The sequence below is a fragment of the Abrus precatorius genome, unplaced genomic scaffold (genome assembly GCF_003935025.1).
Source record: "Abrus precatorius isolate BTA unplaced genomic scaffold, Abrus_2018 Scaffold7, whole genome shotgun sequence".
Lineage (NCBI taxonomy): Eukaryota > Viridiplantae > Streptophyta > Magnoliopsida > Fabales > Fabaceae > Abrus > Abrus precatorius.
The window spans coordinates 6341448-6408932 of NW_020874417.1; the positions used below are offsets into that span (position 1 = coordinate 6341448).

At 30.8% G+C, this 67485-nt stretch overlaps 3 protein-coding genes across 17 annotated transcripts; all 3 read left to right on the top strand.

The window, feature by feature from the left end:
• The first annotated feature begins 1272 nt into the window (after nucleotides 1-1272).
• LOC113871377 lies at nucleotides 1273-3411 on the top strand. The gene has a single exon (XM_027508469.1). The coding sequence runs from the start codon at nucleotides 1273-1275 to the stop codon at nucleotides 3409-3411; it is 2139 nt and encodes a 712-aa protein (XP_027364270.1).
• Nucleotides 3412-36620: 33209 nt separating this feature from the next.
• Nucleotides 36621-41751, top strand: LOC113873658 (BEL1-like homeodomain protein 1). Of its 15 annotated transcripts, XM_027511896.1 has the most exons (9): nucleotides 36699-36839; nucleotides 37099-37148; nucleotides 37434-37486; nucleotides 37820-37918; nucleotides 38130-38940; nucleotides 39378-39751; nucleotides 39856-39916; nucleotides 40548-40707; nucleotides 40789-41619. In XM_027511896.1, the coding sequence occupies exons 5-9, from the start codon at nucleotides 38185-38187 to the stop codon at nucleotides 41358-41360; spliced, it is 1923 nt and encodes a 640-aa protein (XP_027367697.1). In that variant the 5' UTR covers nucleotides 36699-36839; nucleotides 37099-37148; nucleotides 37434-37486; nucleotides 37820-37918; nucleotides 38130-38184; the 3' UTR covers nucleotides 41361-41619. The 15 variants fall into 15 exon arrangements, with proteins under 15 accessions (XP_027367692.1, XP_027367682.1, XP_027367696.1 ...); XM_027511881.1 differs by having other exon boundaries at nucleotides 36624-36839; nucleotides 40548-41739; XM_027511890.1 differs by having other exon boundaries at nucleotides 37657-37918; nucleotides 40548-41751.
• An 8448-nt stretch (nucleotides 41752-50199) lies between these two features.
• LOC113871378 (E3 ubiquitin-protein ligase PUB23-like) lies at nucleotides 50200-51435 on the top strand. Its single transcript, XM_027508470.1, has one exon. It carries the CDS (start codon nucleotides 50200-50202, stop codon nucleotides 51433-51435), a length of 1236 nt encoding a protein of 411 aa, XP_027364271.1.
• Nucleotides 51436-67485: the final 16050 nt, after the last annotated feature.

The following is a 67485-nucleotide window of genomic DNA, read 5'->3' on the forward strand; positions in this document are numbered from 1 at the left end:
GAGGAATTGTTGATTCCTTTTGTTGTCTATTATGAAGATGGAAATTTCACTGAGCTTATCCAAAAGGCAAGGAATGCTTGGGCAAGGGTTGTTCGAAAAGGAAAAGAGTTAGGCGTGAGAAGTTGTGCAGCGAAAGCAAGTTACCGTCAATGGGTTAAAGAAAGAGTCCAAGAGATTAAGTTACCATTCAAAGATCCAGGTACCTCCCAAGAAAGTGAGCCATCTAATCCAGAACCCTTTGAGAATGAAGAAGTAAAAGAATTAAAGGTAAGACTGGCTAAGATGATTGAAAAGAATGTGAGGGTAGAAAGGGAGCTTCGAGAGAGCCGTCAAACTTGCGCCATTTTGAAAAGAGAAAACAGTGAAAAACAACAAGCCTATGAAGAGGTTTGTAAGAAGCAGAAGTCTGTGCAAATCCATACAACTAAAGTTCAACGTTGCCTTGAAGCTGCAAACAAGGAATTAGGATTGAGGGTGAAGGATTGAGGGTGAAGGAGCGAAATGCAGCTTTATATGAGAAACGACAATTGAAAGGTGCATTGTACAAGGCAAAAAGAGATCGAGAAGAAGCTTTGACTCAAGCGAGTGAACTCCAAACACGAGTGAAAAATATGGAAGAGCAGATAAAGGAAATTGTCATGGCATGCGAGGCTGAAATTAATGCTGAAAAGTGGGAAGTGATCAGAATCATGAAAGAGTATGAAGCTATTGTGAAAGTGAAAGATGGTCAGATAGAAGAAGGAGATAAGCTTATTGAGTATTGGATCAAGCGCTTCATACAACTTGCATCATTAGCTAATGCCGCGATTGATGACGTCCCGTATATGTTGTCAAAGGCTGAGACAGCTACTTTTTTCTACATGATACCTCAAGAAATTAAAGATTTCCTTAGTCATTGCAACTGGTTGGTCTCAGAGATGAAAAGAATGATAGCTAGGGCTAGGAAGGGGTGATGTAATGATTTGGGGTATGGGTAAGAAAAAAAAGATGTATTTTGAATCAAGTTCTGATGGACTTTGATGTTTTAATTTGATTATGGATTATATTTTGGTGTGTTTCATTTGACGAGGATCCTACATTAATTTCCATTGAAGACTTGAAGACGCTCAACAACTGTGATGATTCTTTAGTTTTTGGTTGTTATTTTTTTAAGTGCATTTTTCATTTTGATTAATTCTTTTTTGACTACAAACTATTTCAGAAAATTAAACAAATATAACGGGGAAACGTTTTCTAAAGCATCCTTATAGAACTCGCGCTCAAGCAAGGATCATGGATGAGTTAGAGGAGCACAATGAAGAGCTAAGAAACGATGTTAATCAGTTGAAAGAACAAATGACACAAATCCTAGAGGCACTGAAGTCTTTAGAGCAAAGAACCACAGAGGGGACCCCTATTCAAGCACCTCCAGCACAACCCACTCCTACCTATCCACCAGGTTTTACCCCTACACAAGGACCGTCCCAAAATTTTCCTCCTCATGAAACAATGGTGCCTTTGACCTTGCATGTAGAAAGGCCTCCACAACAAGCTTTCAATCAACAAGATGTCCAATTTCCCCCATATGGCCTTCCTCAAGGTTATACACCACCGATAGCTGAGAACCCACCAAACACTGGCCAACCATCAAATCAACCCAATCCTGCACAACCTTCAGGTCCACAAATTCAACCAACCCAAACATCCATCCCATCATATGCTTACCCTCAAAATACTCATCCTCAAGAAACTCATATACCCCACACTATACCTACCCTAAATCAACCGATCCATCACCAACCACAAATCACTAATCCTAGCCTTGATGGAAACCCAGCCATATCACCATTCCATTCCCATAAGACCTTAGAAGAACCCCAACCCAATTACTCAGAGGAGCACTTCCAATCCAGAGAAAAATTGCAAATATTAGAAGAAAGATTGAGAGCTATCGAGGGGAGTAGCTATGGCATTGGAGAAGTCGCGGATCTTTGCTTGGTCCCAGATGTGATAGTTCCTCCAAAATTCAAAGTGCCTGATTTTGATAAGTACAAAGGAACGACATGCCCAAAGAGTCATCTGATCATGTACTGTAGGAAGATGGCATCACATGCCCATGATGATAAGCTACTAATTCACTTTTTTCAAGACAGTTTGATTGGAGGAGCTTTGAGTTGGTATATGCATCTTGAGCGTACTCGTATTCGTGGTTGGAAAGACTTGGCTGATGCTTTCCTAAAGCAATATAAGTACAACATTGATATGGCTCCTGATAGATTACAACTGCAGAATATGTTAAAGAAGGAGGATGAGACTTTTAAAGAATACGCTCAGAGATGGAGAGAAGTTGCAGCTCAAGTGGAGCCCCCTTTGTCTGAAAAAGAAATGGTAGCTATGTTTATTGATACTCTCCAATCACCTTTCTATGATAGGATGATTGGAAGTATTTCGTCAAACTTCTCTGATATTGTGATTATTGGAGAAAGAGTGGAAGGAGGAATGAGGAATGGTAAGATATTTCACAATTCGGGCGGACCCTCCAATTTGAAGAAATTTACAAATGGTCCAGGAAGAAAGAAGGAGGGAGAGACTAATGCTATAGCCTTTCACCCAAGAGAAGTTCCTTTCATCAGACCTAACCCTGCACCTTTTCAATTCCAACCCACATTTCCTGCCCCTCAAATGTCTTACCCATATGTCAATGCTGTTTCACAGAATCCAAGTCCCCAATCTTATCAGCCGCAACCCTACCAATCTGCTCCTCCTACTTTTCCCATAGCACCACCCATGAGACCACCTCAGCATTGGAACCAAAACCCAAATCCCAACCAAATAAGACCCCAAAACAATCAAGAAAGGAAGCAAGTTCAATTCGACCCAATCCCCATGTCCTACACTGAGTTACTACCTCGCCTATTCCAAAGTTCATTAGTTGTACCCTGTCTAATGAAACCTGTAGAACCGTCCTATCCAAGAGGGTATGACCCAAATGGTAAGTGCGAGTATCATGCTGGTGGCATTGGTCATTCGACAGAGAATTGTAGGGCATTAAAGTTCAAAGTGCAAGACTTAATTAATGCCAAATGGCTGAATTTCAAGGAGGATAATCCTAACATTAAGAGTAATCCCCTACCTAGGCACGGAGGATCATCGGTAAATGCCGTTAAGGAAGAGTCTGTACATGTTTTAAAGAGGAAAGTTGAAGAGGTTATCACTCCTCTTAAGATTATTTTTGCTGAGCTGTGCAAGGCTGACTTGATCAAGGGTTTTGTACATGAAGGAAATATGTGTGATTTGCACCTTGATGCAGACCACTCCATTGAAGATTGTGAAGAATTCAAGCATGTTCTACAAACCCTGATGGACAAGCATTTGGTCCAAATTGGATTCATTCTGCTGGGGTTGTACCATCCACATTGCATCAGAAACTGAAGTTTATCATTGATAATAAGTTGGTGATTATCTCTGGTGAAAAAGATATGTTAGTGAGCAAACCTTCATCCACGCCTTATATTGAAGCCGCTGAAGAAGCTCTAGAGACCTCTTTTCAGGCTTTAGAGATTGCAAATGCTACTTATGTTGGAGAGGGAGCTCCAATCTTAAAGCCTCGATTTTCTAATACATCCATAATGACTGCTAAAGTCATGCTTGACGGAGGTTGTCAGTATGGATACGTGTTAGGACAAACCATTACGAAAGCAGCAAACTGGTTGCAGCTCCATGAGAATAAGGATAGATTTGGGTTGGGATACACACCCACTAAAGCTGATAAGAGGAGAGTCATGGAGGAAAAGAAAGAAAGAAGATTAGCCAGGTTGGAAGGTAGGGAGCCCAAGACTGAAGGGGTCCCTATTTGTGATCTCCTGAAAAGTTTCTATAGTGCTGGATTTGAGTTTCAAGACTCAGTGGCTGCTGCTGATGTGGATACACCTGAAGAAGAGGTTGTGGACCTAGTTCGCACTTGTCCGCCAAACACAGAAGTTGGCAATTGGGAGATCATCGAGTTACCTGTGATTTTTAATAGCTATTCAAAGTAATTCTTGAAGTTAATCCTATTGTTTTGTTCTAAAGCTTTAGGATATCATTACTTTTTGAAAACGTTGATATATGATTTCTTTTTGTAATTTGAAATATCAGTTTGTTTTGTAAATTGGGACACATGTTTCCTTTTAAGTATATTTAAATGAAATGCAATTTGAATTCTCAGTAATCTTTCGTGTCTTTTTCTTTATCAGTTGAATCTTGTCGTTTATTTTCTTTTTGTCTCAACTCTCACACAATGCAGATTCGAAAGTGACATGTCTGAAAGTAACAGTGCTAATATCTCATCCACTAATTTTGATTGTCCCATTAATCGAGTTGTCGAAGATGATAGTGATGTTGATTTACCCTCAGAATTTCTAAGATTGATCGATCAAGAAGTGAAAGAGATCCAACCTCATGATGAACCCACTGAGACAATTAATTTAGGGACTGAAGATGATAAGAGAGAAATCAAAATAGGCACCCTCATGAAAAAACAAGAGCGCGACAAGTTGATTAAACTCTTGCATGATTATAATGACGTCTTTGCATGGTCTTATCAAGATATGCCAGGCCTAGATGTTGACATAGTCGAGCATAAATTGCCACTAAAACCAGAGTGTTTCCCGGTTAAGCAGAAATTAAGGAGAATGAAGCCTGAGATGTCATTGAAGATTAGGGAGGAGGTCAAGAAGCAATTTGATGCAGGTTTTCTTGCTGTTGCCAAATACCCTCAATGGGTTGCTAACATTGTGCCAGTTCCCAAGAAAGATGGAAAGGTTCGGATGTGTGTTGACTATCGTGATCTAAATAGAGCCAGCCCTAAAGATGATTTTCCATTGCCTCATATTGATATGCTAGTAGATAATACAGCTAAACATTCATTTTTCTCTTTTATGGATGGTTACCCAGGTTATAATCAGATCAAAATGGCTGAAGAGGATATGGAGAAAACCACATTCATTACACCTTGGGGCACCTTTTGCTACAAGGTCATGCCTTTCGGTTTGAAAAATGCCGGGGCAACATATCAAAGGGCGATTGTGACATTATTTAATGATATGATACATAAGGAGGTTGAAGTCTATGTGGATGATATGATTGCCAAATCAATGACTGAAGAAGACCATGTTGTAAATTTACACAAATTGTTTGAGCGGTTGAGAAAATTCAAATTGCGGTTGAACCCTGCCAAATGTACCTTTGGGGTAAAATCAGGCAAGTTGTTGGGATTCATTGTTAGTCAAAAGGGAATAGAGGTTGATCCTGACAAGGCAAAAGCAATCATGGAAATGCCGCCTCCTCGCACTGAAAAGGAAGTTCGTGGATTTTTGGGGAGATTGAATTATATTGCCCGATTCATATGCCAACTAACTGCCACTTGTGAACCAATTTTTAAGTTGTTACGGAAAAATCAGCCGATGGAGTGGAATGATGATTGTCAAGAAGCTTTTGAGAAGATAAAGCAATATTTGCAAAATCCCCCGATACTAGTGCCGCCAGTGTCAGGGAGGCCGCTTATTATGTATTTGACAGTGTTAGAAAGATCCATGGGATGTGTTTTAGGTCAGCATGATGAATTGGGTCGGAAAGAGCATGCCATTTATTATTTGAGCAAGAAGTTCACTAATTATGAAGTTAGATACTCTTTGTTGGAGCGAACTTGTTGTGCCTTGGCTTGGGTAACTCGTAGGTTAAGGCAATATATGTTGAGTCACACGACCTGGTTGGTGTAAAAAATGGACCCAATCAAATATATCTTTGAGAAACCAGCCCTTACTGGAAGGATTGCTCGTTGGCAGGTCTTACTGTCAGAATATGATATTGTGTATGTTACTCAAAAAGCAATCAAAGGCAGTGTTCTTGCAGATTTTTTAGCTCATCAACCGGTGAATGATTATCAGTCAATACAGTACGAATTTCCTGATGAAAATATAATGGCGTTGCTCAATGAGAAAGGATCGTCAGCAAGAGATGAATGGGTCATGATGTTTGATGGTGCTTCTAATGCACTCGGACACGGGATTGGTGTTATACTAATTTCCCCAGAGAAGTAATATATTCCGATCACAGCTAGATTATCATTCGATTGTACAAATAATGTAGCTGAATATGAAGCATGTGCTATGGGAATTCAAGCAGCTATAGAGTCAAAGATCAAAATTCTTGAGGTGTATGGTGACTCAGGCTTGGTCATCCACCAGCTAAAAGGTGAATGGGAGACTCGAGATGCCAAATTGATCCCTTATCAAGCCTATATCAGAGAGCTAGTGGAGTATTTCGATGAAATTACTTTCCAACATATTCCTCGTGAGGAGAATCAATTAGCTGATGCTTTAGCTACTTTATCATCAATGTTTGTAGTGAGTCAAAAAGAAGACATGCCGTTCATAAAGATGCAACAGCTTGATCATCCTGCCTATTGTCAAATGGTTGAAGAAGAATCTGATGGTAAACCTTGGTATCATGACATTAAAAATTTCCTAAAACACCATGAATACTCATTAAATGCTGTTGAAAATGACAAAAGGACATTGAGGAGGTTAGCAATGAGTTTCTTTCTGAATGGAGACGTGCTCTACAAAAGGAATCATGATATGATTCTACTTAGATGTGTGGATGCTTCAGAAGCACAAAAGATCATGGAAGAGATTCATGAAGGTTCATTTGGGACCCATGCCAATGGACATGCCATGGCAAAGAAGATTCTAAGGGCTGGATATTATTGGTTGACAATGGAGGCCGATTGCTTTCGTTATGTGAAGACATGTCATAAATGCCAAACATATGCTGATAATATTAACGTTCCCCCAACAAGTTTGAATGTCTTATCATCGCCTTGGCCTTTTTCAATGTGGGGAATTGATGTTATTGGACCCATTGAACCTAAAGCCTCTAATGGTCATCGCTTCATTCTAGTTGCTATTGACTATTTCACAAAATGGGTTGAGGCTGCTTCATATGCTAGTGTGACCCGAAATGTGGTGGTGAGATTCATTAAAAAGGATTTGATCTGTCGGTATGGCCTCCCAAGCAAGTTAATAACAGACAATGGCACTAATTTAAACAACAAAATGATGAAAGAATTGTGTGACAATTTTAAGATTCGACATCATAATTCCTCTCCCTATCGCCCAAAGATGAATGGAGCAGTTGAAACAGCCAATAAAAATATTAAGAAGATCATCCAAAAGATGGTAGTGACATACAGAGATTGGCATGAAATGCTGCCATTTGCCTTGCATGGATATCGAACTTCAGTTCGCACTTCAACCGGGGCAACTCCATACTCTTTGGTATATGGAATGGAAGCAGTACTTCCTATTGAAGTCGAAATTCCCTCTTTAAGAGTAATAATGGAGACCAAATTGGAGGAAGCAGAATGGGTGCAATCTCGTTTTGATCAATTAAATCTCATTGAAGAAAAATGGTTGAATGCATTATGTCACGGTCAACTATACCAGAGAAGGATGAAGAAGGCTTTTGATAAAAAGGTTCGCCCAAGAGAATTCAGTGAGGGAGATATGGTGCTTAAAAAGATTTTGCCGACGCATAAAGATTATCGTGGCAAGTGGTCCCCTAATTATGAAGGACCATATGTGGTGAAAAAGGCTTTCTCAGGAGGGGCTCTAATCCTCACAAACATGGATGGACAAGATCTTCCAAACCCCATCAATTCTGATGCTGTAAAAAAATACTATGCTTAAAAGAATAATAATAATTAAAAAAAAAGAAAAAATAATAATAAAAAGAAAAAAGAAAATAGCTCGCTAGGTTGAAAACCTGAAAGGGCAACCTAGGCAAAAGTTAGAGTGACCTGTGAGCTGAAAACTCGAAAGAGCAGCTCAGGCAAAAATTAAGGTCAAATAAATACTACACTGAACTGAAAACCTGAAAGGGCGGTTCAGAGGGGCACTAACTTCAGTCGCAAGAAAGGGCTTCAAATCGATAAATATGATCGACTAGAATATTAAACTGGGGCAATTTTGAGAGGTTAAAGTTGAATCAAACGGAAGATGGATTCAAAATACCATACTGGGGCAATTTTATTTTGGCAGTTTTGTTAATGGATGATCAATTTACGGGAGAGATTAGCACTGTTCATCTGGAAGACGTCACTTAATCGGCATAATACTTCACTATTTTCATAGTCATTTTGATCCTTTGATGTATTTTTTTTTTTATTTTCGTTACTCATGTCGTAAGTCTTCTTTGTAAATTCACCCTTTTTTTATTACAGTCATTCCTATATTCCAAAAATATTTATCTTTGTCTTTAGTCACCTTCCATTCAGCTTATATACACCACTTTGTTTACTCAACTTCTTTAATAGCATTTTTATTGTCATTTCAATAATTATATACTAAAAGGAAATATGCAAACTGTTAAAAGGATACTAAGAAAATACGATTACAATAATAAGCTACACAGTAAGTTCGATGAATCTCCTAATAAGTTCAACATGACAGAAAAAGTTGACTCCTCTTGACGATTCAAAAATAGATGGCAGTCCAATTTGATTGATGTCTTACCTAGCTCAAATTTCATGAAAGAATTGATCCTGACCAAAGAAGTTACTCATTCATGAACCTTGATGTGCATGTTTTGATAAGGTTGGAAGAATTATCATCCCCGAAAAAAAAAAAAAAGAGGACAGAGTTTGTTTTGATTTAATAAGTCTTATTATTGCATTTGACCTCATCATTCAATAAATTTCATTCCAAGTGTTAACATTCATCAAGTTTATGCAATCGCATCATCACATTAGCATGCATTTGTTTTTATCTATTATCACCTTTTGAAGTTTAATTTAAATTCATTATCTGCCTTACAACCTTTATGTTCAGTCCAAGTCTACGATATAACTGAGTTCCTCACCTTTCATCAAAATTCAGAAGCTGACTGATGTCTTTATTTTTCTGCCTTACTTTTACTGTTAAGGTTCAGAGCATGACTGTCCTTTTATTTTTTGCAATCCAGAACATGATCGACCTTTTATTTTTCTGTCTTTCTTTTTACCTTTCTTGTCTAAGTCCCTTTGTGTTTTTGTCAAAGCCTAAAACTTAACAGCATCTTTCGCATTTTTTCAAAGCCCAGCACCTAACTGATACATTTTATTTTTCTGTCAAAGTCCAAAATCTGACTGACACTTTTTCCTTCTCTGTCGAAACCCAGAACCTGACTGGTACCTTTTTACTATTATGTCAAAGCCTAGAACCTGGCTGGCACATTTTATTTTTTCAGTCAAAGCCCAGCACCAAACTGGCACCTTTCTCTTCTCTGTCAAAGTTCAGAATCAAACTGGCACATTTCACTTTTCTATCAAAGCCCAGAACCAAACTGGCACATTTTATTTTTTTGTCAAAGTCCAGATCCTGACTGACACACTTCACTTTTCTGTTAAAGTGTAGAACCTGCCAGGCACATTTTACTTCTCTTCCATAGTCTAAAACCTAACGGGCATTTTTCACCTTTTATCCTGTTGTTTAAGCTCAGTATCTGCCTAGCGACCTTTGTTTTTAGTTAAAAGTCAATGTCGTCTCACCATTCTGTTTAACACAAATCGTCATAAATTACAACTTTTCCTATTAGCTAAGTGTTCATTATATTTGTCTTTGTATTCCTTGTACACCTTATTCATTTCAGACAAAAATTGATTCACTTCTTTACTCAGTTCTCATCAACTCTAACTTTAAAATATCTCTAATTGATATGAACTGAATAAAGAGGGGCAACTGTGAATACCAATTTTTGTATTTTTGAAATGGCTTCCAATTTTTTTTTATTTTTTTAATTTATAAAAATAAAATAAAATTATTTTACAGAAAAATGGAAAATTTTGAAAAAAAGGAAGAGACTGGTTCATGGAAATGGTATCCCTGCACTATGCAGTCTAAGACCCTAGTTTCAAAACTGACTGAATGCATGAAAAGGGAAAGGGTCAGATTTTGGCATTTTGTATAAACCCTAAAGGAACCCAGTATAAAATCTAAAAGCAAGAGATCTGGTGAGGGAAACTTTTCGAAAAGAAAAAAAGCAAAGCAAAAATTTTCAGAGAGGAGTGTGAAGTTTTTTTGAAAAGAAAGCAAACAATTTTTTGGAGAAGAAACAAAGTTTCAGAGAAAGAAAAATATTTGAAGAGGTAGCAACAAGTTTGTTTTCAAAAAAGAGAGAAACATTTTGAAGAGGAATATGGGAGAAAGAGAGGAAGCAGGTAAAAAAAAAGGGAGCATTTTATAGAGGAAGTAGAACAACACAACAAAGAAGAGAACAAATAAAATAGTAGAAAAAATCAAAAATCAAGAGAAGAAAGGAATCATAGTCACCGTCTTTCATCCTCCGTTGCTGCTCAAATATGAACGTTCTTCAACTTTGAATACTGCCAAGGTATTGTCTTTACTGCTAAACTCATATTCACAGAACCATGTCGTGGGATGAAAGACGCAAGATAAAAAAGAATACAAGTATTGGGTCATTTGATAGGATTTAGTTGTTTTGTTAATATGTTCTTATTATTTTATTATAAAAATGAAAAGAGAGTTTGATGAAAACGTGACTTATGCACGTCAAGGAGAGATACAGTCAAATCCATTCAAAAAGCTGCATTATATATTATTTTATTTGCTTATTAATGCATTGGAAATGAAATAGATATAAAGATGGAAATCGAGAAGTGCAGAGTATAGTCTTTTCAATTCTTTGTTAGTTCATTGATTTTATGCATATGAGATATAGAAGAATATAGGCAGTGAAAGGAGCGACAGTCTAACTTACAGAATGGTGCAGTCATTTCATTTTTTTTTTCCTTTTCTTTCTATTTTCTTTATATCTTTTATATTTATTTATTTATTTTATGTCATAAAAATATAGTTCACTTCCAAAAAGTTTAGACCGAGATTAATGTTAGATTACGCTTGAACTTCTTTTTATTTATTATTCACTTTTTTTCATTTTTTCTGTTATTATTTTTATTATTATTATTTTAAGGATATCATATTCAGCCAACTAAATTTAAAAATACATAAATAATTCATGTAAATATATGTGTGTATGTATATATAGTTTATATTTATTTATGTGTTTATAATTTATTTATTTATTTACAGTGTTATCATTCTTTACTTTATTGTATTAATTTTAGGATGATTGATATAATTAGATTTTATATTCATATTTTAGCTTTTTTTACAACTCACAAATTATTTTGTAAACAAATAAATAGTGTAATATTCTCATCAATTTATAATATTAATGTATAGTTTTCTATCGTTATGTAATATAAATTGATAAAATCTATGTGTACCAACGTTACCTTAGGTCTTATGCAATATAAATTTATCAAATAAAATTTGAATTTTTATTAAATAGTTATTTTCTTTAATCAATTTAGATATATTTATTCTTTTCATCAAATGGATTTAATTTCGTATTGTAATTTTTCTTTTTAATATTGCAAAATTTGATGAATTAAATAACTAAACATTTCTTTGCTTATTTATACAAATATCGATGTGTGATTTACATTGCCTTCGATTGTCCAACAAATTATAGGAAGATTTATGTATAGCTTACGCTATCTTAAATTTTCTTTCACATCAAAAGTAAAATTTAAATACTTTGTAATGATAAGATATTTTAACGATTTACAATATAGTTGTGTGATCTTTCTTCACTTTCTATATTGTTTATCGTAGAGTATATGTATAACCGCGTTATCTTGTATCCTAAATTTTATAACTTTACAAAAATAATTTTAATCTCAAAATAAATCTCTTTTACTGAACTTATTTTAATTAACCAACTTCGTAATTTTTTAGATAGAACTACGTGGCTTTGAGTTCCCCATTGCACCCGGGGATACGTAGGAGCGGGAACCGAATCTGTCAAGTCAAAATAATTTTTAAAATAACCCAAATAATATTTCAATAAATAATATTTCTTCTTCTAAAATAAAATAATTAATGTTTAGGGGTTAAATAAATATTTTTCAAAATTAGAATGAATTTGCACAATTAATTTTAGGTAACCGTTTTTAAACGGACGTTGTAGGGTGCTAATACCTTCCCTACACGTAAATGACTCCCGAACTCATTTTTGGTTTCAAAGATCGTATTATATTTAAGTTTTTCCAAGGTTTTTCTTAAAATAAACTTTGGTGGCGACTCCTCTGATACTTTTTAAAAAAATGTTTTTCGCCGTACCGTTGCGACCACCCGGTTGCGACAAGAATCCTTTGAAACATATCAGAAGGTATTCTGAAGTTGTCTCAAGAGAAATATATAAAAAAATTGCTTGATAGATTTAATGTTAGAGATGCTTAGACCAGAAATATCTTTTTAGGAACTTACTTAAAGTTTTCAAAAAACAACCTTCATAGATGAAAAAGAAAGTTACATGTCAAAAATACTAAATGCATCAACTGTAGGGAGCTTAATGTTTGCTATGGTGTGTATCAGACCTGACATAGCATATGCAGTAGGAGTTGTCAGTAGATTCCTATCAAATCCTAGAAAACAGCCATTGGGAAGGTGTGAAGTGGATACTAAAATATCTGAAGGACACTTCAAAAATGTGTTTGTGCTTTGGCAAAAGTAATCTCACTTTATAAAGATTCTTTGATGCATATTTGGGAGGAGATTTGGATGGTAGATGATATATCTTTTCCTTCAAACACGACAAGTGTACTGGGTCTGTTGCAAGTAATAACTGGTAGAGTACCAGAATATCATCCTCAGAGAGCAATTCAAATGTATTAATTAATAAGATATAAATTAATTGAGCTTATATACAATAGAATTAGTGAATGATTTTTATGAAATATTAATCAACAATGAAAATGTAATAACCTAATGTAAATTATGGTAAAATTCAAGTTAAAAAGTTGAGATTGAATTTCATCTATCTCTCCCTTTATATTCTAGTAATTCAGTGATAAATATAGCAATCATTTCCAATAAATTTGATGCAGAATATGAAAGTCCTATATTTCAATTCCTTGAAAATATATTCCTAAGATAATTTCTCAAATGTTAATTTCTCAAATAATTGATAAACTATCCAACATTAAAATTAAAATTTAAAAACAATAAATAACTTGAAATCTATTCTTAGAACAATTGGTTATTGAGTAATCTCAATCAGATCTAGATCTAAATAATATCTTTCCAAATATAACTCAGATCTGAACTCTAGAAACTATCAAATAACTAGATTCAACCATTAAAACGAATTGAGATCACCAAATCTATAGAAATGAAGAAGAAATAGCTATATTTATATAAATTACTGAGAATACATCATGTTTAAAGATTTACATCCAATCTCATACAAGGTTTAGCTGCTCATGGTAACCATAGCAGCAAAAATGGAGATACAAATGGAATAAAGCATTTGAAACCAAGTATTCCTACTCTTTTCTCTGCCTTGTGTCGTTCTGGACCTCTCAAAAATGGTTGTGGAACAGTAACCCCTCACTTGAACATAAAAGTTATATTTTATACTGGTCTGCTCGAACTTCTCTCGCTACAGCGACAGTCCCTCGCTGTAGCGATAAACGGAGATAGAAATTAGGTCATTCTGTTTGCCTTTCGTTGCAACTAGGATTTTCGCTACAATGACCCAAAAGTATCTAGCGAGAATGGGTCGCTGTAGCGAGAAAAATACAGAATCACCCTCTTCACAATCAAGCATCCTCTCTGCAGCGAGAGATCTTCAGAACCTAACTTTTTTTGCAACTTCATGCTTTACATGCTCTTTTTTCTGACTTTATCAAGTTTTTCTTCAACTTTAAATGATGTTTCTCTAATGATTCCATTTACAAAATAGATCAAAAAGGGATTAAAACACTAAGATTGCATTCATTTCTAAAAATATATATGTATTTGTAAAAGTTTCAAGTTTGAAGGGAATTTGACAAAATAATCCAACTTTTAACATAAAAAGTGTTCAAGTCACCATCTCAAATCATTTATTTTATACCCTTATTAGTAGAAAAGCACCACATGTTACATTTTTACCTTAGATGGTATTGTTGTGAGCTGGAAGTCTAAACTTTAAAGTAGAGTTACTCTTTTAACCACTGAAGCTAAGTATGTGGCTATCTCAGAAGTAGCAAAGGAAATGCTATGGTTAAAGAATTTTCTCAAAGAATTGGGAAAAGAATAGAAAAATTCTCCATTAATATGAAGTACCATTTTATCATAAACCTGATAATTGCTTCAGACTTGTCTTTGTTAAAGATCTTAGGATCAGAAAACCCAGCTGATATGTTAACCAAGACTATCACAACTTATAAGTTGAGGCTTTGCATTGCCTCAACTGGCCTTCAAGAATAATTGATGATGAAGACGCTACACTAGGTGAAGAACACATGAGCTCATTGTTTATAAGGACCTAATCAGACTCCAAGTGGAAGAATTGTTGAGATTGTGTAGTTGTATTTAGTCCTACATTGCTTGCTCTTGAGCGACTTTTGTTTTATTATTACTATATAAGTAATGCCTTGTAAAACTTTAAGAATCATTCAGTAAATAAAATATTTTTCTAGTGTAGCCATGGATGTAGATACAGGTACTGTGTGCCAAACCATGTTAAATCCTTGTGTTTTCTTTCTTTCTTTCTTTCTCTCTCTCTCTTTTCTCTTTTTTCTTTAGTTATTCCTAATAAGTGGTATCAGTGCTTAGATTCCCAGGTAATGCGATGCAGATGTTGGTATGCATGGTCCTAGATAGTGCCATGTGGACGTGGATGTGGGTGTACACAGTGAACGTAAGTGTGCAGTAATGGCTGTATATCCCTATAGGGGCCTGATGTGGGTGGACATCCAGGAGAGGTCAAGGGTGCCTCGAGAGCCATGAGAGGGCAAGGCAGGATAGGCTTTAATATTAGAGAACTTTGTTTGAGGGGAGATTGTTGGAATGTACGAAGAAAGTCCCACATTGACTAAAATTGGGGAGGATCAAAGACATACAAGTATGTAGATCTCCATTAGTATGGGACCTTTTGGATGATGTCCAAAAATAATACCATGAGAGATTAGATCCAAAGTGAACAATATCATACTAGTGTAGAGATATATGATAAATCCACATTTTATTAATATTTTATCTATCTTTTTCATAGATTTTTAATGGAAAAATGAAGTTGAAAATTGTAAATACTATAAAAATTTTAATTATGCCAATTATTCTATCTTTCTTGCTTTTGGTCCAATTTACATTGATTTTGTATTTATCTTTTGCAATTTTGCTCACTAGAATAATTGTGCAGGAATTTTTGGATAAAATTATGAGAGTTAAGCTCTTGAGAAGAAATTGGATGAAAGTAGCTACTTCTAATATCCAAAGTAATCACTATAGCAAGTTATTCTCATAAGTCAAGTGAAAGTAGTCACTACAAAGCCAAATCTGAAAGTCGAAGCTACGCGTGTTCACTATTATAAAGAAAGGTTGCGCATAATCACTTTCGCTACTCATAATAATTACGGGCAGGCTTGTGTACCCAACGAAGCTATGCATGTTTACTTTCACTAGTCATAATAGTTAGTTATGCGCGTTGCACGTAATCACTTTCGCTAGTAAAAGCGAGAAAAAGCAATAGACTATGCGTAAACACTATCAATAGTCAAAGTGATCACTCCAGAAAGAGTTAACTTTATTATAAATAGGTTTTTCACTTTTAGGTAGAGATCTTTTTGCCATTATTACACTTTTCATTTTCATACACTTTGAAGAGGCTTAGGTTAGAACCTTGGGTGATTGTCAAGAGTTCAAATTAGGGTTCCTTTCTTACTTTATCTTACTTTTTTTCCATTTTCACTTTAAATTCCTTTGGTTTTGCTAGATATCATCTCTTGTAATACTGAACCCCATTCTTGTAGAGGGCCAATTTTTGTTTATTAATCCTTAGTAAGTTCATAGAGGTTCTTGAAATCTTGGTTTGATTGACAACACGAATTTCTTTCCATGAATTTCACTTTTCCCAATCTCTTGAAAACTGGGTTAAGAATTAAATGGAGGTTGTTGCTTAATTAATCTTAATTTCATTTTTAACAAGGGTTCAAAACTCTGTTTGCTTAATTCTGAGTTGGGTTCTAAGTTTGCTTAATTCTAAGGATCAGGGATTAAAACTCATATGACTTGCTTAATCTTGCATGAAAAACTAGGGTTGATTGACAACTGTTCTAATTGACCTAATTCTAGGAAAGGATGATGTGTTAATTTTTAGGAGGATTTATGATGGAACCAATATTGATGAACTAGGAGTTAATATATTTTCATAATTAATTTTCTCAATTTAGTTTCCTGCTTGAATGCCTTTGAGTTTGAAAACAACAAAAAACTCTCCTTGTTTATTTTTTGGACTTAATGCTGATACCATGTTTGATGCATAATCCTATACTCAATCTTCATAAGAGGACGACCTAAGTTGAATGAATCTAGCACTATATTAATTTTGTTTATACTTTGATAGAGATAGTGACAAACCTTCTCATCAATATACAGAAAAGTCAATACTTGACTAACAAGGATACCTTAAATTAGAGTTAATATAATCATTTACTTAATTTTGCATTGTTTATAGTCATTTGTATTGTTCTCATGTTTAGCTTGTTCTTTTAAACTTGTTTGACCTTCTACATTGATATAATATGCATTAGAACCAATTTTAGAGCCTTTATGCTTAATTGTGCAGTTGTTTTGCTACAAAAGGTAAGCATTGAAGCGTACAAGGTTCATGCTTAAATATTTTTAAACTCATGCCTATAGAAGGTCTGATACTTAAGTGAAAGATAAAGATTGCTTAAACATTACCCTAAATGTAATACTAATTGTTAATTGTAAGTGCTAACACTTCATCGTTCTCAATTTGAATAACAAGCTTGCAAGAGTCCAAGCATTAGACCATATAAAGTGACACGCTTGAGCATTCATGCCAAGACAATGGATTTTGTTTTATAACATTGTTTTACTTTTTCATTTATTTGAATTATAACTATCCTCCTCTCCCTTTCATTTCCACTTTCTCTTCATCCTTTTCTGTCTTTAGTGAGTTTTCATCTCATTTCTCTTTAAAGTTTTCTTTGCTTTATTTAATGAGTTTATGATATTTTATTTTCTTTACTTCATCCAATGTTTTTCCTCTCAGACTACCCTTCCTTAGCAACATTTTATTTTACTAAAATTATTTTATTTTACTTTGTGAGTATGCTTAATGAAATATTGAGAATGTCTATAGCAACTTATCATTGTCTGAATCAGATGATTGATTTTTGTGACTAAATTAACTTATTGACTTGTGTTGTGCTTGAATTAAGAATGACAGTAGACTAACCTATAAGCACAACTCTGTCTTTTATGTTGAAAGTTGTCTAAAAAGTTTTATGTTATTTTTCTTTTACAGAATGACTCTAAAAAAAATAATTTAGATGAATTAGAAATATTATAGAATTTTTAGCTCCACAAAATCAAACTCAAGATTATTTCATTATCCAGAATAGATTTAATTATATTTATCATGTCTGGGATGAGTTTGATTTAAAAGATAAGAATTCAAGTAATTTAAATATAATAATATATGTCACGAGTATACTGTTGCAATAAAAATGATTATGAGATGTGTATATATATTTTTAGAACCAAATATCCCATCTTCTATCTAGTTATAGCAACTTCTAATTTGACATGTGGGCTACCAACACCAGGATCAGTACATTTGCAACCACTATAAGTCTCTTAGCTTTCATATTTAATTTAATTACTGTCCAACCAAGGCACCAAAATGCAAAATCAACACCCTTATTGACACTTGTTAATAAAGTTATGGAAATACTTAAAAAAATCGTCTAAAAGATCTCAAATAGCTGTCTTTAAACTTGCAAGGTTCTATATATACTTAGCAAGTAAGACAATTGTCTAAGACTTTTTTTTTCTTTTTTTTTCCAGATCTTTATATATTGTGAATGAGCACGATCATCATGAACGTTGCATATCCAGAATATTCTATATTGGTTTAAAATTTTTGAATTATATTTCTTACAATAGAAGTACCATCAATAGTTTAATTCACACAATAAAACATAGCAACATTGCAACTCCCTTTGTGATATTCATGCGTAAATCCTCTTGACTGAAATTTTATCATCAATTTTCGGTATTAAACACAGAACTTTATCATTATAAAAACAAAACTCTGATTTAAGTCCCACTTTATTGCATCCAATTTGTAGGTGCACGGTACTTATAGTTGTGAGGAAGCTCGTATCTCCTATCTTTTACATTTAGTTCGGAGAAATCTCTGCAAGGACAAAGAAAAATGTCTAAATTAGGAAAAAAAATTGAATTTAGGATTCAAGGATTAAACGGATTAGTTTTATGTTTTTCTTTCGACCACACATCTTAGTTGGACAACTCATCCTCCACATAACCCTTAAACGCACTAACAAGCTAATTCTATTAGAAGAAACACTATCCAATTAATAACGTGATTAAAGTTAAAGCTTTAAACCTTCAAAATGAGATTTTTAACTATAATAATTAAGTTAATATTAGTGAAAAAATTAGAAGTCGAAAGTTATTAGCTACATACTTTCTTTTCTTGTATTACTGTATAGATTCGTTTTGTAAATAAATAAAAGAATAAAATATAATATTTTTTATTCTATTTTATTTTTAACGTTTATTTAACTGACATATTGTAAATTTATTTCATGAATTATTTTATTTTACTTTTGATTATAAATTTTCTTATAAAAAGAATAAAAAATAAAAATAAATAAAATAAAATATTTTTTTATCTTACTTTTATTATATAATATTTTTATTAAACTTTCATATCTTAGCATTTCTTACTTATATTACTAGATAATTAATTGTTTAAATATTATAACAAACAGAAATCACTTTCAATAATTAATATATTCGTCACTCAAAAATATTAGTTATTTATTTAAGAGTAATTCTTTATAATTGAGTTATATTTAGTAAAAAAAGTTTGAAATAAAAATTGTATAATAAATTAATTGTACAACTAGCTGATTTCTGTTAAATGACTAAAAAAATATGTAATATTATATTAATATAATATTAAAATTAATTATCACTTATTTTATTTATTTATAATAAAATAATTAAATAATTATATAAAAATAAAATTTATCTTTATATATATTTAAACATAAAGTATTTTAAGTCATATATTTTTTTATATGAAATACATTTAAATAAAAGAAAGAGAAGAGAAAAAAACATAAATGAATAAGACTATCGTTGATGTAAAATGAACAAAAGACAATAAAATGTATATGCATATTAAGTTTTAATTGTATAACGGATAAGTTATAAAAAATAAAAAGTAAAAATATAATAAAAATATTGATAATTAATTTTTAAAAGTTAAATATTATTTTAGATAACTTTTGAAAAGTTAAATTTTAAAAGTTATAAACTATTTTCATTCTATGTATACCAAATAACTATATAAATTTATTGACCAAATTAATAAATTATAAACTCTTAAATAAGTTATAAACTACTTTTACTAAATATAACTTATATTAAACTTTTGTTAATGATATAATTATTTTTGAATAAATAATAATTTAATTGTTTCTTTTGTTTGTTCACTTTAAAAAAACTTATTTTTATTTGTTTATATAATTTAAAATTTAAGATGATATTAATTTTATACTTTTAATTATTTTTTAATTTAATTCTTAAATGTTTTGTACATTCTTCATAAATGAAAGAAAAACCATAGGAAGTATTATATTGGAAAATTAAAATAATTTTAAAATAAATGAAAACATGAATTATATTTAACCGTGGAGACATTTTATAATAAAAGAGATAAAACGAAATAAAGATAGTAAGGTATTTATATATTTTTACTCTGATTCTGTGTTATTACTATGATATGTGTACTTGCATTTGACTAAAAAGACAATCAAAATACTAAAATTCAAAATCTTTAAAAAAATTAACGTCCAACTATATTCTTTTTTAGCTGATCGTCTACGTAAATGTAATTTTTAAAATCATTTACTAAATTATTGGATTTTTTTTATCTATTTTAAGTAATTTTTGTTATGTGATATTATTTTTTATGGTTCCACACATACAACTTGCATCTCTTGATAGACTTAATCAATAGCTTGTCTGTTTCCACGATTTCTAAAGTAAAATTAACGTTTGAAAGTGAGTGAATACAAACTACAAAACACGCTTAAGAATAACTTTTTATTATTTTTTCAATATGTATTTGAAGACATATAATTAAAAAATTATTGTTTTAGAGAGAATCACGATTAAAGGTATGAAGCTAATTTAAAATTTGTGCCAATATATATTAATAAGTTTACAACAACAAAATTGATTATATATATATATTATAATTTTTTTCAATCGCATAAATATCATTTTATTACTTTTTCAATTAAAAATCCCGTTCAATATGTATTTAAGAATCTATTTGTTCATTTTAATATTATTAATTCTCTCTAAAAGTTAATTTTTTTTCATTTTAAATCGCATACATTATTTCTTTTAAATACCATTAATTAAAATTAACTTTAACACAGTCAATTTGATAACAACGTATTACCCCAAAGAAAGCAGAACCGGGGGGAATAATGCTCGCTTATCTGCGCAAAGCACGTCATCTTACGTTAACGTGAGGTGGCGTCTGATTACTAGTGAAAATGTTGAAATATTAAATTATATAAATTTAATTTTAAGATATTATTACTGTAAAACTTTGTACATTAATAATTAAATAAAATTTACAACAAATATAAGTTTAAAATTCATGATTATAAAAATTAATATAAATTTAATAGTAATTCATAATTAAATAACTATAAAAATTTATACTATTCTTATATTTTAATTAAATTCAAATTATATTTGCATAAACGTGTTCAGGTTGCATTGCTCAATAAAGGAAAAGGCTAAGGATACAATGATTTCAGAAAGAGGTCTTCGTATTGGCTATTATATTTTTGCTACAATTATTTATATATGGAAAATATTAACAAGTCTTGTTTTTATGTTATGCATTTTTAGAATTAAATAAATTTCATATAAATCGTATTTAATAAAAACTAAAATGTTATAATTTAATAAGTTTTATGATAATTTTAATTTATAGATAAAAAATATAATTAGCACTCTCTTGCTTCCATATTATTAACATTATTGTTTCACATTTATAAAATAATTTAATTAAAATATACATATGAAAAAATGAACAGTATATTTATCTTATAATGTCTAATATAAATTTTAGTTGTTCTATATCTAAAGATATAATAAAAAAAATCCATCTAAATACTCATACGATTACTTTCTAACGTGATAAGCTTTTAAAAATAGTAGAAAGAAGAAGCGGAGGGTGAAGCGTGATGAATGGCGTGGAAGAGAAAGAAGAAAGGAGGGGGCAGTTAGTCACGAGGAACAGAAGATAGCCACGTGTCTAATAATGGAAACCGACAACGACAAGTTTATGGATATACCCGCATTTAATTATTTTTAAGAAAAAAAAAGAAAAAGAAAAAGACGGTTACCTATAGACCCAGCTCTCTTTCTCATTCGCTACTTTCTTGACTTTGCGTCGCACGTGGGACCCTTCTTTTCACTGGCGTAATTACACGCCTTGCACTCTTCATTTTGATTGGACTGTGGGTCCCCCCTTCCACAAAATTAAAAGCCCACGAATCTTCCTTAGGGCGCAGGGGCCTCTTCAGTTGACGCGTGTACAGTGAGACTGGGACCCTTCTCATCAACAAGCGTCCAAGAAAACACTCAATTTTTTATATACTATGTAGCAGTAGCAATATATATAAAGTTGTTTCACCTTATTTATAATTTTGGATACAGTGAATACATGTTTAACAAAGAAAACATTATTTTTTATGATGATTTTATCAGCTTTGGGCTGCTCAGGCAGCGAGAACGATTATAATATTTTAATGGTTGGCTTGTGGGGTCACGGATGTAGCCCTAATCTCTGCCTAACCCAGCTCCTTCCTTCCCAATTGTTTATATAATAACGTGGCATCTCCTCTTTTGTGAAACCAACAGTACTAATAACACTTTATTTATTAAAAAAATTCTTTAAATTATATTATTTCATTTATTTTTAAAATTCTATCCTGTTTTTAAGCCGAATATTTTAATCTCATTTAATATAAATAAATCTTTAAGTAATAGAGAGCATCAATGTCATGTAGATACAATTTTCCTATAATTTTTAGTGTTATTGGAAATTAATTTTGAATATCTTCTTGTTGATTAATTTAAAAATTTTACTAAAGTTTTTATTTCATTTTTAAAGTTGCATATTAAGAATTTAGAATTACTATCAATAATGATAAGAATTGCATAAAGAATTTTTTTAAAATCATTATATTAGAATAGATTAAAGAGTAACACAATTATTTTTTTAATAAAAATAAATTTACTTAAAAGAGCAATTTACATCATTACAAAGTTACACGTGGACTTTTTATTGTCCCCATTAGTACAAATGGGTCGGTCAAGATAGTTTTTAGGTTGAACAATGTAATTTGTCATGGAAGATTTTTCAGGAAAGTTTTTAGAAATGATGTGGTGCTAACCAGCTACAGCGAAAAAACGAAAGTAAAATAGTTGAGGATAAAAATAGAGAATTGGCGGAAGAAAAAAAGATCATCATAGATCGGCAAATCTGTTTTTCCAACATTTAGCATTTTTTGTATAATTAATATGGTGAATTAGAATTTTTTTTTTCGGAAAACCTAGGTGATTTTTTATAGGTGTTATTAGTATTATTCACTAATTAATTAAAATTAAAATTTTATTTTAATAAAATATTTATATTCAATATTATCACAGATTATTAAAATAAAACTTCAAAGTTGTTTGATAAACGACATTTAAACTACTGTTTATAAGTTTTTGTTTTATCACTGTTCTAGTCTCTCTTAGTTGTTGGATATGAGATGTTTATCTCACATCATATATTGCTACATAATTTGGTATGGATCAAGACATTCTTACTATAGTTGTTCATTGTAGTGAAATATCTTCGGATAATTTATAACATATTCAATTTTGTGTAATGCCTTATTATGCATATGTACATTCTAGATTCTATCAAAATCAAATAAGAGAGTAAAAGGGTTAAATCCATAGTTGAACAAGTATAATAGTGAGATGATAGTTTGAGATATGCTGTAAACTGGTAGTTTGAGATTAACCTTGAATTTAAATTTTACTATAAGTCTAAAGTTCAACTTTTGGAATTTTTAAAATACAATGATAATCTAATATAAATTATCTGAAGCATTTGATGAATAAAAGAAACTTAAAAGATGAAGGTTGGATAGGCAATGTCATATCATATGAGTGAGGTGAAAACGAAGAGAATAAACTTTTAAAATTGAATATGATACCTTCCCCTGCAGTGTAACCATATTTACTTTACCTTTAAGAGTTCTTTATTTACCAACTAACATTGTTTAATCTCTCTGATATCATAAACTATAAACATTGCTTATTTATTTATGCTTAAAATAATATTAGTTGTTATTCTTTTACTAATACTCGTTGTTGTATAAGATAATATTTATATTATTTCAATTTAAATAGTTCAAGAGTAAAATCGAAATACATAATTAATAAAGGATAAATTAATAAATTTAGCAATTAATGCTAATAAAATGATTAAATTCTTTGTTCTACGTAGTTTTATCTCTCTTTAAACAAATAAATAGAAATAGTGGTAATACAATATTAAAAATTACCATGATAAATATTATTTCTACAATAACATTTCTTATATATACAAACAAAAAGTAAAACCTTATACTGAAGCAACATAAACTATCTTTAAACTATATTAGACTTTGATACTGTTTATATTTTAACTGTTATACATAACGCTGAAATTAATTAATTTGTCTAAATATACTTAATTTATTAATGGGATGTTCTTGAAAATAATTGGAAAGCTAGAATATAAATAGCCTTATCACTAAAAGTAAATAAATAAACATATTTTCCAATTTTACAATATCTCAAAAAAGGTAGCATCATTTTTGTTTCTCACTCTTAGAGTAAGCTGCTGAAAGAATTTAATTAAAAGAGAAAGAACGTAATAAAAAGCCTAAAATATTGTGTATATATACATAGAATGTTATCTTATATTTTCTCACTTGATTTCCTCATTCTTTTTCCATTCCATATACCTGCTGATCAACTTTGGTTACAATCAATATTAGAATTGCCAATTAACTCCGACAATAACTATCATTCATCTTTAAATTATTCATTAAAGTCCTTATGAAATTGTAGCTACACAACACCTGGACAACAATTCTCATGCAAATAAATTATGAGATATATTTTCTGACTCTGCTAACATGTAGACAAGTTTATAAAGGTATGAGTACAAAACGTCTTTGTAATAAAAGGAGGAGATCGAATTTTATTATCTTTAATATTTATCTAGGATATTAAAGATTTCCATCATCTTTCAAGTGCTATAAATATGAAGCATGTAAACATACATATTGCTGATTATTGTTAGACTGTATATAACAATCTCTTCAACATTTCATATTTTATTTTTTTCATTATTTTTTCTATACTTCTTATACACTGATTTTTTTATAGACATCTGATTCTGGTGATTGAGTCCTAAGAAGTTTTGTAGAAAATATATATTTGACATTTTATTATTAACATAAAAGAAGTTAAAATAGTCAGGAAGTATTAATTTCCATCCGTGCTTTTGAAGAAAAAGTTAACAAAATTGTTACACTGTTATTTATAAGGATGTCAATTTGAGTCAAGGCCAATTGGCCACATGTAAAATGGTAAGTCGAGCCAAAGTTATGCACTTATTAATCTATTTAGCTTGTCAAAATACAAGCTAACCTCAAGCTAGTTAGTTGGCCTGTTTTCAAAGTTTTTAAAAATAAAATATAATTATTTATTAATTAAATAATTTTTATTAATATAAAAATATTATTAATATTTTTTATATTTTTTGTTAATTTTTATAATTTTTTTTATAAACTAATCTGTTAACTCATTGATCTAACAATTAATTTTTATTTTTATTAATTTTTGACAGGCTAATCCATTAATCTACGGATCTATTTTTAAAGGTTACAAAATTAAGTTTACTTTGAAAAATAAGATAAAAGAAGTTAGCGCTTTGACACCTCGGTTATTTAAATTATTTAATGTTTAACATTTATAACTTAAATCAAAATTGAAGAAGTTAATATATTTTTTGAAAAGAAAAATTTTGGAAGAAAATAAAAAGTATAGCACTTTTATTTTAAATAAATATATTTTAATTTAATACAAATTTAATTTTTATTATTATAAGTAATATATAATTTTTAATTTAAAATTAAAAAATATGTCTTTTTTTTTCTTCTTCAAAAATTTTCTTCTGAACAATATGTAAGTAAAGTAAAGGAGAATATTTATGCATTACAATAATTCTCTTTTTATAATTGTACTACTAAAAAAATCAATTAACAGATAAAAAAATATCAATTGTGAGGACAATCGTTGTTAATGAGTATAATCTTTATCTAATAAAAAATAAATTGTTAATATTATTTTTTGGTTTATTCTAATAAATAATACATTATAAAAATATTTAATGTATTGATAATACATATTAGCGTTCTTACTAATAAAATTATTTGTTGAAGTAATATATCATTTTAGAAGTATAAATTTATAATATTTAAAATGAATAATATTTTATAGAGTACGCGCATAACCATACGTGGCTCATTGAAAGGGTTGTGTTCACTTTTGTTTCTCCTTTTGGGTAAAAGATTTTAAGTGTAAATACTAACCATTCCTTTATCCCAATTAAGCGATCCCACGCAACTATTGTAACTTGCTATTATTATTTGGTTCATGAGATGATTGAATGTAAAGTCAACATGTAAATATGATATGGAAGCATATGTCGTTTTTATTGTAGTCCAAATTGAAGCACACATCACATGGTCCGTGTGCCAAAGGCTTGATAAGCGGAAGCTGTCCATTACTTTGCCTTCTTCCAAGTTTCAATTTATTTTGGTTGAAAAGTCATTGTGTTGCTAACAGTTAACTTGCTACGTTACATATCTCTAAACAATTTCCACGCTTTTCAAATTATTCATCTCTTTTTTATTTTAACTGTCTAAGGGATAATATGGGCATTATTTTTAATATTATTTTAAAGCTATTTTATAAGAGTCATAATTTCTGATAATATTATATCTCCTAAGTTAGTGACAATTATGAACCACAAAAAAGATTAATCTTATAAATTTTAAGTTTAAGAATACTTATGATCTATGACTTTTTTTTTAAAAAAGAAAAGTGTTTGGTATGCTTAAATTTTCTCATTTTCACAATAATTTTAATGTCAATATTATAGTCAAAAGAAATTTATTTTAAAATATTAGTTTCTGAAAAATATATATTCTTTAAATGAAAAACATAAAATTTTATCTTTCTTAGTTTTATATTTTTAAAAATGTTAAAATTTTGTTTGAGAGTTAAATTTAAAGAGAAGGAGAGAGGGAAAAGAAAAATTTATGTAATATTTATTTTTACGTAAGAGTTTTTAGAAGAGAGAATAAGAATTTATAAATTCTTTAAAATTCATCTAAGTTCATATTTTCTCAGTTTCTTTGATTTAAAAGATTTTTTTATTGGTCCACTTTCTTCTTGTCTCTTCTCTTATTCTTTAAATTCTTTTTTGTCTTTATTTTTTCTAAATACATGTAGTCATGTCACACGAGTAATAGTTGAAAAATATATAGCATGGGGTTTGTTGGTGGAATATTTTAAAATATTTCATTTCAAGTGTTGGAAAGAATTTCTAGCGAAGATTGGAAAGGAAGCTGCTGTAGGTCAGTAGTTGAAAGGAATGATTAATTTATAAGATTAGTTGAAAGCCACAATTAAGTCAAAGAGCTTTTGGATTTGAAAATTGTAGGTATTGAAGAAATTTTCCTGGTCTCCAAATTGAGCGATTTGATTCAAGAATAGATTATGTCTAAGTATCAATCTTTAGAAGGACACCAAAAATTTTTAGTAACGATTGATAAGTGGAATCGTGATCAAATGTGTGGTTCATTTTGAAGAATGATCGAGGAAATGTGTGATCAGGAATAATGTTCAATGGGGTCAGCCAAAATAAATTCAGATCTGATAAAGGATCGATCTCAATTTTATTGAGAACCAGTTGAAGAAGTTGATGAAAAAAGCAAGTAATTATTTTTCTTATAGACATTCTTTTTCAATTTTCAAACATTCACTTAATTGGTCGATCAACTAAAAGTTTTTTAATTTGATTTTTTATTGTTTTGAGTCGCGTATGTATATGAAATTGTTCCTATAAGTTATTAATTTAAAATATGTCTGATGCATGATAGGCGTAGAGGTAACACTTTAGGGCTTATTTATCTTTGTAAACATGTAAATATTAGAAGATTAGCAGTGATAAAAATATGAAAATATGTAGTGAAACAATCTGAAAATGATTGGATTTCATTTAAAGTCATAATATTTCAACTGTTCACAAATATTTTAAGTATAATTTGAATGTAAGGTTTTGCTAATTTGGGACAATAGTTAAAAAATTGAAGGCAATTTTTTTATTAAAAATTACGTTGATTGTATTAAAAATTATAAACAAATGCATTAATAATATTATTTATAAAAAATATTTTTAATTCTTTAACTAGCATTTTAGAGATATTGATTAACATTTACCTTTAATATAATTCTAAAATTGTTATGTTATACCCTCTATTTCATTTGAATTGCTTCTTCTCTTTTATTTTCATTTTCATTTATTCAAAAACAAAATTGAAATTCAGATAGCATCCATTTGACATACAAAACCTTACGGGAAATGATTCCTTCCCAAATTGAATATTGAAATCAAAATTTTCAATAAAATTGTGAAAAATTCTCATAAACAAGCTTTAAAAGCAATATTAGATTCAATTAAACAGAGTAAAATTGAGGAAATTAAAGTAGAAAAATGTTTCATTCTTTTCCATTACGCTAAATTTTACCTAAATTGTGGTTTCATAATTAATATAAGGGTAACTTCAATGCAGGTTCAACATGACACCTTATCTCAATTTTTTGGAAAGGTACTGTCTGTTATAACAGTTGTTTATTAAAGGAAGGAAGGTGAAATTGACTTCAAAAAATTATAAAATGTTCAAATAATGTTTATTAACATGAATTTTGTTTTTTTAAATTAAATTATTAATAAAAATTAAAATTTAAAACCCTATACTATAAATAAAATATTATACTAATATTTACGTATTGTTATTTGCTAATGTATATTAATGTTCAATTCTAACAATTTTACTTTTAGAAAAATTTATACTAACATAACCTAATCCAATAAAGTGTTAATAAATGATAATTATTATTTTTTAATTATAACACAGATGTTGCATCATAATAAGACACCTTATTTCCAAAAGTTTCATATATTTTTTTACACAATTTAATAGTAAGAGAAAATAAGGAATGATAATGCTATTTGAAAATGCACTAAGAAAACTAATCCATGTTGATATGGTTTTTTTTATTAGTATTTCTTTATCTCATCTCTCTCCTTCTTGTTTATACAGGTTACTTTAAATAATTTCTCATATAAAAAAATCATTTATTTTCATTCCGTGATTTTAAAGTTCTTTTTTCTAATTAAACAAGAGTGCATATACTTTTTCTTTGCTTTAGCTGTTTTCTATATAGAAAATTATTAAAGGCACAAGTGGATATTCAAACATTTGGTTCATTCTTCTCTCGAGAGTCATAGCTGATTCTCTCCTCCAGTCTCCAGACACTTGTTTTTACACCTACACACAGCGATTTAAAAAGAGAACGATACTTTAGAAGAGTGATTTTATTTTTTCTATTTAGTATTAATTAAATACATTCAAAATCATAAGTTAAATGTGTCGTAACTTAAAGGAGCATGCCCTATTTCATTATTTCAATCACATGTCAAGAAATGTTAATAATATATTTTAAACATATTCTTAAACACAATTTTTTTAATTAATCTATTTTTCAAAATTTACTTTAATTTTTTAAAAATTAACTAATTATAAAAAGTGTGTTAAATAATGTGCTTAAAAGAGTATTTTATTAGATACCATTTAGGTCATTTATTTTGGAAATGGTTATCCAAAATTATTACAATCAATTTATCACTTTAACTGTAAATAAAATTTAAATGCTTTAATCTTACAAAATTATTATCAATTCACTCTTTCATGCACATCAAATAATATTACCATAGTTTTTCAATATCTTTTGAGTCCCACGATGAATAGAATATAATTCTCATTGTGATATTTAAATCATGAAGCTCTTCTACATTATGAATTATTCTTTTAAGTTGAACATTTTTTATATATTTAAATCATAACAATTGATATTTTTATTAAGAGTTGGATTACAATGAGAGAACTTACTTATAAGTTACCATCAAATTAATATAGATAAAGTAGTCGTTACAGACACAGTTTTTAAAGGAGGTGACAATGTTATAATTCATTAAAAATAATAACAAATTCAATATAGTGCTAGCTTAAGTCATAAGGCTTTTAATATAATGAACTAGTCTTTTAGGTTGATATTTTCCAACAAGTATATCATGGGGAAGGGCAAGTATGAATAGTAAGTATTCATTATGAAGTATTTTTGATGGATAAATATAGTCTCAAATTGAGACAAGTTAAGCTTCAATTAAAATATTACTTTTGTTTTACAAATATATTGAGAATATAGAAGAGAAAGAAAATATTAAAACTTATATCGACTAACCCCAAAATATCAAGGTTATGTCCAATCATTGACTCGTCCTCACAATTTTTACTATGTACAGATTTAATAAACACAGTATTTTTAGACTATCTTACTTTCAGGTATTCTTGTAAATACATCTTTAGACTTCCAACTCTCTATAAAGAAAAAAATAAGATAAGACTGATCAGTATTTACAAAAGACTTGATAAATTATATAAGTTAATATGTTTGTTTACGTTAAAAATATTCATATATTTGTTAGACAAAATGTTTATCTACGAAGGTACAATTTTTTCCCTTGTCAAAAGTATTTTTTTATTATTCTTTTTTTTAAGGAATTAGTGCTTAACGTGTAAAATAAGTAGAAAAAGTACTTTTATCTTTACTAAAATATCATGATTCTACTTTCTTCAAAAATCGATTTATTTCTTTGATTAACTATTGCTTTTATTATGACCATGCAAATTGTTGATTGCGTTATTGTCGTTGTTGTTGTCCTGTAGGTCGATAGTTTTCATGCATCAATCTTTTAATAATTGATGCTTTGAATAATTGCTTATTCTGAAATACTTAACAAACTCATCAAATAATAATATAAAATTAATCCGACTTAATATTTTTTATACATCAAAATCATACAAGACATTCAGTCTTAAGAGTCGTTTTACAAGTAGATATTTGCATATATTTATCAAAAAATAATGAAAAAATAAAAATTTAATTTAAAGTAACTTATATATAAATGAACACTTAAAAGAATAAAAATAGCACAGTATTTTTTTTTTAATAATAATAATAAGACAATATTAAATTCAAGCCTATTCAAAAGCACCATAATATAACAATATGTTAACATCATTTTTGCTTTTATATGCATAAAAATGTTTTAGTAATTTTATGTATACAAATATCAATGGGTTCGCGAACTACAATAAACACACTTACACCCGTTAATAGACAAGTAAAAATGAACCGTTTAATCAAATTCAGTTTGTTTTCATGGATACAAATATATTTATTCTTGTTAGAAATTTTTAATTGTAGATATGATGCGCATGATTAGGTAATTTTGTCATTCCTACTCCTTATGTGGTATATAGGCAGTATTTGAGTATATGAATTAATTAAAATTTATTTAATAATTTCTTATCACATAGAAATTATAATATAAATTTAATCATAAAATTTATAAAAATAAATTTAATTTTTAAATAAAATAACTAATAAATTTATTAAAATAAGTTAAAAATTTTTATATAAATTATGTTATTTTAAAACAAAATTAAATGAATCCTTAAACCATGGGAATCTCGGAGTATTTAAAAGACTAAATGAATGTTAATCAAAATGATTTTATTTATATTTTTAGATGATTGAAGTGTATGTGGGGTAATTCAAATTGAAATAGTTACAAATTAAAAAAATACACACGAGAGGAACATGTTTAACTTTTCACACAAGAACAATTTTTATTGGAGGATTTTTTTTTTCTAAATTACGTTGCATTGACAGCCAAATGTCAACTTAAATCAAATTAGGTTGAGACATATCGTGGTAAAATTTTGTATTTTCTCTTTAATATTTTGTTGACATTATATATTTTTTCAAATTATTTGAATTAGTCATTTTAATTGACCTTATATTTTAAGATTCGTAACGTATATGACAAGTTGTGTAACGTTGATGTGGTGATTATCACCGCATCCTTTGACAATTTTACTTGCTCCCAATTTAATCAATGTAGTCACGTGGATCCATTGTGTGTGCGCGTTCACTCTATTTTTGTTTTCTAAGCAAATTGGTTTAGGATCAACATTGTAATGTTTTTTTATGGAATATTGAAAATGGTTAACTTTTGTTATGTGCGGTTAGAATCAAAATTATACGTTTTTTTAAAAAAATTTGTTAAAATTTTCTAATTGCTAATTAAGATTTCAACTTAATTATAAAAGAATGATTTAAATCTTCATCCGCGTAGTCAATTGACTACGTGTTTGAGTGGCCAAATATGTATATAATTTGTTTTCTTACACACAATTATACTCTAAAGTGAAGGCAGAGAGTGAGAAGTAAAAGAAAAAAAGTTGGAGGCGACGCCAAAATGTACAGTGGACTTGACATGGTTTTCGGTTTCCATCAACAAGTCTCTTGACTCTTGAGTCATCGCGAAATCCAAGGAACATTGGCAGTGATAATGAACTCTCCCCTCACACCAAGTAACCAAATCACATATAAAAGTTTTGGAAAACAAAAGGCAGTGAGTGAGGTTGGCAGAAATCGGGTGCAGGGCAATAGTTGCCTGCTTTAATTTAGAAGTACATGACATAATAGACATACAGAACCACCTATATAATAAAAATAAAAAAAGACCTTTTATAAAGTTACTAACTAGTAAGAGTTTCAAAAATTGAAGTGTCTTATTTATATTATCTCGAGAACTAATTTAAAATAAAAAGTATTTCTTCAAAAAAGGATGTGTTCTTTGAATTGGACTCCACTAAATTAGACTTTTAAAGACAAAATACACTAATAATTATTATTAAAAGTAACTTGAACAATTAATTATACATGTACTTGATATTGATAAAAATCTAAATGATGAATTTATAAATACAGTGTAAATACACTCGATCGACGATAGCTTAGAGGAACCGGATCCGTGTTTCTTAGTGCAGTTACGTGGTGATGTTGGCACATGAATGTGTGTAAGTAGCAGGAGCTTATATTCTTCATATGTGGGTGTGAAAGAAGAACTTGGTGGCGGCATGTAGGAGTGGGGTTGTAAGTAGGTATGTGGTGGCCCCAGTACTTTTGTGGCAATATTAGGGTTCTTTTGTACTCACATCGGTCTTTACTCTTTGAGATGAGTCTCCAAGTCATAACCAAAACCCAATAATAATAGTTGCGTCTTCAGACGGGTATTCCTTTCACCAAAGAGAATCCCAAAGTAGAGATCACGAAACACCTCAAATCATCTTTTGTTTGCTAGCTATAACATGGGTCCACTCACGAAAAATACCCTTGTGCCAATGCCTAACCAACAAATTTTGGGCATACTGTAATATACGCTGCATTGTCCTTTATTTTTTGAATTCCTGATATGGAGTAGAAATTTCAAATTCAATTTTAAGCGCCATTTGTTTTCATTTTTCAAAAGGAAAATAAATTCATGCTGTAATTTAAATTAGACATAGCCATACCCGCGTTTCAAGAAATTTGAATAATGGACTCTTTGGTAGGCAACTACAGTTTTATTTTATTTGTTTTCTTTTATGATGATGCAACTTGCTAGATCTTTGTTTCTGTGATTGGTACATATGAGTTATGCTTGTACTATATATACATATCGATTTCACCTTTGCTATCTTTTTCCTGGTCTCTTTTTGACACATTCTAACTACATTGAATTGTTTAAGAAGGAAATCTTAGTCCTTTTTTCAGTGTTTTCTTCTTTTCAAGTCATTTTCTCCAGGAAAGGAATTGGAGTAAGAAAAGAATGTGACAACCATCCCATGATAACAATATAGAAATAGATGGAGCACACACAAAGGGACCATATACCCGGCCACTTTAAAAAAATAATCCCCTTTAATATTTTATATTGTTTATAGTCCCACCCATATGCATAGACAGGGGGAGTTTAGTATCATATGGTGGCAGTGACCCTTGGGATTACTATGATGTGATGCGTGCCACTTACATTTATGTGTTTACTTCAAAATCAACAGAATCCAAATCCATATAGGGGACAACAGTACGGCTTGTACATGTTTTGCAGTTTATTGGCATAGTTATATGTCTATTGTTATGATAAATACTTGGGGGTTAAATATTCAATGACCTGATTATGACTTAAATTAGGATCGAGACTTTGTAATCTAAAGCTAATTAATTGTTTAATTATAATATCATGTCATACTTCGCCATTGTTTCTCTAGGGAATATCATATCATATCCAAAGTAATTGAATTCCGTGTCACCATCATCATGATGATAACCTCCACCTTATTAGATTCTTGGATTCTATAATGGTTTTACTTTTCTAAATCATATACTAAGGGACATGCATCCAATTATACAGCATAAGTGATTGCTTCATCCAAAGGGAGGAATTTGAACCTTCCAAGTTTCCTTTTGTATTAATTCTCACTTTGAAATAATCATACACTCGTGTGTACACAGATCTTCGTCTATTTCTAATATTATATTATTGCCCAAGACCTTTAAAAAACTTATACATAATTTTTGCATTTTTATCCCCCCGCCTCTCATTCAACCATATTTAATTTCCTTTTTCCTAAGGTCTATCATGAAAAATAAATGCGAAATTTAAAGCGTGGAGCTGGCAAAGAAAAGAGCAATTTAAAGCGTGAAGATGATGTACTTTCCCCTCGAGAAATTAAGAGTATATATAGATTCATTATCAACACGTCAGTTATTTTTGTTCTTCATGTTATATGGTTATATAAAATTTAAAACTTTAAGAGGAATTATATATTCCTGAAATTAGAAAACGAGTCAACTTCGTCAAATCTTCCATGAGAATAAAATAAACGTACTTTGTTTATTTTTCTTTTGTTTAAGAAGAAAAGAAAAAGAAAAAAACCACATGCATCTCCTGCTCAGTTACTCAAGAAAGATTCTATATTATTTTGTACATTCAAGTACACCTTGAAAACTATATATGCTTCTGACATATGAATATTCATAAGTAACATGGCACACCCTTTTGCTCTCGCTTCTACATGTGTCCTTCGGAGATCCAACAAGCTATTACTAGCTGTGAAAACCAGTTTGTTTAATGCCCAGTTGAGTGAGAACAAAAAGTTACAATGAGTTTTCATGAAAAGAATCCAAGAGAAGTATATGAAATCATGAAATAAATACTATTGACATTGATCTCTACGAGAATGACAGCTTGATTACAAAAAGGCCATTCATAGAACCAACTCTATATAGTATATAGTATATTAATAGCGCCTACCAATGCTCTTCTTTCTGGATGGATGATGCATAAGCTACATGAATGAATGTCCCCAACTTCGAAAATTTAGTCCCATTAACATCACAGGCCTTAAATCTGTCACTGCTCATTCTTACACAATAATAGTTACTGATGGTGATTGAGAGCTTTTCCAGGATGTAGAAAATGGTCGTTGCTGTCCTGAATTTATTTAATTATTATGGTCATTTTGCGTCTTTCCATGCAAATGATGGGATTACCTCATACACACTCGAAAGGGTTATTAATTCCTAATTATTTATCTGTTCAGTCGTTTCTTTTCTTTTCTAATTCTAGCACCTTTTTTTTCATTCTTTTTTACTAGTTATTGTTTTAAAATTTATTTTTATTTATCTGTGTTTCTTAAAAATTTAAGATATTATTAGTTTTATGTTATTAATTATATTCTTAACTTAAAATAAAATAATAATTAATTAATAAGAGATAAAAAGATTATAACATGAAATTATATGATAATTTTAATAAAAATAAGAATATTAAATTTTTTCATAAATTCCTATTCAGAATATTAAAGTAACATAAAAAATTAGAAGACATACATAATAATAATTTAATAGATGAAACTGTTGAATCACTCTATAGTTATTTTATTTTTATTTTTTATTTTTTGCATCTAAGTTATCCTTTGGGTGTCATCAAAGATTATGGAGGAAAAAAAGTAGAGAAGAGTTTGCATTTAGGGGTTTCAGTTTTTTGAGGCTAAGGAAACTTGAGAGAGAATAAGAATATTAAAAAAAATAAATACAAATAAGGATATTCTTAAATTGAAATTACAATTTTGTTAATTATGTATTTATGCAGGTTTAAGTGAAACTTACTTCCACATTAATATTTTTTTATCGAATAATCTTATCTGAAATTTCCCTGTTTGCAGCGATTTTTTTTATCATATTTATAAAATACTATATTAAATAAATTTATTTAACATTATATATATATATATATATCATGATATATATAAAAATAAAAAAATATTTTTGCTGAAGTTTAAGTTTTATATAATTTAATATAAGGGGTACAAATAATGAATAACTATAATTTGTCACTTTGCTCAATAAAGTTATATTTTATGCGAAAAATATTAAATAAATAATAAAAAACAAAAATATTAAACTTTACACCAGTTGCCTTGTTGAGACCCGTAGATGATTCCTTCTATAGGTCTGATGCATAAAAGCGAAGGTGAGGGACCACTTATTGAGGGGTCATGATTCTTATACACATCATGCATGCACTTGATTCAGACCCCTTTTTTTCTCTAACCCCCTCCTTTAATTTTCATCTTTTTCTCCTCCTTGGGGTTACTCTTTTATGATCTGCTCCATTTACAAATTCAAATAATAGTATGGGTAAAATTTTGGAGTTTTATATTCATTACCAGCGAAATTGTTTACGAATATTTCCAGGATAAATAGCATATATATATATATATATATATATATATATATATATATATATATGTTTTCAGCTTTTATTGCATTAAAGTAGGTGTAATGGTAGTTGGTTCTGTGTTCCTTGGCAATTTAATTGCTTTATCTTCAAACTCAGGCATCCAACCACAAAAAATACACATATAAGTTGAAAAGAAAAAAACATGGAAATTGAGGAAACGACAAGAAGATATTTAATAGAGAAATGAGCAATTGGATCCCTCCACCCGCTCGTCGTCCATCATCATTTTTTTTATTTTATTTTTTATTATTAAAGAAACAATTAATTAAGCTTTGTAGAAGGAGACGTTTCCTCGTTTTTCAGCTGTTGGTGACTTCTTGCACACCTTGATTACATTTTTCATTATATTTTAATATTTTATTCACACAGATTTCTTATCTCAGGCCTGTTTTTCTCTATTCACTCTCTCTCTCTCCCAAAAGTTCTTTGTTTCTCATCAAGGGGTGCTTGTTGGCTGCATCAGATGATTTGAAAGGGTGGGTCAAATCAAGAGAGGTTCCCCTGTTTTGATCTGTTCGCAGGTACTTCTCCCAAAAAAAGGCCTAAGAAAGATAAAGAGATAATATCATGAAGATGTTTCACTTCAGTGTTTCACACAAATTTAATTACCCTTATTGCCCAATGCCCAGAACTAATTTCCATATTAAAAAAATTAATTTGTTTTAGAAAAAAATGTCAACAAATGAGTGGATAATGGGATGAATAAAGATGGGTATCTTTTCCCCCCCAAGTCTTTTTAACCCCATCTCTCTCTTTAACTCCTTTTTATTCCACTTTCAGTTGGGGTGGAATTGCAGATGATTTGAGTCAGACAGAGAGCTTTCCCCTTGGTAAGTGAAGGGACTGATATAAATTATTATCACCAAGATATATAGATAGATCATACACACATACACACACATGTTGACAGGTGGGTTTGATGCATCTATATCTGCTAATGATGTTTACTTCTCTTAGATGTATGTTAGCCATAACTGTGGTATTTGCTTTGGTGGGTGAGACTATGTGTGTGCGTGTGTGCTTGCTTGTCTGTGTCTCTCTCTCTCTCTCTGTCCCAAATCCGTTTCCCATAGGTTTCGGGTCATTGTAATTGAAAATTCTTCTTTCCTTTGCAGTAGTGCAGGGATGATCATGAAGCACGTGCACCCTCTAATTTCCATCACACCAGGTACTAGCTGGTTATGATACCATTAATTTCTTAAACTAATAATATAAATAATGGATTTTTCCCGTTACCCTTTCTTTCCATCACTCTCTTACCAAATCTCTTCTCTTTATAAAAAGCCTTCAAGTATTTCACTCACCCCTTTCCTTTTCTCCTTCTCTTTCATTTTCAAGTCTGGAGTTTGACCATACGACAAATAAGAGCATGCGCAAAGGAAAACTAATTTCATCTATACCATAAATTGGAGCAAATAAACATACCTTAATATATCATGTTAGGTTTTGGGGTAATTCATCAATTTTTTTACTTCTTCCTCCTCATTGTTTATTTTCTCAGGATCTTTGTGTGAGAAGACAAGAAATTAGCTTCAATTAACCTTTTAATGGGTTGATAAAAAAAAAATTATACTCCAAACCCGATTCGCTGCACTGAAAGGTACAGCTATCACAAATAGTCTTCAATGTTAACTCACATGTGTGGGGATGTTATTATTTCTTTGTGAGCACGTTTTGTTTTTTGTTGTGTTATGTTGTGTGTGATTTGTTCTAAAGGATTTATTATTATAGAATATTTGTTTTCATTTTTCTTGGGATGTGATTGTGAACTTTGAAAGCCTAACACTAACGTATGCTAAGTCTCTTTTCAGTGTGAAGAAGTAACAAAGCAAAAGAAATTTTCATCCCAAAAAACAGAAAATTTCGATGGCGACATACTTTCATAGTAACTCCGAAATCCAAGGTGGTGCTGACGGCCTTCAAACTCTTGTACTAATGAATCCTGGCTATGTTCAATACTCAGACACGTCGACGCCATCTCACGGTGGAAACCTCGTATTCCTCAACTCCGCCGGCGGCGGCGGCGGCAACAGCTCCCTTTCCCCACAAAATCTCCCCCACGCGCCGCCCCCTCACACTCAACAATTCGTCGGCGTGCCACTCTCCGCTGCGGCAGCCTCCTTGCAGGAGCCGCCGTCCATGCACCACGAAGTCTCCGCCTTGCATGGGTTCCTGCCCCGCATGCAGTACAATCTCTGGAACGCAATTGACCCCAACGCGGCGGCGCGTGAGGCCTCACGCGCCACCCAAGGGCTTTCGTTGAGCCTGCAGGCTCAGGCAGGCGATGACATGCGCGTGTCAGGCGGGTCGTCGTCCTCGGCTTCGGGGGTTACCAACGGTGGCGGAGTGTCGGGGATTCAGAGCGTGCTGTTGAGTTCAAAGTATTTGAAGGCCACGCAGGAGCTTCTAGACGAGGTTGTGAATGTTAATGGCGGAATTAAGGTTGAACAGGCAAAGAAAAGCTTCGACAAGACTAAGGTGGTTGGGGAATCATCAACTGCAGCTAGTGGTGATGGTTCAGTCGTCGCGGAGGGAAGTGGGAAGCGTAGCTCTGAATTGTCAACTACGGAGAGACAAGAAATTCAGATGAAGAAGGCAAAACTAATCAGCATGCTTGATGAGGTATTTTTTAATCGAAATTAAAAATTTATTTTAATAATTTGGGATAACGTTAAATCATCATCTATTATTTAAATAGAATTTTAATTAATAAATAATATTAAAAGTCTTTAAAGAACTATATATAAATTTTATCGAACTTATAATTTATTCTATAGTTAAAGTGTTTAGAAGTTACGATAAAAATACATAAGAAGTATCTTTTTTAATGAAAATTTTGTTTTTTAGTTTTTAATAAGTACTTCGAAATATTAGTTAGTAATAATAATATTGATATTGGTATGATCACACAACCCCAAGAATTATGTAATTAAACGAGACTTCAGTAGTATTAAATAAAAAAAATTCCAATGCTGATCACCTGTTGAATATTAATGGGTCAATAATTAAATGAAAGAAAGGTAATTAATGTGGTTTTTGGGGTTGATGGTGAATTGAAGGTGGAGCAAAGATACAGGCAGTACCACAACCAGATGCAGATAGTGATATCCTCTTTTGAGCAAGCTGCAGGGATTGGGTCAGCAAGAACTTACACAGCCCTTGCATTGCAAACAATCTCAAAGCAGTTTCGGTGCTTGAAAGATGCAATAACAGGGCAAATAAGAGCTGCAAATAAGAGCTTAGGAGAAGAGGATTGTTTTGGAGGTAAAATTGAAGGTTCAAGGCTCAAGTATGTTGACCATCATCTTAGGCAACAAAGAGCTATCCAACAATTGGGAATGATCCATCACAATGCTTGGAGACCCCAGAGAGGATTGCCAGAGAGATCCGTTTCTGTTCTTCGTGCTTGGCTCTTTGAACACTTCCTCCACCCGTAAGCTTATTTATACATATTATGTTTCCCAAAATCCCTTTTTCTAATATTTTTATTGTGGTAGGAAGATTCTTTGTATTGAAACAACTTGAGTTTGGTTTCAGTTACCCCAAGGACTCCGACAAACACATGCTTGCAAAACAAACAGGGCTTACTAGGAGCCAGGTAACACCACCACTACTTGTCATCTGTTCTTGAGATTAATTTTAGTTACGATATTGATTGTCTCTTACTCCTCCATGTGTGGGAGATGAGTTTGGAGGAAAAAAAAAAGAGAGAAAGAAAGGAAAAAAGAAGAAGAAGAGATAAAACAGTTTAGGCATGTTTGTTTTACTGTTTTTTTTTTATAAAGCTTAGATAAAATTGTCTTGTAAATTATAATTTATCCTTTTAATTATAATTTCATGTATTTATATGAATTTTATCATTTTTAATATATGTAAGTCATAAAAGTATATTCAAAATATAATAAGACATTTTTAGATGTCTTTTAAGAGATACATAAAATATTTTTTGAAAGCAGAAGAAGTAACGAAAAGAAAAAAAAAACTATTTTTAAAACAGAAATCAATGTACAAGATATGTAAGAGGAAAAAAATATGAAAAAATTAAGTTATTATAATTATAACATGAAAAATGTTGTCAACATATTCTTTATTTCATTTTTTCAATTCATAATGTATTATTCAAAAAGTTTTACAAAAATTCACAAAATTTAGTTAATAGAAAAAAAAATTACCAACATTTCTGCTTGTATTATGGATCATGTTAACAATTCATATTGGTAATGAAACAGGTTTCAAATTGGTTCATAAATGCTAGAGTTAGGCTTTGGAAGCCAATGGTGGAGGAAATGTACATGGAAGAGATGAAGGAGCATGAAGTGAATGGATCAGAGGACAAATCAAGCAAGAGTAGTGAAGATCCCGCTATGAAAACAACTCCACAAGAGAGGGGTCCTACCTCTGAAATTGAATCTAAAAGTTTCAATTCCAAACAAGATGTTTCAAAAAATCAAAACACTCCAATAATTTCAGCTTCTCCACCATCAACTTCACCTGTTGGGGGTAATGTTAGAAACCAATCCGCATTCAGCTTCATTGGGTCATCAGAACTTGATGGAATCACACAAGGAAGTCCTAAGAAACCAAGGAACCATGAAATTCTACACTCTCCAAACCGTGTCCCTTCAATTAACATGGATGTCAAAGTCAATGAAGCAAACAATGAACAACTCTCAATGGATGGTAGGCAAAACAGAGATGGGTATTCTTTTATGGGAAACCAAACAAACTTCATTGGTGGTTTTGGTCAATACCCAATGGAGGAAATTGGTAGGTTTGATGCAGAACAATTCACACCAAGGTTTTCAGGTAATGGTGTTTCCCTTACTCTTGGTCTTCCTCATTGTGAAACGTTGTCAGGTACCCATCAAACATTTCTTCCAAGCCAAAATATCCAACTAGGAAGAGGATTGGACATTGGTGAACCAAACCAGTTTGGTGCCTTAAACAATTCCAATTCTCACTCTTCAACAGCATTTGAGAGTATCAACATGCAAAACCCAAAGAGGTTTGCTGCACAATTGTTGCCGGACTTTGTGGCCTAAATACGACAATGAAGGGAGATAGATAGTTGCTAGAACTGTTTATGGGTCTCTCATATTTTCTTCTAATCCCTGTGCTTGTTCTAGGGAATAATTAATGACGATAAATCGTAGTGTAAAGAAAGAAAGAATTTTATTCTAGTATAGGTTTATACCTTGCATAGAACCATTTGAGTTCTTAGATAGCTTAGGGATTTGAGAGTATATGTTAATTTGAGGTTGTATATTATTTTTGTAAGTTTTGAAGATGGGATAGATGGGTTGGTGTCATAAAGTTTCAATTGGTAAAGATAGCAATATATATCTTTGATTGAAAATATATGTCATGTAATATTTTGCAAAGCCTCCATTGGAACAAGTGGAATCAATTATCAACTTTTTTTAAAACATTTTGGGAATAATTCACCTACTTACGCTTGGGTGGCTTTCACAAACAAAACAAAACTGGAAATTTGAAATGAGAAATTATTTGTACCAAATGTAGAGATGCCTGATTGGACTTTGCTTCATTGGTTTTTAGCCTTCATGTGGTGGATTTGAATGGTGTCGATATAGAGGAAATAGTTGCCTATAAAAGCACCCAACGTTTGCAGTAGGAGGAATGCTTGTCTACCCCAAGGAAGATAGAGATCCTTCTCTTTCATTGGGTCGTGCTATGGCAAAAGAGATCACGATTGCATTTGAACCCAATAAGAACTAACTAAAAAAATTCTTGAAGGAGTAGAAAAATATTCGCTAAATAAGTTTTAATTTGGAAACAGGTATTTGTCTACAAAAGAATGTAGAAATAAATGTGAGTATAATTATTTTAATATCTACCCCCACCACACCCGTATTATTATTTAATATATATGTTGATTTTAAAATTAGGAAGATTCTATAATTACATAACAACAACATATCACTTCTCAATTATTCAATTTATTATTTTTATTTAATTAAATAATATGACGGTTAATATAATTTATTAACTAACTTTGATAAAAGATAATTTAATGTAATAGTTTTTTAATTAAATAATTCAATCATAGTAATTTTGAAAACTAATTTAACGCTAAAAGAAAAGTTAAAACAGTAGATAACAATAAATTAAGAGATTTAGTTAAATTGTTTAAAGGTTAAGAATATGTTTGTTATACTTGGATTTTTAAGATTAAATAAGACTAAAAAATATTGAAATATTTAAGGATAAATTTGTCATAAAAATTGCACTCGAAAAAATAACATTTATTATAAAGAAATTATCTTTAATTTTAAAGAAGTTCTCTTTATATATTGCTTTTAGTTTTGATGTCTCATTATAATTTAGAGTCTCACCAAATAGATGTAAAACTCAATTGTAAGGGAGAAGTTATTTTGCTAGCTGATTGGTATTTAAACCCTAAAAATTGTATCCGTCTTAACTTTGTATACGTATGTTTTTGCTTTTCATTTTCTAGAGTAAGTGTTAGATTTTTTATCTGTGTATATAAGTTTTGAGTTTCCCTTGAACTCTCTAATAATATATGTTTTGTTTATAAAAAAAATATAAAACTCAATTTTTTTAATGGTGACTTAAAAGAAAAAATTTATATAGACTAACCAATAAAGTTTTTCACCATAAAAAAAAAGGAAAATTGTGTATAAGTTAAAAAAGTCAATATATAAACTTAAAAAAGTTTCTTAACAATGATATCTCAACTTTTATGGTACCATTACATTATTATTTTACTTTTATATGTTAATGATATTCTTCTCACTGCTAATAATATTCTTGTTATATGATATAAAGAAATTTTTCTATAAGAACTTTGAAGTGAAATATGAAAAAAAAAGGTTTAGTTAGAGAAATTTAGAATAAAAAAGTGATTATTAAAAATATTTCTAATTCAAAAGGAGACAAATTTAGTTAAATTCAAAATCTTAAGAATAATTTGGAATGAATGACAATGGAGACAGTTTCTTATTGCTATTGGAATGCTAGATATATCAAAATAATCATGTAATTGATAATTGAAATGTTATAAAAAAAGTTATCAGTTATTTACAAGATACCAAAAATTATGTACTTAAATAGTTACATATATAAAAAATCAAATTGTCTTAAAGTAAATGGTTATATGAATTAAGACTATGCGAGATGTGTAAATTAAAGAAAATCTATTTTTGGTTACATTTTTTTATTAGTTAGAGGAGTAATTTTATGAACGAATGAAAAAGAGTTTATCATTGCTACTTTTACTATAGAGGTTAAAAATATGACATGGTTTGAGGCCATTATTAAATGTAGTGTGGCTACAAAACTTTATTTTAAAACTTGACATTATTAATAGTATAGTGAAGTATTAAAAATTTATTATGATAATTTTTCAATTATCCTTCTTTTTTTTTAAAGAATGACAAGCATTCAAAAGATGTAAAACACGTAGAAGCAATGTACTTATTAGTTGAAAAAGTGTAAAAATATAAAATATTTATTAAGCACACCAACAAAGAAGGATTTTAATAAGAGTATTTATGTGAATTTTTATAAAATGAGATTGTCACTGTCATGTTTGTACTTAGGTAAAAAATAATGTTTATTTATATTTTTTGTGTTTTTTTCTTTGAAACATGTATATTAAAAGAGCAATTAAGAATATTTGATGTTTGATGCATTATTTGTGTTTAATTCTCAACAAGATAGAAATGCTTGTGAAACATGGATGAGAGGTAAGGAAAGAAAATAAATGAGAAAGATAATGAATAATAACTTTTTAATTAAGTTAATATTTTGACAAAAAAAAAACTTATTTAAAATAGTTTTATAAGTTAAGAGTTAAAAATAAAAATAAAAATGGATTCAAGCCAAAATACAACCAAAAAAGAAAGTTCAATAACTAATCTATTAATTTAGCTTCCTTATGTATACATTTTTTTATTTTATTTTAATTCCTCTTACTAACATAATTGATCAAGAGACTGTCCCATGATTAACGAAAAGAACTAAAATACTACAAAAGTACAAGACTAAAAGAAGTTAAAAGTAAAAAATTGTTAATGATCAGTATTTAGTAGGAATAATTACAATAGAAAGAGTAGGATATCCTATTAAACAAAAAGGATGCTCAAAGTCTTGAAAGGGAGATAAAATTCAATAGATTTAAGCATGCAAATCACTATAGTCTGTCTAAAGTCTCGAAAATGTCGCAAACAGACAAGAAGGGGGACTCGGATTTTGGAATCAATGTTTTGTGAAGAATATTTTCTATTCAAACAGCCGGCATTTTGGGCCATAGGTGCTTTTAGATCAAATCATGAGTCCATTTAACACGCTGTTTGTACTTTCTCCAAGATTCAATAAAGCCTCAGTCTATAGATCATGACGTGCAATTATAACTGCAGATCTACATCGCTCTGATTTTTCATTTTGAAATTAATGATAATTTTTTGTCTTATTTGGAAGTAGTATCGGATTTTATAGTTCAATTCAACTGTGCGTGAACCACTCTTCTTCCAGAAATCTCATTAAGATCGGACACTAACGCTCGTGAATTTGCAAAACGCGCAACCCATTCAAAGTCTCTGGGTAGCAACAATTTCCATTATGGCAAGCAGTGAGAACTTTCCCCTCTTGGGCAATCTATTCATTTCATACTAATTACGGTAAGTAAATTTGTTAGATAATTATTGGAGGTGACTGTTTTTTAACTTTTGTGTTACACTTAATGTTAATGGACTTGCATCTGTCTAGTGATTATCTGTTAAATAGTTTTGCTTTTCCATACTAAAATATATGTTAAGAAAATTATGTTGAATTGCTTTAAAAAAGTATGGAAGGAGATTTTTTTAATATATTTTTTATATCAAAATTTTATTTTTTATTCGTTAACCAGTTACTTAACTATACTTGTTAACATTTATCTTATAATAATAGCTAGTGTTATGACTTATGAGGAGTGTTATGAATATATTATTAATTAAAATTTATTAAAATTATAAGAAAAAAAATATTAGATTATATGTGAGAATATTAAAAATGTGTTATGAAAAGTGTGTTGTCAGTATTTTTTATTAATATTATATTTAAATAAAGTAATTAATTAAATTTTTTTAAAAATAAACGATTAAAAGTCTAAATTTTTTAATTAAAATATTTATTAAATAAAAAGGGTTGACCTAAATGTCAGCTAGGACATAAGCACCACACAAGGAACAATCTATTTCCAACTATAAATTAAGAAAGTAGTACAAAATTTAGACAATATAAAGCTAATGGGAGTGCATCCAGAGTTCAAATTTCTATAACAAAATTATTTATAGTTTTATATTTATCTTTTTTCTGATAAATATTAAATAAATAAGAATTTGTGAAAGCTAATAAGAGGAGAAATACGTATAAAGCATACAACATAACTTAATATATCACAAGAGAGGATTTTCTTCTGAAATTATGTGACTTCATAAGAAACCGATGTAATATACGACTAATAAATATCTACCGACTATTTAATATTTTTTAAATTTAAATTACAGGTATTTTTTTTCCCAAAATAATTCTATTTGAGTCTAAATCAAGTAAAATTATTATATTATTATGGCCAATATAAATTATGACTCTTAAATATAAACTAATTTTTTATTCAAATATTTAATGTAGTTCTATATTTAGAACTCAAATATTCCTTATTCTTTTCAAAGTGCACGTAAATATATTTTTTTATGGCCAATATTTCTTTTAATACAAGGGTGAATAAATAGCTGTAAAATAATTTGTTAGGATCCTTCTTTTAAAAGTAAAGATTAACTTGAGAATTATTTTTTATGACGATTTAAAGGGGCTGTTAGGCTCGTTACTTGTCTTTTTCTCCCCTCTATCATTCTTTTTCATTGCAAAGTAAGATATAGTGGAAAAAGAGATAAACTAAAGTACAAGCAAAATAATTTAAATAATATTATTTTATTTAAATTTTTTTATAAACGTGAGAATCAAGTCTATTTAAAAATAATTTTGCTAAAAATTATTTTATTTAATTATTTTTATAAAAAAATACATTTTCAATGTAAATTATATTTAAATAAATTAAGTTTATAAAAATTAAATATTAATTGATATTTCATTACATAATATTATTTTGATATCAAATATATACTTTTAAAATATAAATAAATGTTGATTTTAAAATTTTATATTTATCAATATCTAATTTATCTAAAAAATTTGATATCCATAATCAATATCAACCCATCAAATTTTTTAACTGTCAGATTCAGAAAATTTAATATTTATAAATAATTATTAAGTAATGTATATTTTACTCTTAAAGTAATTTAATTTTTGTTCTTTTCATTATTTTTTCTTACTTTAAATACTATAAGCATATTTGATTACTGTTTTGCAATCAGTTTTTTGTTTTTAAAAATAAATTTTAATAATTTACACTAAAATTTTTTTTTAAAAATAATTTTTTTTTAAAACATAATCAAATATATTTTTAAAATTTTTATTTCTCTTTTACGAAAAATGAAAGGAACATAAGTCATATCATAAATGGTACTTTATCACTCTACGTACGTATGTTATTTAATGTTAATAATGTTAACTCATAGTTTACTTTGAGTCGTCCCAATGGCTGAAAAATTGAAGTGGGAACCAATCGTAATTGTCAGCACTATTTTTTAATATATAAAAATACATAAATAATTCATTAAAATTAATAAAAATAGTTATATAATTATAAATTTATATTATCTTTTGAAAATATTTATAATATTAAGTAATTAAATAATAAATTATAAATATAAAATTTATATGCTATTTTTCTCATATTAAATATTATTTATTAATTAAATTAAATATAAATTTAAATTAATAATATATATATTATTATTATTATATACTATCGAGATAAAAATTTAATTTAAATAACAAACACTAATGACGCCTGAACAACACACAAAATTTGTTCTTAATATTACATATTATTAAGATGAATTTTTAATTTTTAATATTAAACATTATTAATAACACTTTAAAAAGTACAGTTAAAATTATTTTTTTTAGATATTTTTTAGTATTAATGCACATATTTTTAAAAAATAATTAGTTTTTTCAATTGCTATTAACATAATTTGATTTCAATTAAAGTATCGATATTAAAAGAGTTAAAGTTATTATTATTGGTTGATAAGAATTTTATTTTATTTTTACTATTAAACGAGATTTACAGTCCAAACAACACAAAACTAAGTAGCATGCTTAGGTCAAAGAGTTTCTAAAGAATCAAGCCTTAAGAAAGATTGAAGAGAGGAAGGAGCTTTATTAAAAACAATAAAAAACAAACCAATTTTAAGCTCTATATTAGCTAATTAATATACATGTTGGTTAATTTATTTAGGAATATAGTTAAACCTAACATACTTAATATTCTTGACAAGCAACCTAATTTTATTAATAACAAAGTAAATCAGGTGATTACAATTTTGGATCTTCGTAATTAAAGAAATAGTTACTCCCTTTGGTCATTTTTATAAGAAACAAAATAGAACGTATTTTTTATTCTTTTTAAAAAAACAAATGATAGATTCAAGATGCATTAATTATTAAATTTTTTTTATATATTTCTTTTATTAGTATCATTGAATATACAAATTACTAATTATATTTCTTTTATTTTGATGATTTAGTCTTTTATTTCTTATAAAAAGGACTAGAAATATCTTAGAATCACATTTAATATAAATAAATTAGATTTTCTGTCAATGACCAATCAGATACTCCAATATAAACCCCAAAGCTCAACAACAGTTGGGAGGCAAGAATCTAAAAAATTGTAAAATCCAACAATGAAGCCACCACACCTAGCTAAACCTAAGGATTGGGACACAAAGCCATTAGTGTTGAGCTTTAGGTATCTATCTAGAGGTAAATGCCACCTCACCAAAAAATAAGTCCCTCAATCAACAAAAACCTCCAATAATAAAACATATAATCAATATCAAAAAGAATTTTATTTAGCAAGCTCTAGTTATCTAAACGGTTATTATAGAAGATAAGAATTAATTTTTTAGTAATTCTTTCTCCACCTTATATTAGATATCACTTACTGGATTTGGATCGTATACAATTTTGGCGGAAATTGCAACCCGTTCGCTTAAGCGAATTTTGATAAAAAGTGATTTTGGCTTAAGTTAAAACAAATTTGCTTAAGCAAAAAAAATTCGCTTAAGTGAAAGTGAAAATATACTGCAACATCTTCTTTTAACTTAAGCTAAAATCATTTTTTACTAAAATTCGCTTAAGTGAATACAAAACTGCAGTCAATCCGGATCCATCACTTACTGTTAATAAGAGATAAAGGGAGTAATTAAGATAAATATATATATAAATAATTAATTTTTATAAATAAAATATAAAAAAAAAATAATTATATGTTATAAATTATTTTTATTTTAAATAGAACTATATATTATTAGATGGTCAAGAATTATATATATATATATATATATACATATATATATATATATGAATAGTAAGTGTGAATTTCATTAACACATATTTTATATCAAATTTAATATAAAAATATAATAATTAATATATTTAAAAGTATTTTTTATAATTTAAACAAAAAAATGTTAATATTTATTTTTTATTATTTTTTCAACAAACATATCATTTACATTTTAAGATTTATATAAAATAAATTTTTACAAAATTATAAAATTTAATGTAAATATATTAACCCTGTTAAAAATTATAATTTTCAAATTTATAATATTAAATTTATGCATTTAATATATAAGTCAATGCATATATATATATATATATATACATATTAAATTTAATATTTATATCCTTTAATACTTTTTATAAAACATAAAATGGATTAATTTAACTATTATTTTATTTTATTTTATTTTTATAATAATGTTATCAAATTTTACATAATTTAAATATTTTTAAATATATTAATTAAAATTTAATATTTATTCATATTTTAAAAATTATTCGTAAAAATTAAGAACTTAGCGACAAACAGGTTTGTATTTATGGCAAAATATATGTTATATCCACTTATTTCATTTAACTTTGGCGGAGAAGGGTGGAACGACGATTAGAAGAGGATTTCATTTGTTTTTTTCTTTCCGTTGTTTTGGTTTAAAGATGTTTATGAGAGGATTTGAAAATGGGGAGAAATTGACGAAACATAATATGAACACAACTATTGGAGACAGTAGTCAATAACATATTTTTATGTTGTCATCAATCTATTGGATTGTGTTATAGTACTGCACAATTGACGCCTCTGAGAATATGATATAACTTTTTGTTATGTCACACGTCAATAAGAAGGATAAAAAATAATTCATTAAATTTTAGAAAAATAAATTCAATAAAATTAAAATCCTAAAAATTTATAAAAATTAAAAAAATACATTTATACTCAATTTCAATTTGAAATTGGAAATGCTGAATGCCTCGTCACTTTTGAACAGATGCGTAGTGTATATGCCCTTACTCTTTACATGACTATAGAGCCTACAACATATTCCATTAATTTGCTATAATTAATTTTTGGCCCCAGATTCTTCACCACTTTTTTCTTCCTTTGACCACCGAACGGTTACTTAGAATATGGAACACTGCCATAAATATTTATACGTCGCATTTAGACTCTAGCTATGACCAAAGACCAAGCGATCACACCTCTATACTTAAAACCATATATAAAATTAAGCCGCATTCTCTTACCATTTAGTAAACTCTCCTTAAAGGTTCCTTTCACACCTTCCTTCATAGACCATAGATATGATAAAAACTCGCATTTTTCTTCTTTTTTAAGCCGAAAATTAAGGGATCTTAGTTTTTCTATTTTCTTTTGACATGGATGAAATTGAAGTTCCTCAATACTTCATCTGCCCCATATCACTCCAAATCATGAAGGATCCTGTTACAGCCATAACAGGTATCACATACGATCGTGATAGCATTGAGAAGTGGCTATTCTCCAACAAGAGCACAACAACATGCCCCGTTTCCAAACAACCCCTCCCAAGGGACTCTGACTTAACCCCTAACCATACCCTTCGCCGTTTGATCCAAGCTTGGTGCACTCAAAATGCTTCACTTGGCATTGATCGCATTCCAACACCTAAACCCCCACTTGACAAAACTCAAGTTCTTAAACTCCTCAAAGACCTCAAAGACCACAAAAATCTCATGCAATTGGAGTTTCTTGCTGCAGAGAACGAGAGGAACAAGAAGTGTTTGCTAGAGGCTGGTGTGCCAAAGGTCATGATCATGTTCATTGTGAATTGTTATAAAAAGGGTCAAATTGAAAAGGGTCTTGAGGAAGCTCTTAGTATATTGCAATTTGTTAAGATTCCCGCGGAGGAAGTGAGGGTGCTTCTAAAGGAAAATGATCAAGTATTGGATTCTCTAACATGGGTTTTAAGTTTAAGTTGTGATGAAATGGAGAAGTCTGTTGCTATGAAATCACACGCGGTTTTGATCCTCAAAACAATTATCTACAAGGGTGACCCTAGTCATCATCAAGTTCTTGAGAGACTCAATCCTGAGTTTTTTGAAAGAATCGTGAAGATTCTAAGACATGGGATTACCCAAAAAGCGGTTTGTGCTGCTCTTCATGTCTTGTTGAGTGCTTGTCCGTGGGGACGAAACAGGTTCATGATGGTGGAAGCAGGTTTGGTTTTTGAGCTCATTGAGATTGAAATGGGGGCACCAGAAAATAGAGTCACCGAGCTCACACTAGCTATACTGTTTCATCTATGTTCTAGTGCTAATGGGAGAGCCAAGTTTCTGAGCCATGGGGGTTCCATCGCTGTGGTGACAGAGAGAATATTGAAGGTTTCAGCAGCTGTTGATGATAGAGCTATATTTATTCTCTCTTTGATTTCTAAGTTTTCTGGCACAAACACGGTGCTTCAAGAGATGTTGAAGGTTGGAACTGTGTCGAAGCTTTGCACGTTGCTTCAAACTGATCATGCCAAGTATCTAAAGGACAAAGCAATGGAGATGCTCAAGTCTCACTGGGAGGTTTGGAAGAACTCTCCTTGTTTTCCTAATCTCTCTTTTTATGCAACAACCTTTCATAGGTGAAATCAAATGCTTCCAAGAGTCCCATACTTGATTGTCATGATCTTGAAACACAGTTGAAAGAGTTTTGCTTCTTTTTTTTTTTTACATCAATTGTAATATAGTTTGATTTGAGTTAGATACATCTTTATATAATAAATTAGAATTTTGCTAATGAGAATGTCTTTCTTTTTAGAACAATGACTCGATTCTTCGGAAAATTATTTGTCCATTTGTGTTTGATGTTCTCAATTTCTTTATGGCTTCTATCATTATCGGTTACAAATGAAATTTTCACGGTTAATTTTAAAATTATTTTAAATTTAATTATTAATTCCACATACATCAACTTAATCAAATATAAAATTTTCACAACAATACAGGTTACGGTTATAACAAGTCCTGTGAATTTTTAAGTCAATCTCTGATTATTATTACCATACGTTCTCTTAAAAGCAATTTAATTTCTTATTCTATTCTATTTTCTTTGATGGAACGTTTTAGTTTTAACTTTTTTTTCTTCAATTTTTAAATGCAAACTCTTTTAAATAAATCATATGCATTTTATAATTTTAACTTTTTCTTCTAAGATATGATTTTATTTTCAATACAAGGGGTAGTTACATGCATCTTACTTTTAACTTTAAATTTTCTCATTTGATGCATTATGGGAATAAAAGTAAAAATCTATTTTTAAATAAATTTCATAACACCCTCCTATAATACCAATAAAAAATACTATATTTTATTTTATAATTTACTAACCAAAATACTTAAAAAATAATTATATATTAATCGATTTCTAAAGTTACTTTTAAATAGCAGTTATGTGTCAACTGATCTCACAAATTAAAATTTTAAATTTTTTATCTTATAAATAAACATACTCAATTCATATCTTATAAAACACTAATAAAATTAGTCTTGTTCATATTTGTAAATTTTTTTCATCTTTTTTAGACTATTTAGTTAATATAACATATAAATTCAAGTTTTAATTCGTAAGATAAAGAATTAATATTTGCAGTTCATACTCACTCATATTTTAGAGAGCAACTATATAAATTACATATCTATTTTGGAATGGTTTGAATAGCTCTCTAAAACTACGGTCTTCTATCTTTTCTATTATAGTGTTTGTTAAAGTCTTAGCAATAAAAAGAAATCAATAAAAAATTATTTTAGAGTATTAAAAAAATACATTATTCATTAATAATAAATATCAATAACAATCTATCAAATTAAAAAGCATATAATTTTTTTTATTAAGCATGTCTACAAATCTGAAAAATAAAATGGATGAATTAAATCAATTCTTTATAAAAAGTATTATAATTAAGACTTTGAATCAATCTATTTCAATTATGTAACTAGTATTTCAAATATAAATATAGTTGATAATACTGTAAAAAATATATATTTATAATTATGTAAATTAAATTTTTATTTGAATAAATTTATTGAATATCAATTTTTTACTATTTATTTAAAGACTATAAATAAGAAAAAACTTTGAAAATCATGAATATTTATTCTATTTCTTTTAATGTATGCTTCGTTTGAACTATGTTATATATGGAGCCTCATCTTCATAGAAAGTACTTCGAGATTTCTTTATTTGAAGGTAAGTTATACATCCCTTGAATTAGGTCATATTCTTCAAGCAAACACATCTAATTTGCTTAGTGAATGTCAATTATGTCTAGTATTTTGAAGATGTAGAATATTTTTTTAAAAAAATAAATAATATTTGCTCATCATGAGAGTCATAAATATTGCATAGTAAATTTAACTTAGTATTTAGTCTTTAAATATTTTATATTTCTCTGATTTTTATTTTTTATTTGGTCTCTGACAATAATAAATTTTTCACTTAATTTTTCTAAATATCACGAGTTTATTATTCAATTTTTACAAATAATACAATTTTTTATTTTTTAAAATAAAATCTAAAATAAATAACTCGTAATATTTTTAAAAAAATATCAAAATATATTTTATATAAAACTTGTTTAAAGAAACAACAAATAGACACCTATTATAAAAATTATAAAATTTTAAGAAATCAAAAACTTAACCCAACCTTCCTAATAACATTCTTTTTACATATATGAAGCTAAATGTAAATTCATCCATCATTTTATAATGAGTTTATTTCTAATAAATGTTGAGTTTTTGCAAAGCGTACCTTTTATCTCCCAGTTTCTTTAATTTCTTCTCTTTTCAACATTTTGAAACCTATAATATTTTAATTTTGAATTAATATAGGTTATTTCTTTCTTTTTTAGCCAAATGTTGCCATTTTTTTAAAACCCTAACTTATTTATAACTTTAAAAGCTATTTTATATGTAAATTATTTTAGAACTATTTCAATTTTGTCTCATAATAATTTTACTTGAAGATGAAAATTTTATTTATTTATTTTTTATTTTAAATATTTTCAAGTACCTAATTTTATTTCGGAAGTTGTAAACCATGTCTTCACTTTTTTTTAAAGAACATTTTTCTTATAAATGGGATAATCTTAATATTTTTCCCTTTTTTTCTCTCTCTAGAAATTTTTTATCTTTTGAAATCCAGTAATCTACCACATTTCAAACATTATATCAGGAAAAAAAATATATCAAACAATTAAATCATACAATTTGAACGCATTTTTTACCTTTCAAAAATTAAGTCTTGCTCAAAAAGTTGTATTACTTATATGTTTGAAAACCAACGAATAATCAGATTAAATAAAAACATAACTAACTACAAGAGGTAGGCAAGTTGGCATATATGACTTGCAAGAAAAAAAAAAAAAAAAAGAGAAAACTCCACCATTTTCCATGTGTAAAACCCTTAAATAGAAAGAAGATATAAAAGAAATAGTCCAATTCAATCCAGTGCATTACTAAAAACTCCGTTCAAATACATTTATACTATTGTGTAGAGGCACTTACACTCACAAACTGTTGTGTTATTAAAGAGCCCATAACGTAATATTTTTTCAATACTTTGTATGCCTCTGTGCAAACATGCATCTCTGTGCAAACATGCACCTATGTGCACACATGCATCCATATAGGCATAAAACTTACCATACACCCAAATAGTTATATGGTTTATAATATATTCTATTTGACCATTCCAACAATGTAATTCAATGTTCACTAATATATTATTCACAAGCGTTGTCAAATTGTTTTAATTGAATAATATAAGAAATGCATTCTCTAACTTTATTATCTAAGTGAATCGCCTCACAAACAACAGGTTGCTAGTAGATAACATACATGTTTATGTATTGTTGGCCTAATAATTATTTTGCTTTCAGAATATTTTTAAGATTTTCAAAGAGTAATAATATATAAACTTCCAATAATATTTTGTTTCATTATTGGCTCAAAATTACCTAACTAGTCCTCCCATAAAATAAAAATATTTAGATCATGGCATGTATTGGATTGAATCATAGTATTATAATTGCCACTATAATTATTCTACTTGTAGTCAAGATCTTGGCCTTAGTCTCGTCAACGCGCAAGCTTCAAGATTTTAAATCTTGAATGATATGATGCATTTCCTTCGGGGAATTAGAGGGAGCTGCTTCGGTTGGACTATTAAGTTATGGGTCATCATAATTGTTAGTTATTGTCCTAATAAAAAAATGTTACAAAAATATTATCAAATAATAGTAGAACAATTGACATAATAAAAATAACCTTCTAGGTATGACCTTTGAAAATGCTGAAGTCCAGAAGTTGAAATGGTGGAACTAATTTGCACCACCCTGAACAATGAGATTGTATTTGGATTCTACGGAAAAAGATAAAGGTGAGCAGATTATGATATATAACCTAATTGAATAAAGTCCTTCTTCTCCTTTTATAATCATTTTACTAGTTGAAAAACAAATTAGAAAATTTCTCTCATGTTATCATTTTTGGCACACTCTGTTTACAGGACTTTCAATAATTTGGTAAACTGTCAGCAACGTATGCATGTAATCCTTGGTGTTGAATAGTTTAAAACACGTTTTGAAAGCTCGACCAGATATTGAATTAGAATAGAGAGTGGGGTTTAGTTTTTGTAATCACGGATATATAGTGTATTAGATATGGCAAATAAGTTATATAATTTTTAATTTATTTGATTAACTAAAATATTGATTTGGCAAAAGAGTTTAATTTAATAGTTTATAATTAGTATTTTCACAAATTTTTACATATATTTTTATTATTTTTTTATTTTAGTATAGATTATCAAAATTATAATATAGATATATTTATATAATCTAGTTTTATTTAATAAAATATTAAACCATAACAATAAAAATAATTATACGAATTTTTAAAATGATGAACTATTTAAAATAAATTGAAGTATAAAAGTCATAATTATTTAAAATATATAATTATTAATTTTGAAATAAAAATTAAATATATTTTTATGTTATTTTATATTTATCAGACAGTTCAATAACTAATTTTTTTTATAAAAAATAAATATTTTTATTTAATATTTTCAATTCTATCAATTAATTTATTAGCTTTTAAATAATTAAATATATCTATAATAAAAACAATAATTCAAAATCTTTTTATCTTTTATTATACAAACATTTTAATTATTAAAATATATATATATATATATATAATATAATATAATATAATATAATATAATATAATATAACAAAGCTCTTATAGAAAGAATGAAAGAGGGTTTAAACCGGCCGTCCAAAAGCATCTTATGATAGCTAATTTTATCTATAATATTATAATTTTTATTGTTAGTCTTTACTTTTGAGTCTTTCACAGCTATGCCAATATGGATTCTCAATCAAATAAAGTCTGAAAAGTCAAATTGACTATACTTTTAATTTTTTGTGAAAAGTGAAGACTATACGAAAAATAATTGTGAAAAACTTATCATGAAGTGCAAATATTTTGAAAAGTGTCTATGCGGATGGTTCAATTAATAGTCTTTGCTAGTTACTACTCTTGTAAATTTAGACTTTAGTTAGTTTTTGCTTGTTTAATTTGAATCATATATGTCCCATTTTCAAGTTTATAATTATTTATATGAAAATTTTTTGCAGCATAGAAATCATGATTAGAAAAACAAAACATTTAAGTAAATAGGTAACTCATAAAACATAATAATGTTTTTCAGCATTTTCGTAAGTATTCAGCGAATTAACACGGGAGTATAATTTGATATATTTTATTTAACATTTATTTTTGAAATAGATTAATACTGAATTGTTTTTTAGTTGACAAATATTAAGGATTAGATTTACATGAACAGTTCAAATGACATTGATAAGTAATGATGTTTTTAGGGTTGTACTCAAGTCATAATTAGATTAGTTCCTAATTTAATCCTGTACTGGATAGGGAACTACTCGGTCCTACATATAAGAAAATGAAACCGAGTACCTATTCGGTCCAGTTTGACCGAATATCTTTTGTCAGGATTAAAAGGTAATTAACCTAATTAAGGGTAATAATCAGAGCATTATTTACTTTAAATAAAGGGCTAAAATCAAGGCTGACTCAGCAGGCCCATTAGCCCATAATAATGCCTATAAAAGGAAGGTAGGAAGTACAAGTAAAAGGTTGACTTTTCATTATTAAATAGTATTTATTGCTCAGAACTGAATCCTGACTTCAGCATCGGAGTGCCTTTTGCAGGTACTCTCCTCACGTCAGCGATAATTAGAAGGACGTCACTGCTCTAGAGCAGAGATAAGAAGACTAGTGTTTCCCTAGCAGAAACTTTTTGGCCCCTACCATGGGGCACGATTGTCTTGCTTTTTCAATCAATATGATACTAACAAGAAGCCAACAAGACGGACATTTACAGTTGGGGGAACCTCTCGACAGTAGCAGGAAGATATCACACCTAACCAACCGATGCCTGAGGTTCTGATGGAGGGAGGAACTGACGAGAGCCTCTTAGCTGTGTTAAGACAACTCAAAACAGAGATGATGAAGATGAAAAAGGAAAGGGAAAATGATGCCCTGGAACTCTCAGTTTTGAGAAGGAAAATGCCCACTTAAGAGAAGAAATAAGAACACACATCCCTTCCGAAACTACACCTCTCACCCAGGATCAAGGGGAGTCCTCGGCGTTATAAGAGAAACCGAGGCTAATTCAGCAATCTGAAACCAAGAATGACCGAGATAATGTAGTGAGCCGAAGCCAGTTTGCTCACCATATCTTGGATACTAAACTACCTGACAACTGGAGAGGCCTAACAATAGAAAAATATGATGCCACATCTGATCTCGGGGAATATCTGGATGTTTTCACAACCCAAGTCGTCCTGTACACAGAAAATGATTTCTTATGGTGCAGGATTTTTTCCACTTCACTAAGAGGACCAACTCTCACTTGGTTCACCCGACTCCCCCCTCATCCATTGACTCCTTCGCAACCCTCACAAGACGGTTCAATTTGCAGTTCACCACAAGCCGACCTTACCCCTTGATTCCTGGCACTTGTCAACATTCGTTAGGAAAAAGAAGAATCACTTTGAGCATTCATGAAACGATTTGGCAAAGTGACACATTCCATCCATAATCTGGAACCAGCTGTGGCCATGCACCACCTTACAACGGCTCTTAAGCCAGGGCCTTTCGTTAACAACATCTGCAAAAAACCACCAGCTGACTTGGATGAATTGAGGAGTCTGGCTGCAAAGTATATGCAGATGGAGGAATTAGCTGAATACCGAAATCAAATTTCAGATGGACCAGGGGTTCAATTCAAAAAATATAGATAAGAGAGAAACTTTCAAACCCCGGCAAGAAAATAAAAGAAGGAATGAGCCCGAGAGGCAGCCAGGGGGCCCAAATACCCTTCCTACACCACACTCAACACTAACCAGTCTAGGGTACTTGATCAGGCCTTAGTAACAGAAATCTTGAGTATGCCCAGCCACGCCAACACCCCCCTTCAGGAAGATAAGAGCAAATCTTGCCGATATCATCGCAATAGGGGCTATACGACAGAGGAATGTACGACTTTAAAAGATAAAATTGAAGATTTGATCAAGGACGGGCATCTTAGAGGATTTGTCCAAACAAACCCCACCGGTTATGCCGAAAGGGGGAGAGATCGGTACCCCCAATCCTCAAGAAGGTATGAGGATAAGCAGCTCGAGCGACAGCGGAGCCAGTCAAGAGAACCTCCTGTAAAACGATATGATGAGCGAGAAAAATACTCGAAAAGAGTTATTAACACCATAGTTGGTGGGTTTGCAGGTGGAGGAGCCACTCATTCGGCTAGAAAGAGACATCTCAGGCAGGTGCGCTCTGTTAATAATGTTTCATTAGACAGTAGAATCCGAATCCCACCTATCATATTCACAGACGATGACTTTCAAGGAGTGGATTCGGTATAAGATGATCTCATGGTCATTAGTGTAAACATTCTTAATTGCATCATCCGAAAAACACTAATTGATCAAGGGAGCTCGGCCGATATCCTATACTGGAATACATTCAAGCAGTTGGGCATACCAGAAGAAGAACTCAGAGAATATCATGAACCACTGGTCGATTTTTCTGGGGAACGAGTAGAGACCAGGAGATGTATTGACCTGTACACCTCATTCGGGTCAAAGCACGAGGGAAAGCATATCAAGGTCACTTATCTGGTAGTATACGCAAATACCTCGTATAATATACTACTCGGCAGACCATCCCTTAATAAGTTGAAAGCCATAGTATCTACTCCTCACTTGGCACAATCCATGCTGACCAAAAGACAGGAAGGGAATGTTATTTTGTAAGCTTACACCTCAAACCATTCTAAGACTATAGACGAGATGTCAATATTGTATCCCCTCGGTCTAGAGAGGACTTGGAGGTTGAATTGGATCCTAGGATTGATGAGGGGTGTCGAGTTGAGCCTAACGAAAATAAGCAGCCTTTCCAGCTTGGACCAAAGCCTGAACAGGTTACTTATCTGGGGATCGGTCTGTCTATACGAGAGAGGCAAGACTTTCAGAAATTATTGCAATGTAACACTTATTTGTTTGCCTGGTCGGCTTCGGACATGCCAGGCATTGATCTTGCATTTCTTTGTCATCACCTATCGGTTTATAAGGGGCCAAACCGATAGCACAGAAAAAGAGGAAGATTAGCGGCGACAGAACAAAGGCAGTGGAGGAGGAAACTGGTAAGTTGCTACAGGCCAATTTTATCTGAAAGGTCAGATATTCCACTTGGTTGGCTAATGTGGTCATGGTTAAAAAAGCAAATGGTAAATGATGAATGTGCACAGATTTCACGAACCTCAACAAGGCATGCCCAAAGGATGTATATCCTCTACTAAATATTGATACCCTGGTGGACGATGCAGCTGGCCACAGGATACTCAGTTTTTTGGATGCTTATTATGGGTACAATCAAATCCGAATGTATCCCCCAGATGAAGAGAAGATGGCATTCATCACGAACTCAGCAAATATTTGTTATCGAGTAATGTCATTCGGCCTAAAAAATGCATGGGCAACGTATCAGAGACTGATAAATAAAATTTTTGAAAGATAAGTGGAAAAATGCATGGAAGTGTATGTAGATGACATGGTGGTTAAATCTACTGCCTTGGAACAACATCTCGCTCGTTTAAAGGAGGTATTCGGGGAAGCCAAGAAACATGGGATGTGGTTTAACCTCAAAAAGTGTACATTTGGGGTAGCCAGTGGCAAGTTTCTGGGGTTTATGTTATCCGAGAGAGGAATTCAGGCGAACCCTGACAAATGCCAAGCCATCATCGAAATGACCAATCCTCGGAATGTCAAGGAGACCCAAAGATTTGTTGGTCATATTGCTGCCCTTACTAGATTTTTGCCTATCATGGCGGACAGGTCTCAGCCTCTCATTGACCTACTTAAAAAATCCCAAAAGTTTACTAAGATTGATGAATGTGAAGCGGCCTTCATCCAATATAAAAATATGTTAGCGGTATCGCCTGTGTTAACAAAACTGAAGCCTGAAAAAGATATATTTATATACTTGGTCATGTCAGAAAATGCCATCAGCTCGATCTTACTACAAGAAACACCTGAACCGGTCCCTATCTACTTCATCAGCCAAACACTCCAAGGCCCCAAGTCACGCGATTAGTCAATGGAAAAAGTGGTGCTAGCCCTACTCCATACGGCTCGTCAGTTAAGACATTACTTTCAAAGCCATCGGGTGGTGGTATGTGCAGATTGCCCAATGGCTAAAGTTTTGAGAAAACCAGAATTAGTTGGTCGGTTGGTAACATGGAAAATTGAGCTATCTCAATTTGATATACATTTCAAAAACTGATGCCCACCCTAAAGCCCAAGTGCTTGCAGACTTCGTCAATGAGTTCACGACCCAGAAATACACCAGCTTGGATGTAGAACCTGCATGTTGATGGATCATCAAACCGATTGGGTAGTGGAGCAGGAATTATACTTGAAGGGTCGAACACTGTAACTATTGAGCAATCTATTCGGTTTGGATTCAAAGCCTCCAATAATCAAGCTGAATATGAAGCTTTGCTAGCCGGTCTCAAATTGGCAAAAGAAATTGGAGTAAAACGCATCACTTGTTGGAGTGATTAAAAAATAGTGGCTGAATAGGTCAATGGAACATATCAGGTGAAGGATTCAGTTATGCTCCAATATTATCAAGAATTCAAAAATATAAAGGATGATTTTGACGAGTTACATGTTTGACATACGCCGAGGACCATAAACGAACAAGCCGATAGGCTTGCTAGGCTTGCTAGTCAAAGGAAACCTGGGCAATTACAAAGCGTGATTCATCAGAAAATCCCTCAACCCAGCATTGTCAAACAAGAGTACATAGACATAGAAAATATGCCTCAAAATTGGATGACCCTGATCATTCAATACCTCGCCAGCAGCAGCTTACCAACGGATCCAGCTTCGGCTAAGAAAATATGAATGCATGCAGCTAAGTACCTCCTTCTCGGCAAAGAATTATACAAAAGAGGAATTTCAACACCTATGCTTAAATGTCTTGATGAAGATCAAGCCAGCTATGTCATGAGGAAAATTCATGAAGGTATCTGTGGTACCTATTCGGGTGGACGAACCATGGCAGCTAAGATACTAAGAGCCTGATACTTTTGGCTGACACTTGCCCAAGATTGCCAAACATTTGTGAAGAAGTGCATCCTCTGTCAACAACACGGTCCTCATTTACACCAAAGTGCCGACACCCTTCATCCCATCAGTTCTCCTTGGCCCTTTGCCATTTGGGGAATAGACCTCCTCGGTCCTTTTCCCTTGGCAAAAGGGCAGTGTAAATTCCTAATTGTCATCGTGGATTACTTCACCAAGTGGATTGAAGCCGAACCACTCGCCACCATTACGACCAATAATGTGCAGAAGTTCATGTGGAAAAATATTATTACACGATTCGGTCTTCCTCATACCTTAATTACAGATAATGGTTACAGTTCATGAATCACCGTTTTAATGAATTTTTGGAAGGGTTCCACATCAAACATAGGGTCACATCCGCTGAACATCCCCAAACTAATGGTCAGGCCGAGGCTGCCAATAAAGTCATCTTACACAAATTAAAAAGAAGGTTAGGGTCGGCCAAAGGAAAATGGGCAGAGAAATTACCTGAGATTTTATGGGCTTATCGGTCTACACCGCAAACCACCACAAAGGAGACTCTTTTTCGGCTTACCAATGGTACTAATGCCATGGTGCCAGTCGAGATTGGAGAACCATCATTTCGAAGTGAAAACTATGAGGAATCGGCCAATGACGAATCCCTAGCCGTCAACCTAGATTTACTAGATGAAATACGCGGCCAAGCGGCAATAGTGACCAAGGCTAGCAGAAGAATGATGACAAAGAAGTTCAACTCCAAAATCAACAACCCAAGACAATTTTATGTGGATGACTTAGTATGGCGAGTAACCGGAGAAGTATGCTGAGACCAACGAGAAGGGAAATTGGCAGCCAACTGAGAAGGACTCTTTCGGGTAGCGGTACGATTAGACAATGGAGCATACAAGTTAGAGACATTGGAAGGAAAGCTTATACCGAGAACTTGGAACGTCACACACTTGAAGCATTATTTTAGTTAAACTCCTATAACATGTAATCGGTGCACTTTTTTCTTCGTCCAGGTTTTGTCCTTTTAAAATAAAGTGAAAAGGAGTTTTCCTGGGAAGGTTTTTAACGAGGCACCTTATCAATGAAATACTTCTTCTTAGCTATTCAGTATTTATGAGTCAAGTTAATAAAATCTCTCTCTCAAGCACTTGGTTAAAATTGAATTAATCAATTCCCTCACGAGTATCTCTACTCGGCCAAGGATGAATCATTATTTAAATTCCCTCCCAAGTACTTTAACTTGGCCAAGGTTGAACCAATTAATTCCCTCCCGAGTACCCCCGACTCGGTCAAGGACGACCCATTTATTTAAAATTCCTTCCCAAGTATCTCTACTTGACCAAGGTTAAATTAATTAATTCTTTTTCGAGTACTCATATTCGGTCAAGGATGTAACAGAAATATTTAGTTTTATTAGGAAATTCCATTTCTCGGTTATAACTATTCAGTTTAGTTGTTTTTTCATATAAAAGTACTTAAAATATAGCAAGAAAAAAATTGAACTTGTATTTATTTTTGAAAGGATTACAAAATTTGGACGCTATCAACCCATGAATACAAAGAAAAATCAAAGACCTATCTCTAATTTCCCTCCTCTCTGGCATGAGGACCGGGGGCGTCAAGACCAGTGGCCTCAGGACCGAGAGCATTTTTATTAACTTCGACTTGGCAGGGGACTTTGGCATCAGGTTCCACATCATCATCCACTTCATTGTATGATAAAAACCTGCCATCGAAAGTCTTTAGTAAGGTCAAAACAGAATTCGGCTGGCACTTGGCAGAAACCATAACATTGGCGAACGGCATAATTAAAGCCTGACTCGTGTTCAATAGCCACTTGGACCGAACACTTGTCAGAAAAGGCCTTCATCTTAGCATCAGCCTTTTGCCTTTCAAGAGCCAACGCCTCTTCCATTTCAACAGATTTGACCCTTAGGGCCTCCTCCATTCGCAAAGACTTCACCCTTAAAGTCTTCATTTCTTCCTCCTTAGCCCTCAAAGCTTGCTCGGTAGCTTGGAGCCGACTTTCCACTATATGATAGTGTTCTTTATATTGAACAACCTCGGCCTCCAAAGTTTTATTGGTCTCAGCAAAATTCAACTAAATCTCTTCGTTATCAGCTAAAGCTTGCTGAGAGGAGTAGTACTCGTTCTGCACCCTCTTCACCTCGAGTATGGGCTCCAAAGCTAGTCTTCGAAGCATCATCATGGATTGAATTTGGGGCTCTGCGTAGCATCACCACAAAGACTCAAGGTCCAGGTTGCTAACCGCATCCTTTCCTGAATCAGAAAGCAAGTCAAGGGCAACCACTCGTCCAGCATATACCCCTAGGACGAGGAAGGTGTCGGATAATATAGTTGGGGGAATAGCAGAGTTTGAAGAGCTGTTGACCCCAACCATCGCATCACCTCGGTCTTGACTTCGTGCCCCCTCTGTACCACTTGGTCTACCCGAATGAGAGTGCTTTCTTTTTTTCTTCCTCTCGGACTCTTTTTCTTTGCCCTTCTCTTTTTCCTTCCCCTTCTCTCTGCGCCTTTTGGGCTAACTCTCTGCAATGGCAAGGTCTCGGGGAAGAGGACGAGGCTCGGTTACCTCTGGCATATGGTTGAGTTGAGGGTTTCGGTGCTCCTCAATTGGTGTGTTTTTAGGAATCCTGGTCTTCAGGATTTAATGATATGTCGGTACGTTGACACCACGTTGAGCCATCAGACCTACATTAAAAATAAAAAGTCAAATCAATACAACTTAACTAAAAAATAATCATAAGGATGAAACATACCATCCATGTCTAGACGAGGATGAAGAGATTTTAACACTAGAAGTATGTGTCGGGCAGAAAGCTCTTGGGGAAGAGACTTCAAGTAATCCAAAGCCAATAACTCTCTGGCCGACAACAGGTCCTCGAAAATCAAGTCATAGCGGCGAAGCACTCGGGTCTAGTGGAAGGGAAAGAAGGGATTGTTTTCACTATCAAAAAAATAATTTCTACCTGCAGGGTGGACGGTTACTTTGAAGTAGTCAGTCTTGAAACCCTTAAAAGATAAAGCATAAGGCTTGAACAATGACAATTCGGGTTGCCTTATTAAAGATACCTACCTTGCTAAATCTGATGGACGAGTACAAAAGAAGTGCAGAAATAAACCTACACTAGGTTCTATATAATAAAATTTACAAAGTACCCTAAATGCTTATATCGCTGCCCACCCATTTGGATGAAGTTGTGTCAGCGCTACATTCAGAACCCTTAACACTCCCATTTGGAAATCATCGAAGGGTAACCTTATTCCTAATTCCCTAAACATATATTCATACATAAAAAAGGTGTCGGGATCCTACAAAAATAAAATCAGGGTTCCCAATTTCTTCTCCTTGGCAAGGTATAGGGATCAGAAGGTTCCCATAACGAAATTTCACAATAGTCAACAAAAGACTGAAGAGTCCTATTTTTTCTAAATTTAGAGAAGTAGGCGGCTACTTCACCGTGTACCCACTCGTATCCAGGAACTACACAGGGAGGAATACTGGTCTTTCACTAGGGGCTCATGCTCGATAGGAGCTCGGAAGAATCGGAATCAGTAGAGTCACACGATTCGGCTTTGTCACTGCATTCTCTAAAGTGAGTCTATACTTCTTCATTTACCCCACTCCGTCTTGAAGAAAACTCCACCCCCTTCGGTTCTCTCAGCATTCTGACCATTAATACTAGTCGGCCTAGATGAATTTGACAACAAGTCCTCCCATTCTAATGATTCAGCCATGGTAAAATAAGAAAGAGAAGAAAGGAAGACTAAACGTATGTTACAGGTAGTCGGTTTGGAAGGAAAAGAAATCTTTAAAAATTTGGCTACCCTTTGGTTCGGAGCAACAGTGTATACCCCTCAGTTCAGAGAAAAAGTGCATGGTCTACCACGTATTTATAGAACCTGTGGCTTCGGATAGGCGAAAGGCCGCACCCGTTCCAGACTAACAAATCTCTTCCAGATCAAACGGTTGAGATTGAACACCCTTTCGTTTCGTACACACATATCGAGAAAACCCTAAAAATTTTGAAAGTCTAGAATCATCTTTTTTCATTATTTATTATTTATTTATTTATTTTATTCTTGTGATTTTTACCCACACAATCTACATTTTTCGCTAAACTGAAAACCCCTTCGATGTGTATTCTTCACTCCAAATACCTAGTCTACTTACTACACCTTAACCGAGTACCCTACTCGGTCTGCCTACGTTACTTAAATCGAATACTCCCCTCGGTATTCCTACTTATCCTATAAACCGAGTACCCCCTCGTCTACATGTGCCTGATGCTTGTATAATATTAAGCTCTTATCTCGTACCTCTTCGAGCTTGGGGGCTAGTGTAATGGATAGGGAACTGCTCAGTCCTACATATAGGAAAAGGAAACTGAGCACCTATTCGGCCCAGTTTAGTCGAATACTTTTTGTCAGGATTAAAAGGTAATTAACCCAATTAAGGGTAATAATTAGAGCATTATCTACTTTAAATAAAGGGCCAAAATCAAGGCTGACTCAATAGGCCCATTAGCCCATAACAATGCCTATAAAAGGAAGGTAGGAAATACAGGTAAATGGTTGACTTTTCATTATTAAATAGCATTTATTACTCATAACCGAATCCTAACTTCAGCATCGGAGTGCCTTTTGCAGGTATCCTTCCCACGTCACTGACAGCTAGAAGGACGTCACCGTTCCAGAGCAGAGATAAGAAGACTAGTGTTTCCCTAGCAGGAATAAATCCATATATCTTTTTTAACAATTAATTGATTTGATTTCTATGCCCCATTATCCAAGAACTAACATTTGAATAAGATAAAATTTTCATATATACCATTGTTGGGTAACTATGAATTCTTAACTTTTTCAATTTCATCTCCTTTAACAGCGAGAAAACAAACCAATAAATTGTGTGTAGGTTCGTTCATAAACTTTTTTAAAATTTAGACTAGAATCGAGATTTTATCCAATTAATGAATTACATTAAATAATGTATGGCCACAAATTTGTATAAGTATATGCTTCTGATATCACTAAAAAAAAATATTTACTAATATTTATTACTTACTTAGTCCTAATAATGTCAAGGGTTTAATATTTTTTAAAATTCTAAAATATAAAATTTTAATTTTGGACCCTGTAAAATATTTTTTTATTTTAGTTTTATATTGTCCAAAAATATTATTTTTGTTCTTTCTAATTTGACTTCACAAACTTAGATGGAGCTAGTGCTTTCATGCTCTTCCATGGCTTTCAAAAATACTACAGCAAAAAGCATTTTTAAAAAACAAACTTCCTCTTTTGTTCTTTAGACATTCATTAGCCCAATATTAATCAAACTTAATGACACAAATTTTCTGATATGGTAACAACATTCGTTGGCAACTAGCAGAGGTTTAAAACTTTCAAATTACATATGCGATCAAACCCATACTAAAGAAATATATCACCCAAGATCATATCGATCAAGAAGTCAATGTAATTAGTTTCAATTTAAAACTTTCAAATTACAACTATTTCTGATAGTAATTAGTTTCTTTACCATTACACTACCTTCTATAAAATAAAAGTTAAAATATTTATATAAACATTATAAATTTATACAAATAATAAAATATACTGATGGTTTATAATAAGACTTTATGCTAATCAAACTATTTATTAGTATAATATACCATAATATTAATTAAAATCCATAATAATCATACTAATAATTCAATATTTATTTGACAAAATTTATAGTAATAAAAGCAACTTTAATAATAAATAGTCAGTAAATAAATTATCTTATTTAGTGTGTATTATATCGTTGTAAATTTGAAGTATATGTATAGAAAAACTTCATTTATTCACTCTTCAAAATTGAGGGCAAGTTTGTACTTTGGATATTACTTAATCCAAATATTTTTCTAACTATAGAATTAAATGT

What these genes read in the sequence shown, in the direction of transcription:
- LOC113873658 (XM_027511891.1), top strand. Translation starts at nt 38,185, where the DNA reads ATGGCGACATACTTTCATAGTAACTCCGAAATCCAAGGTGGTGCTGAC. An exon ending in TAATCAGCATGCTTGATGAG is followed by an intron (nt 38,941 to 39,377) that starts GTATTTTTTAAT and finishes GGTGAATTGAAG; the next exon opens with GTGGAGCAAAGATACAGGCA. An exon ending in CAGGGCTTACTAGGAGCCAG is followed by an intron (nt 39,917 to 40,547) that starts GTAACACCACCA and finishes GTAATGAAACAG; the next exon opens with GTTTCAAATTGGTTCATAAA.
- LOC113871377 (XM_027508469.1), top strand. Translation starts at nt 1,273, where the DNA reads ATGGATGAGTTAGAGGAGCACAATGAAGAGCTAAGAAACGATGTTAAT.
- LOC113871378 (XM_027508470.1), top strand. Translation starts at nt 50,200, where the DNA reads ATGGATGAAATTGAAGTTCCTCAATACTTCATCTGCCCCATATCACTC.